The sequence below is a fragment of the Apodemus sylvaticus genome, chromosome 23 (genome assembly GCF_947179515.1).
Source record: "Apodemus sylvaticus chromosome 23, mApoSyl1.1, whole genome shotgun sequence".
In the NCBI taxonomy this organism is placed as follows: domain Eukaryota; kingdom Metazoa; phylum Chordata; class Mammalia; order Rodentia; family Muridae; genus Apodemus; species Apodemus sylvaticus.
In genome coordinates, this window is record NC_067494.1 from 15,936,227 (window position 1) to 16,008,315 (window position 72,089).

The 72,089-nt window shown below is 38.6% G+C and overlaps 1 protein-coding gene across 1 annotated transcript; it reads right to left on the reverse strand.

The window, feature by feature from the left end:
• Positions 1 to 27,423: 27,423 nt before the first annotated feature.
• LOC127673522 (centromere-associated protein E-like) lies at positions 27,424 to 42,897 on the reverse strand. Its single transcript, XM_052169194.1, has 8 exons — positions 42,745 to 42,897; positions 41,510 to 41,668; positions 40,424 to 40,573; positions 40,019 to 40,249; positions 37,997 to 38,161; positions 37,570 to 37,851; positions 36,950 to 37,162; positions 27,424 to 27,619 (listed from the first exon to the last, which is right to left on the reverse strand). Exons 1-7 carry the CDS (start codon positions 42,895 to 42,897, stop codon positions 36,986 to 36,988), a joined length of 1,317 nt encoding a protein of 438 aa, XP_052025154.1. The 3' UTR covers positions 27,424 to 27,619; positions 36,950 to 36,985.
• Between the last annotated feature and the right edge of the window lie 29,192 nt (positions 42,898 to 72,089).

Here is a 72,089-nt window from a genome sequence, read left to right on the forward strand (position 1 = left end):
TTGCAGCCATTGTAGACTGCCTGGTGAGAGGTAGTGTGTTTGAACCTGCAAGTCCTCTGCACAAGTTGTAAGTGCAGTTAGCCACTGAGACATCTCTTCAACATTTTTAACCCCAGTGCTACTTACTTAACCCACTTTACACAGTTTATCATGGGTATATTTTCATGCAATCAACATAATTTGTTTTTAGAACACATCACTACATTGTAAAAAGAATTTACAGCCCTTACACAGTTACCCTTTGCCCCACATATAACATTGATAAATTATTCTGAAATATTCATTTTCATTTTTTCTTCATCAATATAATAAGAGAGGGATTATACAGCACACAGCTTTATGAAATCAGATCTGGTGACCATGAATAATGTATTAGAGTTTCGTTAAATTACTGCATGTATCAAAATTGTGTGCACTTTGGTTACTGATCATGACTTTAGTCAGTTTTCTATATAAATGTGTTTATGAATTGGTCCCTTGGAAGATATTAGATAGTTGGTCCCGGGCAATATCATTAAGGCACAAGTTATTGTGCAAAGTCATTTCTGTTGTCTTGTTTCCATTTACAGTATAGTTTACAAAAAAAACTGTGATAAACATATTCCAGTATGTTTATACAATTATATAGCATTGTGTTCAATGCTTAAGAGTCTAAATTGTTTTATACTCTCCCTAGCACATGATTGTCAAAATTGTTATTTTCTGTGCACCACTTAAAAATATCATCTCACCATTTTCAAGAGATGTTAATTATGGTGTTGATATATCATGTTGGATTACATTTTATGCTGACTTACCAACCATTTAGCTTTTGTGAAATATTAATCAATAGTTGCTCAAGCATATTATTATCTTACTGGATAGCTTCTATGATGAAGTATGTATGTGTTCTTGAAACATAGCTACATCAGATTTACTATTTGAAAGTATTTCTATCATACAGTAGCTCATCATAATCTCAGACAGAAGTGTGCTTTCCACAATAAATAATTTTAATTTTGCTTAAAGAACTGTTATACCCCAAATATTGGCTTTGATTAGCATATTTAATATTTTTGTAAAAAGCAGATCTAAAATGTTAAGCATAGAAGAAAGTTCTTTGGGAGCAAATATTCAAGGAAACAGGCAAAAGATTGTAGTAAAATTATTTATCTTCCCAAAGCATTTAATACATTCAATGTCCTACCTAATTCCAGAACTAGCAACTAAAGGAGAGTTGTGAGCTGTGTGAGAGCTCTCCCCAATAAATGACCCAGTAACCTTTTCTCAAACCCATAGTTATGCTTTCCAGAAATGTTCATGTCTAAGAGTACAATCTGATTAGTCACTTGCATATAAATTATGATTTATTTCTATTTCTTTGTCTATTTAACCATCTTCCCCATACTCATTTCCCATGTCTCTGGTTTAACTTCAATTGCATTTTATTTTCCCTAAATTTATCTTGACTCAAGAATATCTCTATTTTCAATATAATAAATTATAGAGCTAACAAACTTTCCAATTGCTATTGCTTTCTTTCTACTACTATTCAATCATGAAAATTATATCACATGAGTAACATGTCATTTAGCTATCATAAGACATGATTCCACATTTATCTACTTAAAACACAAGTGCTCTTCTGTGCTTAGTATTTATAAGCTATATGCAAGTTGGTATTGATGAGTTAATAAGTATTCTCAATTTTTTTAACAGAGCTGAGGACTGAACCCAGGGCCTTGCACTTGCTAGGCAAGCGCTCTACCACTGAGCTAAATCCCCAACCCCAAATTTTGAAATTTGAAATACCCACCATATTAGCCATGGTATATCCCTAACTATTTTGCCTGCTCATGATGCCCTTTTTATCCTATTGAGTTGCCTAGTTCAGCTCTGTTATGCGAGTTCATGCCTAATCATATTATATCTTCTTACACTGTTTACAGTCTGTAAACCTGGGAAGTATGTTCTCTTCTGAAGTGAAACTGAGAAGATGTGAATTGAAAGGTGGAGGGGACTGTGATCGAGAAACTGAGGGGAGACTGTGATTGGAATGTCTTATATGAAATACGAAGAAAGAAAACAAACATTTCAGTAGTGGTACAATGATAGGTTAGATTATAGAAATGTGAAAGTATTGAATGAAAAACATTTTTGCTTTATAATTGGAGATATCGTAAATATGGTTATCATCAACAGAGATTCTGTACTTCCACCCTTGACAGCATTCTAAATATCTCGGTATTGAAGACTTATCATATGATATTTCTTTCCTTTTAAAACTTTATTGAAAATATATTTTCATATATTATTTTCTGATTAAGGTCTCCCCTCTCCTAACTTCTCCGAGTTTAGTGCTATCATATTTTCAGACAATCAAAAAGAATGAAATATTTTATAATGTTAATTAAATGAATAAAGTATGCATAAAATTAACTACAATATTTGCAAATTTAGAATTATTTTGTGATTGATAATTTTTATCAATAGTATATATTCTTTTTTTAATTTCTTTTTTTATTCGATATATTGTTATTTACATTTCAAATGATTTCCCCTTTCTAGCACCCCACTCCCCGAAAGTCACATAAGCCCCCTTCCCTTCCCCTGTTCTCCCATCCACTCCTTCCCACTTCCCTGTTCTGGTTTTGCCCTATACTGCTACACTGAGTCTTTCCAGAACCAGGGGCCCACTCATCAGTTCTTCTTGAACCTCATTTGATGTGTGGATTGTGTTTTTGGTATTCCAAATTTCTAGGCTAATATCCACTTATTAGTGAGTGCATACCACGATTGATCTTTTGAGACTGGGTAACTCACTTAGTATGATGTTCTCCAACTCCATCCATGTGTCTAAGAATTTCCTGAATTCATTGTTTCTAATGGCTGAATATTACTCCATTGTGTATATATACCACATTTTTGCATCCATTCTTCTGTTAAGGGATACATGGGTTCTTTCCAGATTCTGGCTATTATAAATAGGGCTGCTATGAACATAGTGGAGCACTTATCCTTATTACATGCTGGGGAATCCTCTGGGTATATGCCCAGGATTGGTATAGCTGGATACTCTGGAAATGAGGTGCCCAGTTTTCTGAGGAACCGCCAGACTGATTTCCAGAGTGGTTGTACCAGTTTGCAACCCCACCAGAAGTGGAGGATTGTTCCTCTTTCTCCACATCCTCACCAACACCTGCTGTCTCATGAATTGTTAATCTTGGCCATTCTGACTGTTGTAAGGTGAAATCTCAGGGTTGTTTTGATTTGCAATTCTCTAATGACTAATGAAGTTGAGCCTTTTATAAGATGCTTCTCAGCCATCCGAAGTTCTTCAGGTGAAAATTCTTTGTTTAGCTCTGTACCCCATTTTTTAATAGGGTTATTTGGTTTTCTGCGGTCGAACTTCTTGAGTTCTTTGTATATATGGGATATTAACCCTCTATTTGATGGACGGTTGGTGAAGATCTTTTCCTAATTTGTTGATTGCCAATTTGTCCTTTTGATGGTGTCCTTTGCCTTACAGAAACTTTGTAATTTTATGAGATCTCATTTGTCAATTTGTGATCTTAGAGCATACGCTATTGGTGTTCTGTTCAGGAAATTTCCCCCCTGTACCGTTGTCCTCAAAGGTCTTCCCCAGTTTCTTTTCTATTAGCTTCAGAGTATCTGAAGAGTCTGTGAAGGTCCGTGATCCATTTGAAGTTGAAATTGAACTTACTACAAGGAGATAAGGATGGATCAATTCAAATTGTTCTGCATGCTGATCTCCAGTTGAACCAGTACCATTTGTTGAAAAGGCTATCTTTTTTACATTGGAGGTTTTCAGCTCCTTTGTCAAGGATCAAGTGGCCATAGGTGTGTGGGTTCATTTCTGGATCTTCAGTCCTGTTCCATTGATCCACCTGCCTGTCACTGTACCAATATCATGCAGTTTAGTTGTAAAACTCAATAAAAAATGAAACTACTAAGTCTCATACACATATTTGAAGAGTAATACTTCACTGACAAATTCAGCTATATAATTATATTTTTGATATATTCAAAAATTAATATAGTAAGTTTCTTTCTGAACTATTTTAAAAACAGCAATTTAATACTTCTTTTAGATTTCAGATATATTAAAAATTAAAGTATAGTAAATTTCTTTCTTTCTCTTGCAACTTTCTCTAAAATTGAGTAGTTTTTCACTATGTAATAAAATACTTTTAAAGAATTATTAAATAAGTAAGAATAAATATTTTATTATAAAATCATTTTATTTCTTATAAAAATATACTATATTTTCTAAAATAATAAAAATTGTTCAAATATTCTATTAAATTAATGTTTTAATCAAATAACCCAAACCAATTTGTTTTTTATTTTCCAGTAACTTTATTAATGAAATATTGTAGAACTGAATAATACATGGTATAAGTGCAAAGTGATTGGCTAGCATGATCCAAGGTACCAAGGGGCATTTTCCTAGCACCATCTTGTAGTAATTAATAGAATAGCAATAAATTCAGATATTCTTCCAATTAGTGTGATTTGATTTCACATATTCTTAATACCTGTGTTGATATAGTCATAAAGAACATATCATGAAAATAAATGAATGAAATTAAACTTTCCAGGAACTGTTTGACTTCAAAGATAATTTGACTTTTTCAAATGTAGTCTATCATTATAGAAGTTGAAAATAGACACTTAGATATGTAATTACTTATCCTAAGGGAATTAATAGTGGAAACGTTTTCTTTATAGGTCATTTAAAATATACAATACAAAAATTACATTATATACAATTACTTGAAATGAAAATGCCAATGATTAAGTTGCATTTTTGTTTTGTTATTGTGTATGTGTGTATGTGATTTTACACACAAATGATAACAAGCTTAGATTATAATTTATTTTCCTCTGAATTGTCTAATAACACCCATGATTTGTAATTTACATGTAATTTTATTAGATATGTGTCTTAGTCAGTGATTTTATTCCTGCACAAAGATCATGACCAAGAAGCAAGTTGGGGAGGAAAGGGTTTATTTCACTTACACTTCCACATGGCTGTTCATCACTAAAGGAAGTCAGGCCTGGAACTCAAGCAGGTCAGGAAGCAGGAGTTGATGCCTAAACCATGGAGGGATATTTTTTGCTGGCTTGCATCCTCTGGCTTGCTCAGCCTCCTTTCTTATAGAAGCCAAGACTACCAGCCCAGGGATGGCACCACCCACAAGTAGTCCTTCACTGTTGAGCACCAGCTGAGAAAATGACCCACAGCTGGATCTCTTGGAGGCAAATCCCAAGTTGAAGCTCCTTTCTTTGTGATAACTCCAGCCTTTGTCAAGTTGACCCACAAAACCAGCCAGTACAACACTTAACTCCTAATTTAAAGAATTTTTGTCTGACAAAAAACCCCCCCAAAACAAAAAAGCATCAAAGAAATTGACGACAGATTTTTCAATTTTCCTCATGAGCATGGAGTGATTTCCACCTAACAGGTAGTTGGAAAATGTGCTATCCTAAGGAATGATTTTATCCTGACATTTACAGGACTGTTGCATGTATTACAGATAAAATTACTATTATCTCTGTTACATAAACACATATATGCAGTCATGTTACTCTATTTCCAAGTTGTTCTTATACAAATACTGTTTAATTAGAATTGGCTTTATTTCAGTGATCATATTGGGCATATTGAATTCACATTACCATGTAGATGATTTCTTTAAAGAATTAGTTTTGAATGGATCTTGCCCTTCTCAGTAAGAACTCAGGATTCATGAGACACATAACATTTATCAAATTATCAAAATACAGTTAGGTTATAGTAATTCCTTTACTTATAACTTACTACATAATTAAAAATAATGATTGAAAATTAGCACTGAATATACTTTAATATGCATAGACATTTTTAATACATTTTAATACTTAATTCAATTCTGACCAACTAACAAATTCCTTGCATGTTCTAGGTAAATAAATTAATAATGACTACTGTTACATAACATTTAAATAATAAATCATAAAATTAAAGAGTTGCTCAGTCTATTAATAATGAAATTTCAGATAATGTATAATTAGAAATTATTCATCACTGGTATTTAATATAATCACCTAAAACAATTAGGAAGAAATGAAGAAGAATCATTTCAGGGTTAAGATTTCAGTTCATGACTAAGATATTTGGCTGTTTGGAATCTAGTCTTAAAACCTGGCCCAGGAACCAAACTAGGGAAGTTGGAGAAAGGGTTCAGAATCCCCTTTGAGACACTCCAAATATTGTCTTAAGGGATGGTTGATTGTCTTTAAAATTGTTTTAAGAAATAGCATATGGTATTAATAGCTTAATGCCATTTTATACTAAAAATAACGTTAAGTGAAATTATTTTCTTGAATTAAATTACATGGTTTAAATTCAATTAGTTATTCCTTGTTTGTTTCATTTTTGAACAGGAATTTTAATCCAGCTTCATGGCTACTTTGGAAAGGAATGATATCAAAAAGACTTTCTAGGTCTATGTGATTGGTTGGAATGTCACACTTCTAATCATTGTTCCTGGAAAACAGACACACCTTTAGTGCACATCTTTAATCCCAAAGAAGGATGTTCTAATTGATTAGAAACAATGACATTCTAATCGAAGTGAAGATAAAATAAAGAATCCTAGAAGGATTTGGCAGAATGAGTCAGAATGGGATACTCCCAAATCGCAGAACAGACAGGAAAGGAAGGCTGTTTAAGAGCAGAGCATTGATAAGCATAGTTCATTTCTGTTGAGTGCAGTTCAATTCACTTTAGTTTAGTGAGGTTTAGTTGAGTTCAGTCTGTGCATTTTCCTGATGAGCAGTTGAGTTCAGTTGCATTCATTCATGAGTTCCATTCAGTTTGTGAATTTTGTGCAATTCATGTCATTAGAAGAAATGGAAGCCAGAGAATAAGGAGCCAGAAGATTAAACAAATTGACAGTTTGAGCCCAAAAGAGCACTTCAGTGAGTAGCACAAAGAAGGCAGTTTGAATCAGTCAGCATGAAAAGGAGTTTGAACCAGAAGAACTTAGTTGAACAAGCTAGCCAGAGTTTTTAAAAAAGTAAAAAAAGGCGAGCTTATTCAGTAGTAAACTTCTGAGATGACAATTTCTTCTAGCGCAAAAAGTTTACTTTTACGTATTTTAAATGTATTTTAAAGAAAATATGTTAAAATAATATAAATGGATATTATGCAATATAGTGTTAGTGTGTTAGTGATAATGTAATATGAATATTTTATACAAATATTTATCATATGTATGATTATTTGAACTTTATTAAGATAGCAAAACATTTAGTATCCCACTTTCTATTTTTGGATGCATTAGATTTACAATAAATATTACTACTCCATGTGGTTTTTAAGATTGTAATTCCAGTCTATGCTGAGCTAGTAAATTTTATCAGTTCGGAAATTAACAAATGGATTGCTTTGAAATCTATGTCACTATAAACTATTTCTGTCTCTGCAGCATGCATTCAAGAAGGAAATAGTTTGAGAGAATCATTTTGTGAGGTAAACGTAAATTCTTGGTAACTTTTATTTGAAATGGCAAGAGTCACCCAGAAACAGAATTGGAGCATTTATTCCTTCATTGTTTCAATTTTTCATCAAAAATTTGCTTTTTTGCCAAATTTAAAATATGTACATGTGTTATTTTAAAAGTCTGCCATTTTTACTCCAATAATTGATTTTTTATTTATACTTTGGTGTTTCCTTTATACTAAAGGCAGTATGATATTCACATCTTTGTGAATAGCTTAAAGAGGTTGCTTGGATTACTGTTTCAAAGTTTTAAGTTATTGGAATGGTATAATGCAGAACACTATGAATAGAAGTTTGCGGCAAATCAACATGGCACATCATTTTAACCAAGGCTCTTCCAGAATGAAGAGCCCACACTAAAGTTCACAAACTCCATTTTCCATTCAGACTCCATCTTATATTATGTTTGTCCTTAGTGTTAGTTCAGTTACTAGAAAAATTTCAACTTGTTTCAAGAACCAAGTAATCCCTAGCAATAGCCATACATTATCTCTAGCAAACACATACTTCACCCTGAGTAACAGCCAATCAGCTCTTAGGAGAAAAGTACCCTAGCTAAAATCATTACTCACCAATAGAAATGCACAAATCTGTAACTATCAAATGAGGATCAGTCATGTAAGTGCCAAGTTGGAAAGGCCCTCACTCTGCTGAAACTAATAAATAGACAAATATGTACTATCTTGGGGCCTTCCACACCCATCCTTTATATTGAAGATGTTGGAGAAGTCTGAGCTCAAGGTCGAATAAAGACTCTTCACTATTGCATATGAGTTGGAGTCCTGGTGTTCTCTGGTGGTATCCAGAGAGCCTGGGGTCAGAGCATAACACTTCCTTCACCTTCTTTCAACTGAGACCTGCATTCTACTTTTTACCAACTACAAATGTCTGTCTCATATTATGAAATGATTAAGCGCTTAATCAATTTACTACATCAGAGCCTTTAAGGTCAAACCACATTCATAAACTTCATCATTTGGTAACCAAGTTCCTGAAACATGAATCAATATAGGATAGGTTCAACACAGCATAAATATAGTATGAATTATTAACAACTATTCTCAAGACCAATTATTGAACTTGATTTTATGAGTTTCCATTCTATAAAATATTAAATTAAATAAATAAGTAAAAATAAATAAAATATTAAAATGCATCTGTATTTTCTATAAAGAATATTTCAAATTAATACATGATATCAAATTAAAGAAACTAATACAAATGGAATATTATTTTATGGACCAAACTTACATGTGGGTAAGCAAGGAAAATTCAAAGAATGAGAAGCAATGTGACCTTTACATTTTAAAAATATAACTGTTTTACAAAGTAGACAATGATGGGTAAAAACTAAAGCAAACATAAAGGAGAGGGAATTCTGAGAATAATGTGCCTGGGACTATATATTTCGACTCTTCATGGAGCTGTTGCTAACTATATATACTCAGGCAGGATAGTTTTGTTTTTATTATTTATTTACTCCTGCAATTCTAAATTTGTTCATCTCTCATATAATACATTCCACCTACAGTTTTCCATCCCTTCCCTCCTCACAGTCTGCTTCCACTACCTGCTGACTCCCACAGATGTACTTGTCCTTAGTTACTTTTCAGAATAGAGAGCCCCTCCATGGATAGTACACATGGTGTTACCCATGGCTCCAGATGCATAGGCAGCAGTGAATGGCTATGCTAGACATCAAAGGGAGGAGAGGCCCTGGTCCTGGAAAGGTTCAATGCAGCAGTGTAGTGGAATAACAGGACAGGGAAGTGGAAGGTGTTTTAATGGGGGAAGAGGGGGGTGGGTTGGCTTGTGGGTCTTTCTGGGTTTGTGGGGACAAGGAAAGGTGAAATCATTTGAAATGTAAATAAAGAATATATCTAATTTTAAAAAAAGACTAAGAACAATCCTTTGTAGTAGGGCTTGGTGAGATCCATGTGTCTGTGATTGCTCTTACCATCTTTGTGAGCCCCTTTGACATCTGCTTTTTTGATTCTGTGGTTTGTGCTATCCTGGTGTCCTAGATCCCTTAGGCTCCTAAGTGTCTTTGACTTTGTCATTCCATTGGATTCACTGTGGTACAAGTGAAAGGACATGGGAGTAGAGTTGTCGCTGACTTTTTGCCTGCCCTTCGGACCCTTTTCCTCCTAGAAGGTTATGTCAGTCAGGGTATTTTAGACATCTCTATAGAGGCATTAATGGAAAAAGGTGCACAACTCTCTTTATCCCATCTCTCAGACTTACAGAAAATCTTCTCTCCTTTAAATTCCTGCCATCATCGATTTGGTACAGAATTTAATTTGTTCATTAACATTTCTGTTACTTAATATAGGATTAAGTCATGGTATTCACTCACTGATAAGTGGATAATAACCTAGAAACTTGGAATAACCAAGAAATAATCTACATATTAAATGATGTCCTAAAAGAACAGAGGAGTGGCCCCTGGTTCTGGAACGTGGCAACAGTATAGGGGAATACCAGAACAGGAAAATGGGAAGGAGGAACAGGGGGAGGGAAGAGGGCATATGGGACTTTCGGGGAGTGGGAACCCAGAAAGTGGGAAATCATTTGAAATGTAAATAAAGAATACATCGAATAATAATTAAAAAAAGTAATAAGAAAAAAATATAAATGACTTTGTCATAGGGCTGTTGGACAATCTGCTGATGTCTTATCTGTCAAGTATTGTGATGTGTTCTTAGCACAGACTAAAGTACTTGGTGTTATTTATTAGCCAGGATTTCTTTATGTCTGCTCACTCCTGTTCTCAGAGTAGCTTCTCAATTTACTGATAAAAAGGCATCTCTAAAGATGGAGTTCAAAACTCTAACCTAACCTAGAAAAAATTGGAAATTCATGATGATTCAGCTAAACCCCTAGAACAGTTACATCAGCTTCTCGTGGTGGCAAGGTTAGTCCTCAGCTCTCTGTGAGCTTTGCAAGATTATTCACTCCCAGGCAAGATTATTCAAAAACATGCCGGAACACTTGGGAATGAAGCTGATAGGTGACTAATTCACACCGTTATTCTAAGGTCTCAGCTCTACTGGCTTCTTTTGAAAGAACTGACAACAACACCATTTTAAATAAGCTATTTAAATTTCTTAATTGAAACTGGGTATGGATGTGAAATCTCTGCAAGATCAGATTGTTGCCTACCTTGCCCATGGGTGTGTTTGGATAGTCAGCCCATGGGTGTATTTGGATTATCACAGTGTGGTAGAATAAGAACCAGATAGGACCAATAGATGAAGTCATGAGTTAAAAACTCATGCTTTCCTTATTGTTATCCAGCTTCCTGGGTCTCCAAATAAAACTAAATTTAACAAATCTCCCAAAAAGTCCCAATCTAAGACTGGGACTTCCTCCTACACTGCACCTCTACCGTTCTCTTTATTTTTCAGGATGGTTTATTTTGCTCAAATCAAACGTGATTAGCATTGCCTTCCCTTCTTGAGAGAATATTGTTTTTGTATAATATCTTAGCATTTAGTGATTACACTCCTATAAAGCTTGTTGGATTTTCTTTTTGTTTCATTTTGTATTGAAACCACCTGGCAGGTCAACTCCCACTTGGCCACTTCAGTCCTTCACAATATTCATTTGGTAATGTTCATGTTTACTGAAGACTTCTTGGGAGGGAGAAATGGTGCCAAGCTCTGTATATAATTTAATTTATGTTTTTGCTCCAAATGTGTCAGGAAAGTACTAAATTATTCCAATTTTAACAGATGTAGAAATGGAGGATTAGAAAGATTTATTGACCTGTTTCAGGATTTTTAGCTAGCTAGTGATAGGTCCAAAATTTGAACACAGGGGGTTTAGCTTTAAAAACATTTAGGGCATTCTGACCTTAATCAGTATGGTGTCTTTTCAGATGGAAGTAAGACAAGTTGCAGAAAGACAGATCTGAGAGGCTTCTAAAAATTCATTTTCCGATGTCTGTCCTTGAGGAAGCTCAATTGCCTCTGCTAAGAACCCCTTTTGTGTTTTAATGATTCACAGTCATCTTCTGCGAAATGTGGCTGAAGACCTGTAGCTAAAAAATATGGAGAAGGCATTCTAGTTTGTGACTGGGTTCTGTAATTATGTCAGTGTGTGAAGATTGGTTTGTAGTGACTGGTGAGAAATATATGAACACTGAAGTGGATTTTCAAGGTTAGATATTTTTCTTCCAGAAAAATGATTATTTTTGAATCTCAGTTTCTTCTACGATGATAAAATGTGCTGTCAATAAACTGAATTTGCATTTGTCATTCACAAAAAAATGGGATTAAGGGGGGAAGCCACTGAATGTGTATGCATTCCTGCAAAGTGGATTCTCATTGCTCCTTTCTGCATATAACGAATCCTTTCTGAGATTTCTCCTCTTTTTTTTTTATTCGATATAATTTATTTACATTTCAAATGATTTCCCCTTTTCTAGCCCCCCCACTCCCCGAAAGTCCCGCAAACCCCCTTCTCTTCCCCTGTCCTCCCACCCACCCCTTCCCACTTCCCCGTTCTGGTTTTGCTGAATACTGTTTCACTGAGTCTTTCCAGAACCAGGGGCCACTCCTCCTTTCTTCTTGTACCTCATTTGATGTGTGGATTATGTTTTGGGTATTCCAGTTATCTAGGTTAATATCCACTTATTAGTGAGTGCATACCATGATTCACCTTTTGAGTCTGGGTTATCTCACTTAGTATGATATTCTCTAGCTCCATCCATTTGCCTAAGAATTTCATAAATTCATTGTTTCTAATGGCTGAATAGTACTCCATTGTGTAGATATACCACATTTTTTGCATCCACTCTTCTGTTGAGGGATACCTGGGTTCTTTCCAGCATCTGGCAATTACAAATAGGGCTGCTATGAACATAGTAGAACATGTATCCTTATTACATGGTGGGGAGTCTTCTGGGTATATGCCCAGGAGTGGTATAGCAGGATCTTCTGGAAGTAAGGTACCCAGTTTTCGGAGGAACCGCCAGACTGATTTCCAGAGTGGTTGTACCAATTTGCAATCCCACCAGCAGTGGAGGAGTGTTCCTCTTTCTCCACACCCTCTCCAACACCTGCTGTCTCCTGAATTTTTAATCTTAGCCATTCTGACTGGTGTAAGATGAAATCTTAGGGTTGTTTTGATTTGCATTTCCCTAATGACTAATGAAGTTGAGCATTTTTTAAGATGTTTCTCCGCCATCCGAAGTTCTTCAGGTGAGAATTCTTTGTTTAACTCTGTACCCCATTTTTTAATAGGGTTGTTTGGTTTTCTGGAGTCTAACTTCTTGAGTTCTTTATATATATTGGATATTAGCCCTCTATCTGTTGTAGGATTGGTGAAGATCTTTTCCCAATTTGTTGGTTGCCGATTTGTCCTCTTGATGGTGTCCTTTGCCTTACAGAAACTTTGTAATTTTATGAGGTCCCATTTGTCAATTCTTGCTCTTAGAGCATACGCTATTGGTGTTCTGTTCAGAAACTTTCTCCCTGTACCGATGTCCTCAAGGGTCTTCCCCAATTTCTTTTCTATTAGCTTCAGAGTGTCTGGCTTTATGTGGAGGTCCTTGATCCATTTGGATTTGAGCTTAGTACAAGGAGACAAGGATGGATCAATTCGCATTCTTCTGCATGCTGACCTCCAGTTGAACCAGCACCATTTGTTGAAAAGGCTATCTTTTTTCCATTGGATGTTTTCAGCCTCTTTGTCGAGGATCAAGTGGCCATAGGTGTGTGGGTTCATTTCTGGATCTTCAATCCTGTTCCATTGATCCTCCTGCCTGTCACTGTACCAATACCATGCAGTTTTTAACACTATTGCTCTGTAGTATTGCTTGAGGTCAGGGATACTGATTCCCCCAGATTTTCTTTTGTTGCTGAGAATAGTTTTAGCTATCCTGGGTTTTTTGTTGTTCCAGATGAATTTGATAATTGCTCTTTCTAACTCTGTGAAGAATTGAGTTGGGATTTTGATGGGTATTGCATTGAATCTGTATAGTGCTTTAGGCAAAATGGCCATTTTAACTATATTGATTCTACCGATCCAGGAGCATGGGAGGTTTTCCCATTTTTTGAGGTCTTCTTCCATTTCCTTCTTCAGAGTCTTGAAGTTCTTGTCATACAGATCTTTCACATGTTTGGTAAGAGTCACCCCAAGACACTTTATACTGTTTGTGGCTATTGTGAAGGGGGTCATTTCCCTAATTTCTTTCTCAGCCTGCTTATCCTTTGAGTATAGGAAGGCCACTGATTTGCTTGAGTTGATTTTATAACCTGCCACTTTGCTGAAGTTGTTTATCAGCTGTAGGAGCTCTCTAGTGGAGTTCTTTGGGTCACTTAGGTAGACGATCATGTCGTCTGCAAATAATGATAGTTTGACTTCTTCCTTTCCAATTTGTATCCCTTTGATCTCCTTATGTTGACGAATTGCCCGAGCTAGTACCTCAAGTACAATATTGAAAAGATAAGGAGAAAGGGGGCAGCCTTGTCTGGTCCCTGATTTCAGTGGGATTGCTTCAAGTTTCTCTCCATTTAGTTTGATGCTGGCTACCGGTTTGCTGTATATTGCTTTTACTATGTTTAGGTATGGGCCTTGAATTCCTGTTCTCGCCAAGACTTTAAGCATGAAGGGATGCTGAATTTTGTCAAATGCTTTTTCAGCATCCAATGAAATGACCATGTGGTTTTGTTCTTTGAGTTTGTTTATGTAGTGGATTGTATTGATGGATTTCCGTATATTGAACCAACCCTGCATTCCCGGGATAAAGCCTACTTGATCATGGTGGATGATCGTTTTGATGTGTTCTTGGATTCGGTTGGCAAGAATTTTATTGAGTATTTTTGCATCGATGTTTATAAGGGAATTTGGTCTGAAGTTCTCTTTCTTTGTTGGATCTTTGTGTGGCTTTGGTATCAGCGTAATTGTGGCTTCGTAGAAGGAATTGGGTAGTGTTCCTTCTGTTTCTATTTTGTGGAATAGTTTGAAGAGTATTGGTGTTAACTCTTCTTTGAAGGTCTGGTAGAATTCTGCACTGAAGCCATCTGGTCCTGTGCTTTTTTTGGTTGGAAGACTTTCTATGACTCCTTCTATTTCTTTAGGCATTATGGGACTGTTTAGATGGTCTAGTTGGTCCTGATTTAATTTTGGTATTTGGTATCTGTCAAGGAAATTGTCCATTTCCTCCAGATTCTCCAGTTGTGTTGAGTATAGGCTCTTGTAGTAGGATCTGATGATTTTTTGGATTTCCTCAGTTTCCGTTGTTATATCTCCCTTTTCATTTCTAAGTTTGTTAATTTGGATACTTTCTCTGTGCCCTTTGGTCATTCTGGCTAAGGGTTTATCTATCTTGTTGATTTTCTCAAAGAACCAGCTCCTGCTATTGTTGATTTTTTGTATGGTTCTCTTTGTTTCTACTTGATTGATTTCGGCCTTGAGTTTGATGATTTCCTGCCTTCTACTCCTCCTGGGCGAAATAGCTTCTTTTTGTTCTAAGGCTTTCAGGTGTGTCATTAAGCTGGTAATGTATGCTCTCTCCATTTTCTTTTTGGAGGCACTCAGGGCTATGAGTTTTCCTCTTAGCACTGCTTTCATTGTGTCCCATAGGTTTGGGTATGTTGTGTTTTCATTTTCATTGTGTTCTAAAAAGTCTTTAATTTCTTTCTTTATTTCTTCCTTGACCAAGGTATCATTGAGTAGAGTATTGTTCAGTTTCCACGTGTATGTGGGCTTTCTGTTGTTTCTGTTGCTATTGAAGACCACTTTTACTCCATAGTGATCAGATAGGAGGCATGGGATTAGTTGGATCTTCTTATATTTGTTGAGGTCTGTCTTGTGACCAATTATATGGTAACAATCACTATTCCCTAATATCTCTTAACATCAATAGACTTAATGCCCCAATAAAAAGACACAGACTAACTGAATGGATACGTAAACAGGACCCTACATTTTGCTGCTTACCGGAAACACACCTCAGGGTCAAAGACAAACACTACCTTAGAGTAAAAGGCTGGAAGACAATTTTACAAGCAAATGGTCTCAGGAAACAAGCTGGAGTAGCCATTTTAATATCAGATAAAATTGACTTTCAACCCAAAGTCATCAAAAGAGACCCTGAGGGACACTTCTTGCTGGTCAAAGGAAAAATACAAAAGGAAGAACTGTCAATCCTGAACATCTATGCACCAAATGCAAGGGCACCCTCTTTCGTAAAAGAAACTTCATTAAAACTAAAAGCACACATTGCACCTAACACAATAATTGTGGGTGACTTCAACACTGCACTTTCCTCAATGGACCGATCAGGAAAACAGAAACTAAACAGGGACACAATGAAACTAATTGAAGCTTTGGACCAATTAGATTTAACAGATATATATAGAACATTCTATCCTAAAACAAAAGAATATACCTTTTTCTCAGCACCTCATGGTACCTTCTCCAAAATCGAGATTTCTTCTCTTATTGGTTGCCTTATAGCTTTCCCCTTGCATCTGCAATGACTTGTTTGTTCCATCTTATTTTATGCTCTTTTTATGCTTCCCTCAGGTTCCCCAACTAAGAACCCATATTTCCTCAGCTTGCACCATTTCTTCTGCCTCAGACTTTAGCCTTACTCACAACCACTCAGCAGGCTTCTGTCAGAGAGAATTATGTGAGATGAATAGCACACTTATTTTTTGAATTCAAATAAATGATGACTCAGTTCTTCTCATGCTTTCTCTCCTGTAGTTTCCCTGTTAGCATGCAAGCTTTGTCAGGGTATGAAGAAAACAAAAAGAAAAAAGAAAGAAGAAAGAACGAAAGAAAAATCCAGTTTGGGGCTTAGCTTTCAGTGTGTTGCCTCTACCTGATCTCTGTTATATCGGCTGATGCTTAATCATTTAACTTCTGAGCACCACATGTCTCAATGGAATGTGTGTTAAAGATGTTAATCATAGATAAAAGAGTGGTGCCATGCAGACTATAATGTCATTTTTGTTCCTTTAAAAGAGTATCATTTTCATTTCTGAGAAGAGCTTACAGTTTGCTCCTGATTACCTGGAAATGGAGAAACATTTTTTATGATGAATGCACATTCCTCAGTAGTAATATGAAGTCAGAAATTCTTAACTGTTTACACACTTGCCAGGGTAACATGGGCAAATACAGGAAGAAAAGACTCTTGAACATAAATGTCTATGAGGTTTTGAAATTGCTGCTCAACGTTGATGTTATCAATTGTTTTTCAAAGTTCTGATACTCTCTTTAGAATTTATCTTGATACGGAGGAGATAGAAGGAAAAATCATTTTGAAACTGTCTTAGAAAGTGGACCTACATCAAGCATTTTCAGAAAACATCTGTGGGGACAAATTACCTGAGGCATGAAGTAAGACTTCTGTTTTATCCCAGAGGGCATTTATAAAACATGTGATCATTCAGGCCTTTGAAGTAAGAGATTCCGTTTTAAACACTAAAATCACTCATACTCCATAGAAACAAACTCCTGTAGCCCCAACCCCTTCGCCAATGGAATATACAGATCCTCCCCTCCTATCATCCCTCTCCCCATCCATGGTTTTATCCCTGCCCCATCTAAAAGGCACTACCACCGGGATGCACACAGACCACTCTCATCAAGGAAGAAGGGTAGGCGAAATGTAGATACTTACATTGTCCTAATCTCTTCCAAATCACCCAGTCTCACTGAGCTCTGTAGCAGACCACCTGTCCCAGCTTCCCCTTCCCACTCCTGCCATTTACAATATCATACACGTCTGTCTTCCCCTCCAATCTTGCTTCCACCCACTCATTGCTTTATCCAAATACTCCACACCAGGAGGTATTCACTAGCAAAGTGTAAGCCATACAAGCCCAAGAAACAGGTAGGCTAACTACTTGTCTTCATCTGTCTCTCCATTTTCTCTCTCACTTTTTTCAATATTTTTGTTGGATATTTTCTTTATTTACATTTCAAATGTTATTCCCTTTCCCAGGGTTCCCCCTCCCCCTGCTTCTATGAGGGTGTTCCTCTACCCACCTACCCACTCTAGCCTTCCTGTTCTGGAATGTCCCTACACTGGGGTATTGTGCCTTTACAGGACCAAGGCCCCCTCCTCCCATTGATGGCCTACAAGGCAATCCTCTGCTACATATGTGTCTGGAGCCATGACTCCCTCCATGTGTATGCCTTTATTGTCGGCTTAGTCCCTGGGGACTCTGGAAGTCCCTTGGTTGATATTGTTCTTCCTATAGGGCTGCAAACCCCTTCAGGTCCTTCAGTTCTTTCTCTACCACCACTATCAGGGACCCCACGCTCAGTCCAATGGTTGACTGCAAGTATCCTCCTCTGAATTTGTAAGGCTATGGCAGAGCCTCTTAGGAGACAGCTGTATCCGGCTCCTGTCAGCAAGCACTTCTTGGCATCCACAATAGTGTTTTGGTTTGGTGACTGTATATGGGATGAATCCCCAGGTGGGGCAGTCTCTGGATGGCATTTCCTTCAGTCTCTGCTCTACACTTAGTCTCCATAATTGCTTCTGTGAGTGTTTTTTCCCTTTCTAAGAAGGACCAGAGCACCTACACTTTTTTGGTCTTCCTTCTTTTTGAGCTTCATTGTGGTCTTCGAATTGTATCTTGGGTTTTCCAAGCTTCTGGGCTAATATCCACTTGTCAGTGAGTACACACTGTGTGTGCTCTTTTGTGATTTGTTTACCTCACTCAGGTTGATATTTTCTAGCTCCATCCATTTGTCTAAGAATTTCATGAAGCCATTGTTTTAATAGCTGAATAGTACTTCTTTGTGTAAATATGCCACATTTTCTGTATCCATTCCTCTGTTGAAGGACATCTGGGTTCTTTTACTGCTTCTGGCTATTATAAATCAGGCTGCTATGAACATAGTGGAGCATGTATCCTCATTATATGTTGGAGAAACTTTGGGTATATGCCCAGAAGTGGTATAGCTGGGTTCTCATTTAATACTATGTCCAGTTTTCAGAGGAACTGCCAGAAAGATTTCCAGAGTGGTTGTACCAACTTGCAATCCCAGGTCTGATTTTCCACTCCCATCCCTAGGTCTGTAGCATACTACCTGAATCATACATACCATAAATACATACTTCAAAAAATGAAAGTATCATCAACAAATGGTGCATGTCAAACTGGATGTCTTTGTTCAAAAGAATTTAAAGTGACCTATTCCTTCCCTCTGGATAAAACTCAAGTTCAATTGGATCAAAACCCTCAACATGAGACTAGATACATTGAATCTGATAAAGGAGAAAATTGTGAAGAGCCTTGATTGCAGTGGAATAGCAGAAGACTTTCTGAACCGAATACCAATAGCATTGGAACTGTGGCCTACGCTTGCCTTTAGCCATCTAGCTCTCACTGGTGTTAGATGGTCTTATTGTCACTGGCTGGTGCCACAACATATTGTGGACCTTTAGGGCTATTTCTGAGACACTGGTTGACTGGGTTTCCTCTGGCACAGATTACTGATATGCTGCCTTCCTCTTTTGTGCCTTTGGAGCCCTTCTCAGTCTTACCTCAAGCAATGTTACACTTAGATTGTCAAGGTAAACCAGGTGTTCTCAGACTGCTCTGTTATGGAGCAAAGATGGTGAGTGGGGGGTCACTCCCTTTGTTGATTCTTACATATGATACATGCCCCATGACCGACCAGCTTGCAGATAAACCTCCTATGTTCTCAGGTCCTGAGCGCAGGCAGACCCCTGGAGATTTGCACCCCCAGAGATCTTATGCTCAGGACAATACAGTACTTAGTGATTTTTTTTCTGCCCTGGTAGGCTACAAAGATGGCCTTGGGAGTAGCTCCCTCTGCTGTTCTCTGCAAAGGATATAGGCCCCACCACCTACCAGCTGGGAGATGAACCACCTGTGTGCTCAAGTCCTCAGTGCAGGCAGACTTCTGGCTATTTGCACCCCCAGAGATATAATGCTCCGGGTGATACAGTACTTAGTGACACTCTTCTGCTCCAGCAGGCAGAGAATATGGCCGCGGGTATTCTCTCCCTGTGCTGGTCTCCAGGCAGGACACAGGCCCCATACCCGGACTTCTGGCAGATGAACCTCCTATGTGCTCAGTTCCTGAGTGCAGGCAGTCCCCTGGTGGCTTGCACCCCCAGAGATCTAAAGCTCAGGGTGATACAGTACCTAATGAAGTTCTTCTGCTCCAGCAGGCAGCGAATATGGCCGCGGGGATTCTCTCCCTGTGCTGGTCTCCAGGCAGGACACAGGCCCCATGCCCGGATGTCTGGCAGATGAACCTCCTATGTGCTCAGTTCCTGAGCACAGGTAGACCACTGGCGGTTTGCACCCCCAGATATCTAAAGATCAGGGTGATACAGTACCTATTGAAGTTCTTTTGCCCCGGCAGGCAGAGAATATGGCCACAGGGATTCTCTCCCTTTGCTGGTCTCCAGGCAGTACACAGGCCCCACTCCTGGAGGTCTGGCAGATGAACTGCCTATGAACTCAGTTCCTGAGTGCAGGCAGACCCCTGGCGGTTTGCACCCCCAGAGATCTAAAGCTCAGGGTGATAAAGTACCTAGTGAAGCTCTTCTGCTCCTGCTTGCAGCGAATATGGCCGCGGAGATTCTCTCCCTGTGCTGGTCTCCAGGCAGGACACAGGCCCCACGCCCAGAAGTCTGGCAGATGAACCTCCTATGTGCTCAGTTCCTGAGAGCAGGCAGACTGCTGGCGGTTTGCACCCCAAGAGATCTAAAGCTCGGGGTGATACAGTACCTAGTGAAGCTCTTTTGCCCTGGCAGGCAGCGAATATGGCCGCGGGGATAATTACTCTCTTTCATAGCTATTAAACCTTCTTAGTCATCTGTCAGTTCACGAAGTCTCAACACATTTCAACACTTTTCAATTAAATGTCAGCAAGAGATATACTGAGATAGCCCCATACAAACCTTAATCTATTACCATCTCTGTTAATTTGATTCAACAAAATTTGTCGGAAGTTTACAAATTAAGGAGCTTAAATAGGTTTAGTCATCAATATTATAAAAAAATAAATGTATATATACATATATATATATATGTTCCATATACAGATAAATACATATACATATATAAATGTAATGTATACATGCACAACTGATTATGGATAAAGAAAGAACTTTCCACCACTATACCATGTCCTCAGGGCTTGATGGACTCTGGATCTAGATCCAAAAGCCAAAATAAGACTTCTGCAGAATAAATTGCTTTTAGACATAATATTTCCTCATAGTAATAAAACTAATTATTATCAACAAATGTAAAATAGCCATCTTTGCTGGACCCATTTCAGTGTAAGATGATCAAAATCTGAGGGGTCTCAGAACTTCTTCACAGGCATGTCATACAAGCATAACATATCCTTACTCGGTATCACTAATGGTTCTTCATTTGGTTTTATTTTACATTCATGCAAATTAATGTAATGGAATATTTGCTTCATTTTGAATTGACATTATCATGATCAAATTCTAATGGATGGATTAGAAGTGACTCTGGTTGTCTTTGCTTCCTTTGAATTTTTTCCCTTTCTTATGTACTGCTCTTTGTCCATTTTGCAAAGGCCCTATGACCATGGAGGAAAGTCAAGCAGAAGAACACAAAAAGGCAATGGAATTAATTTGAACAGATCTAAGCTCTGAGCAAATGCAACCATTAGCACGGTGTGTAAGTGAATTCAGCTTTCTCATCTTTCACCATTTTCCTAGACTTAGAAACAAGATTCTTGAGAATAATTTCTATACTTGACATCTCTACTTCTAATGTCCCTCAAGAGTGCTCAACTGTCCTTAACACCCTAGATAAAGTTCACTTCCATTCAGCATCCTTCAAATACCAAATCTAATACCTAATCTGTCTTTGCCTTGCTTTTATACTAGGAAAAAGAATGACGAAGCAATACTTCTCCCTGTCCTTGAGAAAACTTGCTTTATTGGGAAACCAAGCCACTGCTTTTATTTTCTTTCCTTGTTTATTTTATTTTTATGTATGTATGTATGTATGTATGCATGAAAGTGTGTATGTATGTATATATGTATGTATGTATGTATGTATGTATGTATGTATGTATGTATGTATTTGTTTAAATTGTTGAGTGCCACTCTTCTCCCTGGCCTTTTAATATAAAGGTCATTCTTGATTACTTTTTGAAGAACAGTTACTCTTTTTTGTGGTTCTCATCATGTTTAAAGCTTTCCAGTATCACCTGGCAACACTTATTTAGTATTTTTCCTGACTGATTCCCTCTTAATCACTCTCACCTTGATTTTCTTTGTTTTTATGTTTGCTCTCTCTCTCTCTCTCTCTCTCTCTCTCTCTCTGTATGTGTGTGTGTTTCTCTGTGTGTGTCTCTCCTTCTCCCCTCTTTCTATCCTTGTTTCCTCTCTGTTTCATCCACAGATATGATTTCATCTTATCACATCTCAAATATAACCTATTTGAGATGCAGTTTAATGCCAGTTGTGATGTGATATATCAATTATAACAAAACAGTCTACAGTTAGAGGTAAGAGGGTATCTGTTAGTTCATCGACAGTCTTTAAATAGCAATCCTGAGGCCAATCAGGGATACATAGTATGGCCTGTTTTAAGAAAAATGTTAAACCAGGCATGATGGCACACGCCTTTAATCTCAACACTTGGGAGGCAGAGGCAGTGGATTTCTGAGTTCGAGGCCAGCTTGGTCTACAGAGTGATTTCCAGGACAGCCAGAGCTACACAGAGAATCCCTATTTTGAAAAACCAAAAAAATATTTTTTCTTGGGATTTTTAGCCCAACTATTTTTATATATCTGCTCTTATCTGCTCTTTTTAATGGCCACATCATGTTTCTTTTCACTGAGAAAAAAATTAAGCATTGCTTATTCTTTTTTTGGTCACATATGAACCCTACCATGAGTAAATTCATTCACAAAGCAACAAATACATTTTAACCTATGTAATTTTCTCACAATAAAATAAACTCAAATTCAATATTACCAACAAATACACTGATTTGTGATATGAAGGACAACAATGCACTGCAAAAGAAAGGAGATTTAAAATGTGAAAAAGACACACAGAATGACAGCCAACATTGACTGTTTAATGATACAATGATATGTTTTAATAAAAGGTAGAAAACAGTTACTCACTTTCCACCACTATTTTCCCCTGTATGTCTTTTAGCTGCATTGGTTCACTATCCTTTTAGGCTCACAAAGGAGGTAGAAACAACCTGACTTTTATTGACCATGGTTCAGGCATGGCTTGCTGTTAAGATGCCTTTGGGGCCATATATAACTTCCTTCCACAGTTATACTACTCCAATTCCAGGACATCATGGTGTGCATGAATCAGAAGAACTCTTACATGGGTGACAAAGACCAGGACAAGAGATATATCCTCACTCTGAAGTACCCAATTGAGTATGGCATTTTCACTAACTGGTACAACAACATGGAGAAAATATGGTCCCATCACTTCTACACTGAACTGTTTATGGCCTCTGAGTAACACCTAGTGCTTTTGACTATGGTCTCCATAAGCCCCAAGGCAAGCAAGGAATGATGACTCAGATAATGTTTGAAACTTTCAGTACTCCAGTCATGAAAGTGGCCAACCTGACATACCTATCCTTGTATTTATCTGGGACAAGACTGATATTACCATGGACTGAATGCACATAATCATACATACAGTGCTCATTTATAATGAATATGTACTTCCATTGTTGTCTACATTTGACTGACCAGGACCTGACAGACCACATCGAGAAAACCCTGCATGATCAGGGCTACAGATTTACCACCATTGCTGCTGAGGGACTTGTGTGTTGGATGAGGGGCAATGTGTGCTATGTTGTCCTAAAATATTAACAAAAGATGGCTACAGTTGCATCCTCTTACTTAGGCAATACATGCAAGTTCTGCCTGATGGACAACTCATCGTCATGATCATCATCATCATCATCATTATCATCATCATCATTATCATTGAGAGATGTGGGTGTCCAGACGTACCCTTTCAGCCCTCCTTCCTGGGCATAGAGTCCTGAGGCATGTTTGGGATTGTCTTCAATTCTATCACTAAGATTAATATGGATAACTTCAAGGACCTGTATATCAACACAGTGTTGTCCATTGGAATCATCATGCCTCTGAGTCCTTTGGACAAGATGCAGCAGGTGACCCCAGCCCCACTACCTAATGTAATGAAAATTAAGATTATTGTTTTGCCTGCATACAAGTACTCAATCTGGATTATTTGTATCATCCTGGTTTCATTATCCACCTTCCAGCTGATGTTGATCAGCGACAATTAGTTCCTCTGTTGGCCACTCCAAATGTTTTTGATGGACTAAGGTGGTGCTAGCTATCTGCTGTATGAGTTTATTCTGGTAAATGTAGACAACTCATGCTAGCCTCTTCAAACTGGAATAAAGCCCTGAGAAATGAAAATTATCCTTAACATTACATCCTATATCAGGCCTGGATCATAGAACTTGTTGGTAATTTTTTTCACTAACTTGTATTCAAGTTAATTGTTCCCTTGGTATATGCCTATTGCCCTATGCATACCTTGATTTTGTCTTTAGTGTATGTCTTGGTCAGTTGGTGCCTGAAAATATCAGGTACCATGAGTTGTATATAATAAGCTAACCAATAAAAGTGAAGAGAGTAGATGAAGAAGCTCGTATGGTGAATCATAGTCTTAATCAAAGTGAGTAGGGTCCCATTTTGCATATGAATCAACTTATTTCAGGTAAAATTTCTAAAAATAAATTCATTCTTCTTTTATAGCCTTGAGGCATAATAACCTGATTATATAAATGTTACAAAACTGACTTTTTCGTAGCTCTCCCATTTTTAAGTGTCAAGTCTCAGATCTTACTGGAAATGTCTATTTCTAAGCCTAGTGATCATATATTTCCGATTTCCCTCCTCTCATATAAAGGAGCAAATACATTCCATTACGAATGTTTCCAAAGAGACATCTAAAGCTTTTCTGGTATACTCACCCACTGATTGCATCATGCCCTTCTTCCTCTTATACATAGATTGTCTTTCTTTATTGAAAGGACCTCTGTTACACTAAAACAAAGGTGCAATTAAAAACAAAAAAGAATCAAGAAAGAGCCTGATAGAGTTAGAGGTGTAGAATGGAGCTGAAAGTTATTGTGCAATTTACTTTATGAAGTTGGTTATGCTGTTCGAATTGAAACATACAACATCTGGAAAAGATCCTATTCTTTCAACTGTTCAAGATTTATATTTATATTATAGATTTATATTATAATCTAAGAATTAAGTATTTAGACATAACCTTATATGTGTTACATTATTTGCTTTATTTCTATTAGAGACTACATTAGCCATCACATTTATATTATTTATCAAGTGAAACAAAAGTTCTTAGTATTTGCATTGGTTAAGAGTTTACTATTCAGATTTATGTTTTGGCTAGCAGGTACTTTTTGGCATAAGAGAAAATTAATATTCTTTGCTTAAATTAAAATGAGGTTAAGCCAAAGTACCCTATGCTTTATAGAAATTTTTATTTATACCCTAAATCAGCATCTATTAATCTTACAAGATAATTGGAAGAAGTGTCTTAAGAAAATTGTTTTATCTTAAAGAGCAAAGAGACTTCTATTTAGATTTCGTTATTTTTTGTGGCTAAATTTGGAATTTTGTTCATAGAATAGACTCTCCTTGAGATAATGAAGATACAAGATGAAAGATAGTGTTTTTAATATTATTATATTTGTGGATTGGTACCATGATGTAAATCGGCTTTAAGGGAGTAATTTTGTCCTGTACTAGCTACCTGGAACTGACTGTCACAAATATATTTTAAAACTAGGTGAGCTGTATAAAGAATAAAATGAAATATTTTGGTGGATAATAACAATGCCCATGAATAATGTTTTCATGAATAAAAAGTTTGTTTTTAAATAGTAAACTTCCTATTCCATTTACATTAATTTTATGTAAGGCATTTAAAAGCCAATGGTCATGGATACCTAATTCAAAACACATTCAAATTTTATATGAGATGAATCTCATTCACTTGCTCCTTTTAAAATGCATACAACACTCCTCTAAGCTCTCTAATCAATTATAAAGTACAGAAACATGGAAACATAAAAAATAAACAGGGACCAAAGTAATTCAACTGGTTCTAGTAGAGCTAAATATTCTAAAATATTAAGATACAGTGTAATTACTTATAGGATATAATTATAGAGTACTTAGTTTTACTTCAATTTTTAAAAACATAACAGATTGTTATAATAACATAATCACAATGACTAAAATAATGACTGGTGTGTCTTTGTTAGCATTTTTAATACTACCCCAATAATGCTCAGAACTCTTCTGTTTGAGTTGAGGGAGCCTACAGAGGAACTGCTCACCACAGTGCAGACATCACTACAGGAGCAAAGGCCTTGTGGAGGGAGGTATTTCAAGTGAACAACAAACAGGGAAACATTGGAGATTGGTGGGTAGTGCAGTTATTTACTTACTGCATTTTTAATTTTTCATTAAATATATTCTTTATTTATATTTCAAATGATTTCCTCTTTTCAGGATCCCCCTTCACTGAAAGTGCCATAAGCCCTCTTCCCTCCAGCTGTCCTCTAATGAACCCCCTCCTGCTTCCCTGTCCTGGCATTCCCCTACTCTGATGCATTTAGCCTTTCCAGAACTAGTGGCCTCTCCTTCCTTATTTTTGGGCATCATTTGACATGTGAATTGTTTCTTGGGTATTCTGAACTTCTGGGCTCTACTTATCTGTGAGTGCATATCATGTGTGTTCTTTTGTAATTGGGTTACCTCACTTAGGATGATATTTTCCAGCACTTATCCAATCTATTAACACTTCACATTTCTGTTTCTAAGTCTCATCTCCAGCTCAGTTATTTTCCAAAATTGTGTGACACAATCCAAGATAGGAAAATACCCTAAGAATGTACAACACAGTCTTGTTATGACACAGATATCTTGACATCTCAGAATATTTTTTTGAAAATATTGCACTTTTAGAGAAATGTTTATAAGGAACATTTTTTTTTAATTATCTGTGTGCCTATTTTCCACATCGCTTGCTTGACACCTGCAATTCCATTTCCAAGTATCCCCTACAAACAATAACCCTGCTCTCTGCACTAGTGCAAGCTTGCATCACAAGGTAGGTCTTATATTTTGAAATCCATCTCTGCTAGTTTGTACAACTTGTTGAAAGGAATGTTCAAAACACGTAGCCCACAGAAAGATCAGTGTGGAGCAGGGCTGATTGTTAGAGTGTGTCCCTCCTTCCTGCCCTTTCTCTGCTTCTTGAAGTGGCTGAATGGATGCCCGGGTCTCCTCAGATAGTTATCTGGATTTTTGTTTTCTATTATTGCAGCCTGTATCTTCAAACCACAAACCAATATAATTGCTTCCTTCTTACATTTGCTTCTAGTCAGGTATTTGGTAGTAGAAAAGGAAAAGGAGCTAACCCAAAAAACTTAATAAATAATAAGTTCTGTTTTCCATTCCACAAAAATCTCAAAACCATTAAATAAATAGATGAACCTATGGATAATTGATTTGAAATATTTTATACAAACGTAATGATATCAGCATATATTAATAAATGCAAATAAGTCATAGATATAACATTTAGTTATAATGATTTAAATTATATTTTTATTTTAAACTATGTACCAAAATATATTTACAAAAATTTAAATGAAGATTTTGTAGGGTTGAAATAAGAATTAAGGTTCTTAAATAAAATACAAATATATGATTATTTAAGAAGCTAGCTTTTAATATGAAAATAAATGAAGTAAGCTTTTATTGACAGACAAAAACATGGCTTGAGAGACAAAACATGGCTTCTGGCTCAGCTCTCCATCTTTAATCCCTCTCTCCCAAGATACAAAGGCAGGTCAAGTCCCTCCTCTGAAGGCTGGAAACTGGTTCTTCTTGCTCTTCAGAAGGTGGGCGGATCAGGTTGCTGACTGATATTCTTGAGAACAGTGGGCTGGGGGAGGTCACAATAAACGGCAGGGTAGGCATTCTGTCAGTCTCCGAGGAGTCTGCATGAAGATGGAGAAGACTATTAAAATAAAAAATGCATCTGATGCTTAAGCTGACATGGAGGTCAGACACATGGGCAAGAAGCAGCCCTATTGTGGGGACAACAAATAAGGTAAACCCAAACTGTTACAGGAAAGTATAATTGACAAATGTGAAAGAAAGAAGAAAGGATATGTCAGGCTTTTCTGAATTAGTAAGAAAAGACAGGCAGTCTTATGAAGCTGCATGGATGAGGACTGGTAAGATACTAGGGTGGGAGTGGGGATTCTGGGCAGGAAAAGTACAGTATCTTGTCATTTTTAAAACCTACTTTTAATAAGGGTTCTCAAATGTTTGACACCTCTTTCTAGCCCACCAACCAAAGTCAGGGGATAACAGATGATAAGTAGGACAAGGGGATGTGGACCTGTTTGGCAGGAGGCAAGCGTAAGAATATAAGCAACAGAAACCAAGATTATTTTTCATCATCAGAACCGAATTCTTACACCATAGTAAGTACTGGATATACCAGCACACTGGAAAAGCAAGACTCTGATTTAAATGTCACTGCTAATGATGCTGATAGAGGACTTTAAGAAGGACATAAATAATGCCCTTGAAGAAATACAGGATAACACAGTTAAACAGGGAGAAGTCTTTAAAGAGAAAACACAAAAAATCTCTTAAAGAATTAAAGGAAAACACAAACAGTTGAAGGAAAAGAATAAAACCATCCAGGATCTAAAAATGGAACAAGAAACAATAAAGAAATCACAAAGTGAGACAACCCTGGGGTTAGGAAACCTAGGAAAGAAATTAGGAGTCATAGATGCAAACATCACTAACAGAATACAAGGGATGGAAGAAGAGAGCATCTCAGGTGCAGAAGATACCATAGAAAACATTGATGCAACAATGAAATAAATGGAAAAAGCTCCTAAGCCAAAACATCCAGGAAATCCAGGACACAATGAGAAGACCAAACCTAAGGATAATAGGTATAGAAGAAAGTGAAGATTCCCAGCCTAAAGGGACAGTAAACATCTTCAACAAAGTTATAGAAGAAAACTTTCTGAACCTAATCAGAGAGATGCTCATGAACATACAAGAAGCCTACAGAATTCCAAATAGGCTGGACAAGAAAAGAAATTCCTCCTGGCACATAATAATCAAAACACCAAGTGCACTGAACAAGAAAAGACTATTAAAAGCAGTAAGGGAAAAAATCAAGAAACATATAAAGGCAGACCTATTAGAATTACACCAGACTTCTCACTAGAGATGGTGAAAGCTAGAAGATCCTGGGAAGATTTCATACAGACCCTAAAAGAACACAAATGTCAGTCCAGGCTACTATACCCAGCAAAACTCTCAATTACCATATATGGAGAAAGGAAGATATTCCATGACAAAACCAAATTTACACAATATCTGTCCACAAATCCAACCCTCCAAATGATAATAGATGGAAAATGCCAACACAAGGAGGGAAACTAATACAAGAAAGTAATCTTTCAACCAACCAACACAAACATAATTCCACCTCTAACAACAAAAATAGCAGGAAGTAACACATTTCCTTAATATCCATTAATATGAAAATTAATATTACTAACATATCCTAATCGATTGCAATAAAAAATAAATAGAAATGTATTGACTGTCACCCAGTGGTCTCTATAATGTGGTAATTGGAGAAATATGTCCAATATTGTACAATCCATATATACTTTCTGCTTGATTGTATGGGACAGTGTCTTGCTATGTACCACATAATGGTCTTGAATTCATGCTTCTCCTATCTCAGCCCCTCTATTAGTAGGATTGTTTACTTGATGTTTGTACACTATACTATGGTTTTCAGAACAGCTTACATATTTCAATATTATTTAGATAGCCAAAAGAAACATAGAAAATTAATTTATGCAGTGGCTTGTAAGAGAACAACAGAGTGAGATTAAATTTTTTTTGCTTGGTACTTACAATTATTGTATCAATTTTGAAGAAGAGGAACTTATAAGTTACTCTTTTTCTGAGACAAATGCTTGTCAAAGTCAACACAGCCAATGAACCAGAATATTACCCTCATCTAATGTCTGTGTCACCCTCTAAGCAGGACTATCGTTCATGGAAACAGTTGATGAATGATTTCATGGACGTCTTAAAACACATACCATTTCGTAAATGAATGTAACCTGTTCCCTGTGGGCTGAGAATGATAATAATCACTCAAGTCAAATAGCTTTGACCATAACAGGAAATCTGTATCCAAATAAGCATGCTTACAATTCATTCCTTTGTACAGCAGAAATATCAGCTTTTAGCTTTAACTACTATGGAGGTAAAATCTGTGGTGATGTGAGAAACATTGAAGTACAGCCTTATTATAATGAACTCTAATGTCTAAAAATTGTTCTTATTTTGGTTTGTATGACAAGATCATAAGCTCTATTAGAAACAAAACAAACAAAAAAGATTTTACCTATGTTCATTTAATAGTATGTCCATCTTCCTTATGATTGGTATAAATATAGTTTGAATACATTAAAAAAAGTTTTAGCCAACTTACCATGCCTGTAGGTAGTGACCTGTACTTATTTTAGTAGTTGCATAAAAGACTATTATGCAGAAATATAATGATTTATTATTCTTATGCTATTAGCAAGCTTTTGCTGTTAAAAAAGTAATACAACTTTGATACATGTACACCTTTTGTGTACTTGATGAATTTATAATATTTGTGAGATTGAAGGGAAGATATACTTATAACTAACATATTTATTATAATTATAAGTTTACTATCAACTAGTTATAAGATTGATTTTAAACTTAAAGAGAAAAATAGGGAGATCTGCACCACATCTGGCACAGAGAAGACACAACTTCCTGGTGCTTTCTAGAGAACCAACAGGAGCAGGGTATTAGTCCGCCTATCCCCTTCTGCCCCTTCTACCTCTCCCTCCTCCACTGTCACTGACCCTTGCAGTTGGGATGAGAGACCTGTGCACACCTAGCACAGAGAGGAAACCACTTCCTGATGCTCTCTAGAAAACTGACAGCAGCAGGGTGTTAGTTCACCTATCGCCTTGCACCCCTTCTACTCCTCCTTCCTCCCCTGTCACCGAACCTTTCCAACAGAAGTGGGAGACCTGTGCCACATCTGGCACAGAGAGGACACCACTTCCTCATGCTCTTTAGAGAACCAACAGGAGCAGGGCATTCGAGAATTGGCAGGAGCAGAGCATTCGACCCTTGCTAAGTCTGCCATAGGGGAGATCCCATCACCTGATACTTCCTGGAGAATCAGCTGTTTGCAGGGCATTGGACAGGAAAAGAATCCCAGGAATACAGAAACACAGGCTGGCAGGAGAGAGAAGATAGTGTCAGCAAGACCAACTAACACCAGAAATAACGAGATGGCCAAAGGCAAACTCAAGATCATTACCATTAGAAACCAAGGCAACAATGGCACCATCAGAACCCCGCTCTCCCACTACAGCAAATCCTGCATACTCTATCACATCAAAAAAGCAAGAATCAGATTTGAAATCACATCTCATATAGCTGATGGACTACTTCAAGAAGGACATAAATAACTCCCTTAAAGAAATGCAATAGAACATGGGTCAATAGGTAGAAGTACAAAAATCCCTTAAAGAAAGACAAGAGAATATGGATCAAAAGGTAGATGCCCTTGAAGAGGAAACACAAAAATCTCTTAAAGAAATATGGGAGAATACAGGTCAACAGGTTGAAGCCCTTAAAGAGGCAGTACAAAAATCCCATAGGGGAATTACAGGAGAACATGGGTCAACATGCAGAAACCCATAAAGAGGAATCACAAATATCCCTAAGAGAATCACTGGAGAACATGGATCAACAGGTAGAAGCCCTTAAAGAGGTAACACAAAAATTCCTTAAAGAATTTCAGGAAAAAACAAACAAACAAGTGAAGGAACTGAACAAAACTATCCAGGATCTAAACCTGGAAATAGAATCAACAAAGATATCACAAAGTGAGACATCTCTGAAAATAGAAATCCTTGGAAAGAATTCAGGAGTCATAGATGCAAGCATCAACAACAGAATAGAAGAGATAGAATAAAGAATCTCTGATGCTGAAAATTCCATAGAAATAATTGACTCAACAGTCAAAAAAATGCAAAATGCAAAAAGCTTGTAACACAAAACAGCCAAGAACTTCAGGACACAATGAGAAGACCAAAACTAAAGATTATAGGAATAGAAGAAAGTGAGGATTTACATATTTTTTTTGTTTTTGTTTTTCCTGAGACAGGGTTTCTCTGTATAGCCCTGGCTGTCCTGGAGCTCACTCTATAGACCGGGCTGGACTCGAACTCAGAAATCCGCCTGCCTCTGCCTCCCAGAGTGCTGGGATTACAGGCTTGCACCACCATCACCCAGCTGAGGATTTACATCTTAAAGGCCCAATAAATATCTTCAATAAAATTGTAGAAGAAAACTTCCCTAACCTAAAGAAAGAGATGACCATGAACATACAGAAAGCCTGCAGAACTCCAAACAGACTGGATCAGAGCAGAAACTTCTCCTGTCACATAATAATCAAAACACCAAATGCACTAAACAAAGAAAAATATTGAAAGCAGTGAGAGGAAAAGGTCAAGTAACATATAAAGGCAGACCTATCAGACTTACACCAGATTTCTCACCAGAGATTATGAAAGCAGAAGAGCCTGGGCAGATATCATACAGACCCTAAGAGAACATAAATGTCAGCCCAGACTACTATACCCAGCAAAACTTTCACTTACCATAGATGGTGAAAACAAGACATTTCATGACAAAAGCAAATTTACACAGTACCTTTTCACAAATTCAGCTCTGCAAAGGATAATGGGTAGAAAATACCAATACAGGACAGGGAACCACACTGTAGAAAAATCAATAAGGTAATCATTCATCAAACCCAATAGAACATAGCAACACAACCAGAATGTCAACTTCAACTAAGAAAATAACAGCAAGCAACAATAAATTTTCCTTAATATCTCTTAACATCAATGGTCTCAATTCCCCTATAAAAAAGACATAGACTAATGGACTGGATACGTAAACAGGACCCAACATTTTGCTGCATATAAGAAACCCACCTCAGTGACAAAAGACAGGCACTATTTAAGAGTCAAAGGATAGAAAACAATTTTCCAACCAAATGGTCCCAATGAAAAAGCTGGAATGGCCATTCTTATATTGGATAAAATTGACTTTCATCCAAAAGTTGTCAAAAAAGATAAGGAGGGACACTTCATACTGGTTCAAGGAAGTATACCAAGATGAACTCTCAATTCTGAACATCTATTCTCCAAATGCAAGAGCACCCACATTCATAAAAGAAACTTTACCAAAGCTCAAATCACACATTGCACCCCTCACAATAATAGTGGGAGACTTCAACACCCCACTGTCAAAAATGGACAAGTCATGGAACCAGAAACTAAGCAGAGATACAGTGAAACTAACTGAAGTTATGGACCAACTGGATCTAAGAGATGTTTATAGAACATTCCACCCTAAAGCAAGAGAATATACCTTCTTCTCAGCACCTCATGGTATCTTCTCCAAAATCGACCATATAATTGGTCACAAAACAGACCTCAACAGATATAGAAGTATTGAAATTATTCCATGTATCTTATCAGATCACCACGGCCTAATGCTGGTCTTAAGCTCAAACAAAAGCAATGGAAAACACACATATACATTGACTTTAAACAATGCTCTACTCAACGATAGCTTGGTCAATTAAGAAATAAAGAAATTAAAGACTTTTTAGAGTACAATGAAAATGAAGACTCATCATACCAAAATTTATGGGACACAATGAAAGCAGTGCTAAGAGAAAAACTTATAGCTCTGTATGCCTCCAAAATGAGAATGGAGAGAGCTTACACTAACAGCTTGACAGTGCACTTGAAGGCTCTAGAACAAAAGGAAGCAAATATCCCCAAGTTCAGTAGATGACAGGAAATAATAAAACTTAGAGCCAAAATCAACTAAGCAAAAACAAAAAAGAGCTATACTAAGAATCAACACAACAAGGAGATGGTTCTATGAAAAAATCAACAAGATAGATAAACCCTTAGCCAAACTAACCAGGGGGCACAGAGAGAATATCCAAATTAATAAAATCAGAAATGAAAAGGTAGATATAAAAACAGAAACTGTGGAAATTAAAAAAAAAATCATCAGATCCTACTACAAGATTTTATACTCAACAAATAGATCTATTCAATATAGTACTTGAAGTCCTAGACAGAGCAATCAGGCAGCAAAAAAAGGTCAAAGGAATACAAATTGGAAAGGAAGAAATCAAACTATCACCATCAGAGAACTCCTACAGCTGATAAACAATTTCAGCAAATTGGCTGGATATAAAACTAACTCAATCAAATCAGTAGCTTTCCTCTACTCAAAGGATAAAAAAGAGGAGAAAGAAATTAGGGAAATGACACCCTTCACAATAGTACCAAATAATATTTCATACCTAGGTGTGACCCTGACAAAGCAAGTGAAGGGTCTATATGATAAGAACTTTAAGCCCCTGAAGAAAGAAATCGAGAAAAGTCTCAGAAGATGGAAAAATCTCCCATGTTCATGGCTTGGCAGGAACAATATAGTAAAAATGGCCATCTTGACAAAAGCAATCAACATATTCAATGCAAACCCCACCAAAATTCCAAACCAATTCTTCATAGATCTAAAAAGAGCAATTTTCAAATTCATCTGGAATAATAAAAAACCCAGGATAGCAAAAACTATTCTACGCAACAAAAGATATTCTGGGGGAATCACCATCCTTGACCTCAATCAAGCTCTACTACAGAGCAATAGTGATAAAAACTGTTTGGTGTTGGTATGCAGACAGGGAGGAAGATGATAGGAATAGAATTGAAGACCCAGATAAAAACCCACACAAGTACAGTCGCTTGACATTTGAAAAAGTAGCTTAAAAAAAAACAAAACAAAAAACAAAAAACAAAAAAAAAAGTGGAAAAAGACATTTTTAACAAATGGTGCAGGATCAACTGGAGGTCTGCCTGCAGAAAAATTCAAATTGACCCATTCTTATATCCTTGTACAAAGCTCAAGTCCAAGTGTGTCAAAGATCTACACATCAAATCAGACACACTGAAGCTTATACAGGAGAAAGTGGGGACAAACCATGAATACATGGGCACAGGGGAAAAGTTTCTGAACACAACACCAATGTCTTATGCTCAAAGAATAAGAATTGACAAATGGGACCTCATAAAACTGTAAAGCTTCTGTAAGGCAAAGGACATGATCAACAGGACAAAACAGCAACCAACAAATTGGGAAAAGATCTTTACTAATCCTACATCCGATAGAAGGCTAATATCCAATGTATACCAAAAAATCAAGAAGTTAGTCTCCAGAGAATTAAATAACCCTATTAAAAATGGGATACAGAGCTAAACAAGGAATTCTCAACTGAGGAAACGCAAATGGCTCTAAAACATCTAAAGAAATGTTCAGCATCCTTAGTTATCAGGGAAATGCAAATCAAAACAACATTGAGATTCCACCTTACACCACTCAGAATGGCTAAGATAAAAAACTCAGGGGACAGCAGATGCTGGAGAGGATCTGGGGAAAGAGGAACACTTCTCCATTGTTTGTAGTATTGCAAGCTGGTAAAAACCACTCTGGAAAACAGTTTGCTGATTCCTCAGAAAATTAGACACAGTACTACCAGTGGACCCAGTTATACCACTCCTGGGCATATACCCAGAAAGTGCTCCTACATGTAATAAAGACACATGCTCCACTATGTTCATAGCTACCTTATTTATAATAGCCTGAAGCTGGAAAGAACCCAGATGTCCCTCAACAGAAACTGGTATATATACACAATGGAGTACTATTCAGCTATTAACAACAATGAATTCATGATATTCTTAGGCAATGAATGGAAATAGAAAGTGCCATCCTGAGCGAAGTAACCCAGTCACAAAAGAACGCACATGGTATGCACTCCTAATAAGTGGATCCTAGTTCAAAAGCTCAAAATAAGCAAATTACAATTCACCCAGCACAGATAGCTCACAAAAAGAATAAGGACTTAAGTGAGAGTGCTATCGTTCCTCTGAGAAAGGGAACAAAATGCTCACAGGAACAACAAGGGAAGCAATGTGTGGTCCAGAGTCTGAAGTAAAGTCCACCCAATGAGTGCCCTACCTGGGAATTCATCCTATAAATAGTCAGCAAACCCCTACACCAGGACGAGAAGCATGTACCAAAAGGTGCATGCCATGGCTGTCTCTAGAGAGACTCTGCCAGAGCCTTACAAATTCAGAGGCAGAAACTAGCAACCAACTATTGGACTGAGCCTGGGATCCCCAATGGAGGATCTGGAGAGTGGTCCAGAAAAGCTGAAGGTGTATATAGCCACAAGGGAAGAACAATGACTTTGAACACCCAGACGCCCCAAGACTCCTAGGGACTGAACCATCAATCAAGAGGTTTACATGGTTCCAGCCAAAATGTGGCACAGTAATGACATTTTGGGCATCAGTGTGCAGAGTGGTCTTTGGTGAGGTAAAGGCTGAATAGAGGCCACAACAAAGGGAAACAGATTGGGGGGGGTGTTGTGGGGGAGGTGGGACTGTGTCGGGTATAGGGGCATATACATAGAAACAGAGGGTGTGAGGAGGGGTAGGGAATCATTGGGGAGGTGGGCTTTTGGGAGGGGGAAAATAGGGAAAGGTTTTACCATTGGCAATGTAAATGAAGAAGATATGCAAAAAATGGAAAAACAAAACAAAACAAAAAACAAAAAAAACAAAAAAAGAAAAATAAACTGTAAAATAAATAAGTTATGGAAGGAAGACAGAAAGGGGGCATAACATTTGAAATGGAAACAAATAAAATGATTAATAAAAAAGAATTCCAACATATGGATGATTCCCATTTCCCTGCAGTAGGATGTTTGACTTGCTACTAGATTTTGGTCACCACAAAACACTCTACTCTCAACAGGTTTCTGTTCTGGCCCAATCAGAGAATACACTGGTGAGGTCAACTCTTGGAACTGATACTGCTAACCCAAATGTGTGGAATTATAAAATGTACAAAGTGATGCTGCGGAGCTGGATGAAACCATGTGGCTCAGCAGTTGGGAGCACTACCTGTAAAAAGAGATCAAATTCCCTATTCTATACATTGTAGGTACAAGAGGCAGATACACAGACAGAAAGACAGACAGGCCCACACATGCAGAGTGAGAGAGAGTGCACCTATGGATCCCGCATCTTCCACAGTGTTGTCTACACAGAAAGCACACTCACCTTATCCTCATCTTCCCTTAGGCTGTCTTCAAGCAGTTATTTCTTTATTCGTGATAGGTCATCACTTTCTTCTTTGAGAGGTTCTGAGGAGTCTTGTGAGCAAGGTTTAAATTCTCCATCTCCATCTCCCTGCCCCTTGAGCTGCTTCTGGGTTTCACCTACATCTTCTTTTAACATAAGAAGTTGAAGCTCACTTGTCTTAAGTTCTTGAACCTAAAGACAGAAATCAGGTTAGGGTTCAGACTCTTTTAAATGAAACCTTGATTTTTGATTTTTTTTACACTTATTTTTTTATTATTGCTTTATTTTAAGGTTAAGGGATTTTAGCCTACATGTTAGTCTATGTACCACATGGACAATGGTGCCCACGGAAGTATTCTGGAATCAGAGGTAAGACAGCTGTGAGCTGCAACATAAGTTATGAGAATCAAACCAGCATCCTTTAAAGAGGATTACTGAGCTATCTCTCCAGCTAAGAAAGTTTAATTCATTTTCGATTGTTGTGTGTCTGTGTGTGTATGTGTACGTATGTGTGAGGTACTCACACACACATACCGAAGAGGTGCCGCCCCAGCCATCTCGCTCCACGCTGCACCCCACATCAACAGCCACAGACTCACCTTAGTGCCCAATTCCTTGATGCTCTCCTGCTGCTCCCTTTCTATATGAAGGGCCTCTTTTGTGTTTCTCAGCTCTTCTCTTTTCTTAATTAGAAGTTTCATTTCCTCTTGACTTTCTTCAGGTTGTTTACTCAAGCAGAACCTGTCACTCTCCGCATTCTGTAGGGCTATGTCCATGGCAAGGGGAAGTGCCCTTACTTGCTCTAGTTCATCCTTCCTCCCTTGAGCCTCACTAGTTCCTTTTAGATTACATTGTTCCTGTTTCTCACAGAGTTCTTGAACCTTCAACCAAGGATAAATAAGTTATCAGCACAACAAATATAGGTCCATTCTCTCAGAAAAATACAAAATAGGTTCCAACATAATTCAGTGTGTAACCAGTCTTCAAGTGAGCAGTTCCCTCCCACAGCTTCTGGCCTTCATTTACCCTTCTCTCTAGTTCAGCTGTGGTCAACTGCAATTGTTCCCGCATACTGGAGAGCTCAGCTTCCTTCTGGGAGAGGCTCATTTTTAGAGTGTCCATTTTGTTCTTTTGCTTTTTCAGGCAATGGTAAGCTTCTTCAAGGTTAAATTCTTCTTCAGTTTCTAGATGCTTTAGAATTACAGAGAATTATAAGATGTTTATTGAAATGAAACCATCAAATTACAATTAACTCCTTTTAAAAAGATTGAGTCATAAGGAAAAGGTTTGCTTATAAAGATCTTGAGAAATACAGTGGGAAGGGGAAAGGCATCTGTGGCTTCTGAGCTGCTGTACTGCTCATGTCCTCCCTGGAGAACTTGCTGCAGGCAAAGGAGACCATCTTCTTCCCTTGGCCAGTACAGCACACTGACCTGAGGTGGGTAGGAATGGCATGCACACCTTGGTGGTAACCAACAGCTCTCAAGTTAGACTTAAGACCTGTTCAACAAGAGGGAAATATCATCTGGTCCTGCAAACTTAAGGAACTACTCAGGGCTATGTCATAGATCTTGGAGGATAATCTACAAACAAATCTTTATTAACCAGCATAATCCGAAGCTACATTCTAAATATTTGCTCTTTTACTAACATGAGAATTTCTTTCTTCTTTCTGCCTTTGCCCTGTTCCTTGGTTGTCCAACCTCACTGATTCACTACTTTGGTATACTCACTGTCCTTCCATTCCACACAGTGGGGCTGTTTCTGTTTCTGTAGACCTTCTTGCATCTTAAAGTATTTCCTAGAAATTTCTTTAGTGAGACAGCTGATTTCCCTCTGACTCTCTTCAAGGTTCTTGGTCAGCCCAACATTTTCTACATCTATGTCCTCTGCTGTTGCTGAATGCACTGTCCTGGTATGTACTTCCACTGGCTCCAGTTCATTCACCTTTTCTGCACTGTCCCTGCCTTCATTCACATCAGGAAGTAGCTTTTGCTCTTGATGCACCAGGATGTTGTAATATTCACAATGCACAGGTTACTATCTAGAGATTACATCTTTTAGATGGATGGTGTCAGGAAAATTTATCATCAATGACAGTGACCTTGAGCCATTCAGTCTCCCTTGGTACAAGCTTCTCCTATGCACTCACCCTCAATACCTTTAAACTCTACATAACATCTATTATCAGTATACCATAGTTAGTCAGCTTAGGCCAAAAGCGAACCAATCTTTACATAGCATCACGCTAAAATCTTAAATTCTAACTGGTTCCCAAACTGTAACCAAATATAAGTTGTCATAGGTCTTTGTGAATATATTCAGTACATATAGCATACTTTATATATTGAATATATACTTACATGCAAAAATACATATACATACATTCATACATACATGCATACATACATACACACATTCATATATTTCCCATCTTTTGCTGAATCCAAATGCTACCCTCTAAGTTTTCTGTGTGTGCATACTAACTCTCCATGCATCCTGGTTGCTAGCAGAACCATTTAAATTTGCATATTTCTACAGGCACTACATTAGAATTGAGGAATTGTTTAAACATGTATACACATTGAGAAAAAGAACCATTTCATTATACAAGTTCCAATGCTCAACAGAAAGTAGTTTTTAAAACTGGACTAGTTCTGTTATCCCAATGTCATCTTTCTCACAGCATTTACAATTACTTCATGTTGTTTTATTTGCCTGGTTGCTCATTTGGCACTATTTCCTTCTACTACAACCAATATGGGTCTTTATCCCTGTTTGCACAGTGTTTCTTTTTTTTTGAGACAAGGTCTTCCATAGCTCAGGTGAGCCTCAAACTTTCTCTGGCATCCAGGCTTGTCTTGATCTCCCAGTTCTCCTTCTTTACCCCAGAGTTCTCAGAGTGTAGGTTGCACTAGCCCACACTGTGTCTGCCACAGTAGGTAGCCACTAAATTCTTATGTGGTGAATAAACTGTAACTGAGCATCGATTTTCCTTCCAAGGAGAAAGGATAGAGAAAGGGTGAAAGATATAAAGACATGACATACCTCTGCCTGTAATTCAGGGTCAGATTGTGCTGTGTCCTGGGCGGTTGCTGCTTGAGCTTCCTTTTCAGAAATGGTTCTTCTTAGACCTTTGATGATTTCATCGCACTCTTTTAGATTTGCATCGACAATGCTTAGTAATTCTTTTGTTTGTAGTTCCTTGGTCAGTAAGTGAAATTTAAACAATTTTATAGTATTCACCCATAACTGCCTCCCTCTTTCTAGCTGAAGTGACTAAAGATATATTTACCAGATAAAAAACTGATTATTACTTACTGCAGCTTCGATTTGCCTTGCATGTTCTTTAAGTTGCTTTTTCTCTATTTCCAGTAATTCTTTCAGAACATTTCTTTCTTTGGTTATAGATTTTATTTCCTCATAATTTTCATTAAGTTTCTGAGCTAACACCAGTCTCTCAGTTTCCAGACGCTCCAATGCCAGTGCTTGGCTCATGAATTCATTCTCTAAGCTCTCTGCTTCAGTCACCTTTACCCGCATCTTACTCATAGCTTCTTGTGTTCTAAAAAGTTGCTGTTGTGTCTCTTGGAGTTTCTGAAGCTTAAAAATTACAATTATTTATAATTATCATGTTGCTGATATTTGGCCAGATTTTTATGTAGTACCATTAACAGAGCATTGTCTACCCTAGTGGAAATAGATAAGCAACATTAGACATAAACTCGCTCTTAGATTAGACATAATGCTTATGATGGGTTAAACAAGTCAAGACTATCTAGAAACTCAGAATTTGAACCTGTTTGGAAAAGGGACTTTTACAGATATCATTAAGTAGTGAGAGACCAGATTCTTCTGAATTATAGAATAAAATATATTCTTCTGAGTATTGCAGTTCCAGGACAGGTCAGAGATACCAGATACCAGTCAAAGCAAAAAAGGGACTCTTCCCAAGACATCAAAAGGAAAACCAGTGACACTTCAACTTTTAAACTCAGGTTCTGTGTGTTGGGGGCCAGCTTGTTCTGGATAATAATAAGTTCTATTACAGCCAGAGCTACATAGTAAGACACTGTCTCAAAGAACAGACTCACAATGAACAAACAAAAAGGAACGGTAGCGAATGCATTTCTGTCTTGTAAGTCACTTTATAGCAATTCTGGCATTATCTTGGAATCTCACGTTTGATTAGTGGAGCAAGGTGAAATTAAACTAAAACCCAAAAGACTAGTTAAGTATACAGACACAGATTCCAAATAATCACAATCCCCATGATATAAATAAATTAAATACATATGTCATTTGTTTATTTAGAGACAAAGTCTCAGTCTATAGCTCAGGCTGGCTTAGAACACAGTAAGAAGCCCGGGCTGGTATCAGTTACAGAGATCCCCCTGCCTCAGCTTTCAAACTGAATCCGCATGCCTTTCAAACTCTTAGTATTCTCCAAGTTGGAGATATGGAAGATTAGAAGAATCAAAATCTATTGGCAGATGTGCAGTTAGGACAAAGAATTGGGAAGCAAGCACAGAAGCTTACCACTTCGTTTAGCTTCTCTGCCATTTCTGCCATTCTTTCCGGTACCATGGATAGCTCTTCTCTCTTCTCCTTGGCATGATCTTTTTCCTGTGCAGCTATCTTTGGTTGCCTTTTAAGTTCATCTCTAAGAATTCTTAACTCTTCCTGGTTTTCAGTACCCTAGAGTTTTAAAAAAGTTCTAGATTAGAATTTACAATATTAGCTTATCTTTAGAAAATCGGGAATATTCAGAAATTACTTTTGACTCAAAAATGAAGAAATCCAAGTGCAAAGGCAAATGTAAAGAAAGGTCAGTCTGCTTTCAGTGGACAAAGAGACTAAAATCATATTTTTCTGATGCTTTTATGACTTGATTCAAGCACTGACCAATGATCAGTGAGCTCAAAATGGTTCCCATTCTTTTCTGTTGGACGTGAATGAATTCACTATTAAGATCATATCACAACATGCTTGTATATGAAAGTCAACAAAACATACCAAACATGGGCAATTATACTTTGTGTTTGCATGTTAATTTTCATTCAGTTTGTTGATAAACCAGACAATTCTAAATATAGAAAATTAAAATAGCATAAAGTGTCCGATGGCTACTGCCTCCACAGTGAATTTCCAAAATTATTAATTTCATCCCATACAGATTACAGGGCCTTGCATCAGATAGAAAAACTGAGCCACATGCATGGGAATACTGGAAACCATCAATGATTTAAAACAAAATTAAGAGCTACAACAGTAAAAATGAAAACATTAAGGAACATATTTAAGAAAATATGCATACTGCCCATCAAGTCTAATACAACATAAAGAAAATAAATTATTTAGGATGTTCAATGGCTATTTAGTTTATGAAACATGTTCAACATCTTTTGTTACTAGGGAAAGATAAATTAAAATAGGGACATTATCCAAAGATCTGGCTTCCCTGGAACTGCAGTTACAGACAGCTGCCACATGGATGCTGGGACTGAACCTGGGTCCTCTATAGGAGCAGTCAGTGCTCCTAACTGCTGAGCTAGATTGCTAGATTGTTCTAGCAAATAAGTCACTGCTTTACTGTTTCCACCGCCAAGGAACAAACACCAAACTATCTACATCCTGCTTAGTTTATCTCTCAATTATTTCCCTAATTTGTTCAGTTTGCTCCCCTTCCAGAGTCATAGTTCACAGGTCATCAGCTTATATGATAGAGCTACAGACAGTAGCCACAACTTTCTAAACTTCAATTTTGATGTCACCTGCAAGGCTTTGTTGTCAGCAGCACATTCAAATTCCTCAGTGTGCCTGGCTATGCACTGGCTACTATGCACTAAGGGCCCAGTATGTCTACCTTGTATTGGCAACCCTCTAAGATTTTGGTCATATACACTTCCTCTTGAAACATCTTCCATTAAGCTGTTTCCTAGTCATCTCTTGTTCATCAATAGCTCTTCAGTGTTTACGCATCTTCTAGTGACTTACACAATATGCCTACTGATTATTATATAGATGATTTTACATTAGGATTTTTAAAGTGCCGTTACGCACATTAATGAGAGTGGATATCAAGATCTCCTTCATGTAAGGTCAATAGTTAGCAACAGATGGAACCAAGATGAAATGTTTAATTGGTCTGGTTTGAAGGCTACTTTCCAAATGAAAATACTCCCCCATGTCTACTGGACACAGAGAAACCAACCCCAGGAAAACAAAAAATACACTTGCTGGAAGGTGGGATTTCAATCCTTACATTGATTTATTTTGTCCATTACTTTTCCTGAGGAAGTATTACTGTGAATTAAATGAACCCTAGTGATTTTTGTTTTTAAGTAATCTGCATTAGCCTTTACTAAGAGTCATAGTTCAGACAGTCTTTACTAATAGCTTAGAACTTTTAAATTAGTATCTCTTCAAATAAGAGTTGGAGAGTGATACTTAAAATGCACTTCTTAGGTAGGGATGATAGACTGCATATAAACAGAATACTCTAGGTAGGGTCACCAGGCAGTGACCCTACCAACTCAATGACATCCTCAACTGTCAGAAACAAGACATTTTATTTAGTAGTCAATATCTTTTGTTATTGCTGGAGATGGACGCCAGGTAGCATTCTACCATTGACTTCCACCCTTCTTTCTAAAGCTAAGGTTTTATGAGCTGAATTATTTTAAGTTAAAACATAAAGGACACTATCAAAAGGACAAAACAGCAACCAACAAATTGGGAAAAGATCTTCGCCAACCCTACATCAAATAGAGGGCTAATATCCAATATTTACAAAGAACTCAAGAAGTTTCTGGTTACAAAGAACCCAGAAAAACAAATAACACTATTAAAAATGTGTTACAGAGTTAAACAAAGAATTCTCACCCAAAGAACTTCGGATGGTGGAGAAACATTTTAAGAAATGATCAACTCCGAGTCAGTTATGAGAGTCTCTCTGCCATCTTGGATCTCAGGCACCAGAGAAATCAGACAGACTGAGGTACACAAATATACCCCAAAGCCAACATCGCGGGGGTCTAAGCCCTACAGGCGTTGGCATGCACCCAGGCCCAGGGCTTTTTGGGGGGCCATCGGTGTGTGAACCTGGCTAGGAGGTTGATTGCCCGACCCGGTGCACACTCCGCCATTTTGACTACTGAACACCAGGCAGTTCTAACAGGCAAAGTCAGCCAAGAGCCATAGCCCGAGGCTAACATAGTGGGCACCTAAGCCAGACATGCCTTAGACTGACCCCAGGCCCTGGGCTGCTCGGTGGGCCATCTGTGTGCCAACCCAACCAGGAGGTTGTTAGCCAAGCAGACTCTCCCAGCACTTTCATGGAGCATGCGCACACCACCATTCTGGCCACCTGACAGAACCAATTAACACTCATAGCCCAAGGGGAACTTTGCTCGGGCCTTAGCCTGCCAGGATTTTGCCTAGTCTCAGGTCCTCAGCAGCTAGGTTAGCCTTGTGTGGACCAACCTGGTGGGGAGATAGGCTGCCCAGAAGTGTGACCAGCACTCGGAAAAGATCCCGCAGCAGCATAGACCATCAACAATCGCTGAAGGAGCAAACAGGCACCAGCTGATTCACAGAGACAACCTAAGGCAAGGCACGCTAGGGCTGCAAGGACACCCAAGAGGAGGGCAGTGGATTAGCAATCTGTAACAGGGGAAACCCAGGTATCCGGTGTTGCAGAAATAGCCATATAGCCTCACAGGAGGCACAAATACCAGCCAGAGACAAGACCAACTAACGCCAGAAATAAAAGGATGGCAAAAGGGCAAATGCAGGAACGCTACTAACAGAAACCTCAGCAATTTAGCAGCGTCTTAACCAAACTCTCCAACATCAGCAAGTCCTGATTATGCAAACTCACCTGAAAAACAAGATTTGGATTTAAAAATCACAGTTCATGATGCTGCTAGAAGAACACAAAAAGGACATAAATGAATCTCTTAAAGAAATACAAGGGAACATGAATAAGCTAGAAACCCGATTAATAGAAACACAAAAATCACTTAAAGAAATTCAGGAAAATAAGGTTCAAGAGATAGAAGCCAATAAAGAAGAAACACACACACACACACACACACACACACACAGACTCTGCCAATAGATAGCTAGAAGAGTGGAAAAGTGATACCATAGAGGAAGAATCCATGACCTTAAATTTTCCATCTGTCAGTATCAAGAACTAGGATAAAATGGGTGATCCTGTCAAGTTTGTCTCCTACATTGATGGGCCCTGCCTCCCTTGGACCACAATTGCAGAAGGTATTATTTAAAGTTCCTTGCTAGACCTAGGAAATAATTTGCCCGCTCGTTACAATAATTTATGGCTTAGCAGGAGGAAGAATTTCACTTAGTTTACCTCCTCAGGCTTATACACACCAGAAGATTTGCTTCCCTAAATTCATATTTGCTTTGTTTATAACAACTAGATATTTGAAAAACTCTAGATGTCCCTCAACTGAAATATGGATACAGAAAAGGTGTATCATTTTCAAAATTGAATTCTATTTGGCTATTAAAAACAAGGGCATCATGAATATTCCTGGCAAATAGATACGACTAGAAACTATCATATGGACTGGGGTAACACTGACACAAAAGGACAAACATGTATATACTCGCTTACATGTGAATAATGCCAATAAAGTCCAGGATATCCACACTATACTACATAGACCAAAAGAAGTGAAACAAGAAAGAAGACCCAGATAGGCAGTGGTAGAGCAAGCCTTTAATCCTGGTACTTGGGAAACAGAGGTAGGTGGACCTCTTGAGTTCAAGGCAAGCCTAGTCTGCAGAGTGAGTTCCAGGACAGGCAGAGATACACCGAGAAATCCTGTCTTGAAAAACAGAACAAAATATAACAAAACAAAACAAGACAAGACAAAACAAAACAGGAAGACCCAAATGAGTATGGTTGAATCTCACTCAGAAGGGGGAACATAACAGTCATAGGAGGCAGATGGAAGAGAGAGAATTGGATAAGAGAGCAGATAAGAAATTGGAAGTAAAGAACAGGGATAGGTGTGTTGAGAGACAAGAGAGGACAGAAGCCCAGGGAAATGTATTGAAATCTGCATCAGGTGGAGCTAGAAGGGTGGGGTATTTTTTTGATATGCACTAGATCACAAATTAGAGGGCACCAAGGAATCTATAGGGGTGATCTTAACTGAAATGATTGGCAATGAGATATGTTCCCCGAAGAGGCCACATATTGTAGTCAGGCAGGACCCCCAGTGGAGAGTTAAGGACACAAACTGAACCAATAACCTTTCCTCACAAAATTTGTCCTGTCTACAAGAAATTCAGGTGAAAGATGGAACCCAGAATGAGGGAATGGCCAAACTATACCCTGCCCAAAATGAGGTCCATCCCATTGGCAAGCACCAATCCCTGATATTACTGAGGATATATTTTGTTATACTTACAGAGAGTACCTTAGCATAATTGTCCTCTGACACTGTCTATCCAGCACCTGTCAAAAACAGATGCAGACACCTACAGCCTAACACAGGACAGGGCTCAGCGAGTCTTTTTGGAGAGTTGGGGAAAGGATTGAGGGCCTCCAATGGAACAGGGATTCTATTAAGAAGACCCTCAGAGTCAACTAACCTGGACACTAGGAAATTCTCAGTGACATAGTCACCAACTAAAGAGCATGAATAGGGAGGACTGAGTGCCCCATCATATATGTAGTATATGGGCTACTCAATCTTCATGTGGTTCCCTCCCCAAGATAGAATAGGAGATATCCCTTATGCTGTTGCTGGTCTTTAAAACTGTTTCCCCTAACTTGTCTGGTTTTTCTGATTTCAGTAAAAGAGAGATGCCTATCCATGCAGAAACTTGAAATGCCATGGTTGTTGATACTCCTGTGGTCCCCATGTTCCTTGGACAGATAAAAGGAGTTAGGAATGAAGGACTGTGAATGGTGGAAAGGAGAGATTGTTAAAATTTATTTAAATTAAATAAGATGGGAAAATGAACAAATACATATAAATAGAATGAAAATATAGAAATCAGCCCATTATTTTTAAATTTTACCCAGCTCCATATTTTGTGGTGTAAGCCACGGAAAAAACATTTTTGGCCAAAATATCACACAAATGACCTCTCGCTAAAATTTACAGTGTATTTTCCACACAAATACTATGATCTCAGTTTCCTCTGGTTGCATACTGTCAACACGACAATCTTCCACGTCCAATGAGAACAACCTATTAAGCTCTATGAATCTATAGCTTCCTATGACTTTTGCCATCTCTGTTTCTGATAATTTCCATATTCCTTCAAAGGAGAACATGAATTCTGGCCAAAGCAAAATCCCTTATTAACATCCTTTTGGTTGTGTTTGTTATCCTAACTTGCTACTCTGCTGCCATGATGGAATCCTCTGAGTAAAAGCATCTCAACAGTTGTTGTGAATTGTTCTGTCAGAACACAGTTCATCACTTTGGGAACTTAGAGTAGAAACTGAAGCTACAAACTGAAGGTAAAATTATTGACAAACATTGTCTTCTGGCTTGATTTCCTGCCTGGTCAATGTCCCATGTTCAGGTAGTTCCATCAACCAGTCCAGGCCCACATCCTTATGAAAGTTGTCACCTTCAGTGGAAGAGCCTTTGTACATCAATCATCAAGACTATGTCACACACATAGCAACCAGCCACTCTGATGAGAGCACACCCTCAACTGATGTATGTCCAGAAGGCTATAGACTTGAAAATTTGGAAATCGCTCAGCTTTTCCTTTCTCCTGACTATATATACTTGTGGATTGCTAAGATTATCTCTTTCTGCCCACCTGCTCTCCTAGCTTTCAACAAAAGCATAACCTCTTGAACATGCCCATCAAAAAGTTCAGTAAAAGGGGCAACACTCTCTGTAAATCTGGACAGCAAAGTATAACCCAGGAATGAACTCCAAGCCAAAGAAGACAAAATGAAAACCAGTACCTAGACCTATAATCACCACATAGGCAGATGCCTAGACACCAGCATAGGAAGATAAGAAATACCAGCCAGGAAAATAAGACACAATCCTCAGGTTCTCACTCCTCTCCCTTGCCCAATTAAACCTCTTTTGCATCAGATCTCATCATTTTTTAGTTTCTCAGGACATGTTGGAGAAGAGAGAAGCAGTAGCAGAAGCAGAAGCATAAGCAGAATATCAAGCGGCAGAGGCAGAAGAAGAAGAAGAAGAAGAAGAAGAAGAAGAAGAAGAAGAAGAAGAAGAAGAAGAAGAAGAAGAAGAAGAAGAAGAAGAAGAAGAACAAGAACAAGAAGAAGACCAAGAAGAAGAAGAAGAAGAAGACCAAGAAGAAGAAGAAGAAGAAGAAGAAGAAGAAGAAGAAGAAGAAGAAGAAGAAGAAGAAGAAGAAGAAGAAGAAAATGAAGAAGACAATGAAGAAGAAAAAGAGGATGATGATGATCATCATAAAGGTCTTGTGAAATAATAAATGAAAATATTCCTAAACTAAAGAAGGTGCCTGTTAATGTACAAGAAGCATGAAAAATATCAAACAGATTGGGAAAGAGTCCCTTTGCCACATAATAATCAGAACACTATACATGTAAGTTAAGGAAATATAAAAAAAAAAAAAAAAACTATAGCAGAAAAAATTTACAAACTAAAAAAAGAAAAATTAGTAATGAATAAAATCAGAACTATTAGATTCATATACATCTTCTTTTTTTAAGGATATACTTCATTACTTATACAATTTTCTCACTGCATGTATTCCTGCAGGCCAGAAGAGGGTTCCAGATTCCATTACATATGGTTATTAGCCACCAAGTGGTTGCTAAGAATTGAAATCATGACCTGTGTTAGAACAGCCATAGCACTGAACCTTTGAGATTTCTCTCCAAGCCTAATCCTGCCTTCTTAATGTATATTATAAAAGACAAAAGGGTTTGGACACATGTGCTTCATTGTCACTGAAACCACACATGCTTCTTCAAGAGAGCAACTAGTCCAAATGTTTTCGGCAGATTTAAAATCAGCCATGATAGTGAAGTTATTAAGAGGTCACTGCTTGAACTCACAAGTAAGAAGCACCATTAGAAACCTCACGTGTAATCACAACTGGCTGATGTTCCCCCTCCAATCCCTGATAGGACCCTCCAACCCAGCACCTACTGCTCAGTCACCTGTTGCACCCCAGTGTGCTTACTCACTGTGCTTACCATTTTTTTATTTCAGACCTTCCCTGAGATCCCCTCACAGCACAACATGGAACAGCAGAGCTCAGAGTAGGAAACAGTGAACTATTCTGGCCTGCATAGCCACAGTGAACTTGCAGAAAGATACCCAGAAGATACTGACTCTTTCTTTGATTAGCAGGTCTACTTGAAAGTCTGGATTGGACAGTAAACTTTACCACTCCACAAGCTTAAAGTGTGGTTTTAGTACAGGGCGAAACTATTTTTTCCAAATATTAGGAGTGGTTTGCACTCCCTTAGCATTTGTGCCTGCCTTGCAAGAGGACTCTCGTACCACGCAGCCCTAGGGGACAATGAACTATTCCAGCTCTGGCTAGTCAGCTGCTGCTCCTCCCCTCTGTGAGCAATGATCCTGCATTTACCAGGAGCTGTTCTAAGACCTATCCTGACTTTCCTCACAGCACTTGCCTTCTTCTTCCTGCAATCAAGGTTAAGAGCTTGCATACCACATTCTTCAGGTGCAGTGGAGGAATCAATCTGACACACAAGGGGAAGGGTGCCCAGGATATTCCCTTTAAAGTGTGACTTTAGGAAAGAAAAGTTTTGTTTTCCAGCTTCATGCTGGGCTGAGGGAAATTACAGCTCCCTTTCACCAGAAGGTAAGTCCTTGATTTTGAAATTTCCCTTGGCAGACAGCCATTATTTGAAGAAGAGGACAATTGTCTCTGAGATATTATAATAAATCTCCTTTCTACATACAGAAAAAATTTCACTCTCTCTGTGAGATATGTTGACCTAGAGAACCTGTGCTAACATCACTGTTGTTTTTGTGTTCTTCACTTTCCCAGTAAGGAACATATGCTGAATAACAATAGTGCTCCACAGTGTTTGTCATCTGTTTCTTGGTTTTCTCCCAAGATTGTGCCATACCTATCGTTTGGTGGAAGGGAATTGTATGAAGCTGCAAAGCAAAATAAGAGTTTCCTAAAATCACTCTTTAATGTTTAAAGCCTGGTCATCTGTCCACTGATGGGCTAACTAAAGTTCAAATCACACAGTGGAACCCACGCAATAATTTTGAGGGACTTCCACACCCCACACTCATCAATGGACATATAAAAATACAAATGAAATAGAGACACAGTGAAACTAACAGAAGTTATAGACCAAATGGATTTAACAAACATCTATAAAACATTTCATCCTAAATCAAAAGAATATACCTTCTTCTCAGCACCTCATGGTACCATCTCCAAATTTGACCATATAATTGGTCACAAAAGAGACTTAACATATATAAGAAGATTGAATTAATGCCATGCCTCCTATCTGATCACCATGGATTAAGGCCCGTCTTCGATAGCAACAAAACAACACAAAGCCCACATACACATAGAACCTGAATAATTCTCTGCTCAATGATGACTTGGTCAAACAAGAAATAAGGAAATAAGTCAAAGACATTTTAGATTTTATTGTAAATGAAGGCACAGCGTAGCCAACCTTACGGAATACAATGAAATCAGTGCTAAGAGGAAAACTCATAGCTCTGAGTGCCACCAAAGAAACTGGAGAGAGCACACACTAGCAGCTTAACAGAACACCTGAAAATATTAGAACAAAAAAGAAGCTAATACACTGAGTGGAGTAGAAGGCAGCAAATAATCAAACTCTGGTCTGAAATTACATAAAAAAAGAACTATATAAAGAATCAAGAAAACTAGGAGTTGGTTCTTAGAGACTAACCAGAAGGCACAGATATAGTATGCAAATTAAAAATTAGAAATGAAAAGGGAGATATAACAACATAAATTGAGGAAATCTAAAAAAATCAGAAGATCTCACTATATAGCTCATTTGGGAAATCTGGATTAAATGGGCAATATTCTAGACAGATATCAAATACCAAAGTTAAATAAGGATCAGATAAATGATCTCATAACCCTAAAGAAATAAAAGAAGTACTTGAAAGTCTCCCAACAAAAAAAAAAGCATGGTACCAGATGGTTTTAATGCAGAATTCAATCAGACCTCAATGAAGACATAATATCAAAGCTCGTAAATTGTTTGACATAATAGAAACAGAAGAAACACTACCCAACTCGTTCTATGAAGCCACAATTACACTGATTCCAAAACCACACAAAAATTCAACAAAGAGATCTTCAGAACAATTTCTCTTGTGAATACCAATATAAAAATACTTAATAAAACTCTTGCCGACTTAATCCAAGAACACATCAAAACAATCATTCACCATGGTCAAGTACAGAAATCCATCAATGTAATCCACTATATAATCAGTCTCAAAGAAAAAATCTACATGGTCATTTCATTAAATCCTGAAAAAGCATTTGACAAAATTCAGCTTCCTCTCATCTTAAAATTCTTGGAAAAATCAGTAATTCAGTGCTCATACATAAACTCAGTAAAAGTAATATATAGCAATCTAGTAGCCAACATCCAAAAAAAAAAAAAAATTAATACAGAAGAGCCTTGAGCACATGGGCACAGGGGAATATTTCCTAAACAAAACACCAATAGTTAATACTTTAAGATAATTTATTGACAAATAGGACCTCAAAGATTACTGAGTTCTGTAAGGCAAAGGACATTGTCAAAAAACATAATGCAGCCAACAAATTGAGAAAAGGTATTTACCAACCCTACATACAACAGATGGCGTTTATCCAAGATATACAAAGAACTTAAGGAGGTAGACTCCAGAGAGACAAATCACCCCCTTAAAAAATGGGAGACAGAGCTAAACAAAGAATTTTTACCTGAGGAATATGAAATGGCTGAGAAGCACCTAAAGTAATGTTCAACATCCTTAGTCATCAAGGAAATGCAAATCAATACAACCCTGAGATTTCGCCTCACACCAGTCAGAAAGGCTAAGATCAAAAATTCATGAGATAACATGTGATGTCAAGGATGTGGAGAAAGAGGAACACTCCTCCACTGCTGGTGGGGTTTGCAAGCTGGTACAACTACTCTGGAAGTCCTCAATCTGGTGGAAGTCAGTCTGGCAGTTCCTCAGAAAAGTGGGCATGATACTTCCGGAGGACCCTGCTATACTACGCCTGGGCATATACCCAGAGGATTCCCCCACAGATAATAAGGATACATGCACCACTATGTTCATAGCAGACCTGTTTATAATAGCCAGAAGCTGGAAAAAAAGCAGATGTCCCCCAACGGTGGAATGGATACAGAAACTGTGGTATGTATACACACAATGGAGTGCTATTCAGCTATTAAAAACAATGAACTCATGATATTCTTAGACAAACTGATGGAATTGGAGAATATCATCCTGAGTGAGGTAACCAAGTCACAACAAAACAAAACAAAACAAAACAAAACAAAACAAAACACATGGTATGCACTCATGGATAAGTGGATATTAGCCTAAAAGCTTGGAATACCTAAGACATTATTCACATATCAAATAAAGCCCAAGAAGAAGGAAGGAGAGACCCTTGGTCCTAGAAATGCTCAGTGCAGCAGTGTAGGGGAATGCCAGGACAGGGAAGCAGGAATGTGTGGATTGGGGAACAGAGGGATGAAATAGGGCTTATGGGACATTCAGGGAGGAGGAATTATGGAAAGGGGAAATCACTTGAAATGTAAATAAAGAATATCTCATATAAAAAATAAAAGGTGCACAAATGCATATGCTTATTGTACAAAACCATGTCAGCTGGCTTATGTGGTTTCTATATTTACTGTCAGGACAGGATTGACTTCACAGAGAGATTTTGTCTTGAAAAACAAAAACAAAGGAATAAAGTTGAAAATATTAAACCACCAGGCTTGCAAAATATCTTAGTATTGAATAACAAATGTGTCTACATTATCTTATGTCATTTAGGGACACAATCCAAATGGTGACTGTATGAGAGCAAGAGAAGAAAGCTGGTGGATCAGTGTCAACCACAACACAGTAGACACACAGTACAAAATCTGTCCTTTCCAAAATAATCAGGCAATCACCTGGAGCAGAAACTGAATTTCATTGCTAATACCCAATGAAAACTCACCCAACTGGAGACACAGTTTATGTGCAACTCTAATCCATGACATTATTATGAATACTCTGTTATGCTCCCAGACAGGAGCCTCGCATAAGTGTCCAATGAGAGGCTTCACCCAGCAGCTGACTGAAATGGATGCAGAAAGCCACAGTGAAACATAGAATGGACTTTGGAGACTCCTAACGAATACTTGGGGAAGAATTGAGCCATGAAGATGGTCGGAACTCCACAGGTAGTTTAGGAGATTCAATGAATCTTTAACCTCGGGGATATTGAGAGACTGAGACATCAACCAAATAGCAGGCACAGGCTAGACTAACACCCGTGGCACTTAGCTAGCAGAAGTTCAGGTTAGTCTTCATGAGGGTCCTCCAACAACTGGAAAAGGTGCTGTCCCTAAAGCTGCTGCCTATCTTTGGTAACTGTTCCATTAACTGTACTCCAAGATCTGGCCTCGGTTGGAGAGGTTGCACTTCACTCAGCAGAAACTCGAAGCCCCAGGATGTGGCGATACCCAGGGGACCCAATCAACTTCATTCTGACCCTGGATAATATAGGTTAATGTTCATCCTGTGATGAAAATGCATTTAGTCTACAGTGATCCTAAGAGTCTGCAGGAGTGCCTACACAGTTCAAATGTCTAAAGTGTCTTCTGATACTCAAGGCAATATTTGAAAGTCAAATCATTTAAAATCAGAAAGCAAGTCATATCTTTCTGATGAACAGTGGTACAGAATATCTTTTCCTCTTCCAGAAGACAGGAATGTGCACTACTTTTTCAACCACATGTCAGGCCTGCTAGGAGACAAAGTAGACATTCCTTAGATCTACCACACTATTTTCTATCCCACATGCAATTTACACAGCTCTCCCTAACACTGTACAATCACCGGGGGCAGCTAAACCTCTCTTGTGACTATGTTTCCTTTTGGATTGCTAAGATCATATCTTCCTGCCTGCCACTTCTCCAAGCTTTCAACATTAGGAAGCATTCTCTCTTGAAAATAACCTCCAAACAAGTCAGTAAAAGGGGCAAAATGCAGCCAACATTCAGTTAAAATAAAGGCAGCAAACACTAACTCAGGAATAAAATTACCACCCAAACAAGACAAACCCAGAGACCAGTATCTAGAACAATTGTCACCACAAACCCAGATGCCTAGACACCACCATAGGTGTATAATGAAGATAAACAAGGGAAATATGTCACCAAGAATCCAAGGTGTCCTGTCACAGCAGTTCCTCCAAAAGTAAAACATGCAAGACATCTGACACAATAGAGTTTTTTGGGGGGAAAGGACAGGAGTGAGAACCTGGGGAAGGGATAGAGGTACACAAGAGGACCTGCGTACTGGAACACATATAGGGAGCAGTGAGAACATGATGAGAGTAGGGAAAGTCTATAGAGGAGGCATGTGTAGAGAACAGAAACAAAGAACAAATACAGAGAGCAGCTGAAGCTAGTGTTCCATGTATATAAAGCACACCTGACACCAGCAGCAGTTGATGTAGGCAAGTAATGATTTACGCAGGTGCTAAGTCCCCGAGAGTAGTGAGGCCGTTGATACTGCCTGCACATTAACAACTACAAAGGCAAGGTTCACACACCAATCAGGAAAGGAATGTTAATAAAATAAATGGACATATTGGTCAAAAAATATTTGGAGTCTAAAAGTTTCCTGGCACTAAATAGCCAGGAACACTGGAATATATCAAAACAAAGTCTACAATTGACTGTAATAGAAGTAGAATATCAGCTCAAAGGTCAAGAAAATAGTTTTAATAAAATCTTAAATGAATAATTTCTAAAATAAAGACAAAGATTCATATTAAGGTACAAGAAGCATCCAAAATACCAAATAGATTGGAACAAAAAAGTCCAATTGCCACACAATATTCAAAACACTGTACATGTAAAGAAATTTAAAATTGTAAAAAACAAAGAAAACTAAAACTAGTCACAGGTTAAAATAGAACTATTAGATTCATACCTGCCCTCTCAATGTGTAGCGTAAAACAGAAATTGTATTGGACATGTGCTGCATAATCAAAAAAGCAGCCATGATGTTTCTACAAGCAAATCAAATGATTTGGAAAGATTCAGCCATGATAGTGAAGTTATTCAGAGGACATGTCTTTATTTAGCAAGAAAGAAACTCCTTTAGAAACCTCAAATGTAATCACATCTAGCTGATGTTTCCCATCCAAACCCTGATAGGAACCTCCACCCCAGCACTCACTGCTCAGCCACCTTTTTCTCCCCATTGTGGGCAGTTATCCTGTGCTCACCATGTCTTGATTTCAGGAGGTCCACTGAAAGCACAGCACGGAACAGCAGAGCTCAAAGCAGGAAACAGAGAACTATCCTGGGCTGCACAGCCACAGCGAACTTGAAGAAAGGTAGCTGGAAGATCCCGCCTCGTTCTTTGAATGGCAGGTCTGTCTGAAGGTCTGAATTGGCCAGTAAGCCTTACCACTCTTCAAGACTAATGTGTGCTTCTAATCCAGGGCCAAACTTTTTTCCAGATCTTAGGAGTGGTTTACACTCCCTTAGCATTTGTACTTGCCTTTCAAGAGGAATTTCACACCACCCAGGCCTCGGGGAGGACCCACTATTCCAACTCAGGCTATTCAGCTGCCTGCTACTCCCCTTGTGAGCAATGACCCTGCACATTCAAGGACCTAAATGCAGACCTTGCCTGAGCTTTCCTCACATCACTTGCCTTCCTCTTCCTGTAATCAAGGTAAATAGCTTGCATAGCCCATTCCTCAGGTGCAGTGGAGGTCTCAATCTGACCCACAAGAGGAAGGGTGCCCAGGCTATTAACATTAAAGATTGAATTTTGGAAACAGGAGTTTTGCTTTCTGACTTCATGCTGGGTTCAGGGAAATTGCAGCTCCTTTCCAGCAGAAGATATGTCCTTGAATTTGAATTTTCCCTTGGCAGACAGACATTATTGGGAGAAGAGAATAGCTGTCTCTGGGAAATAATAAATCTTCTTTCTACATACAGAAAAATTCACTCTATGAGATATGTTGATCTAGAGAACCTGTGCTTACACAACTGTGGTTTTTTTCCCCACCTTGCCAGTGAGGAAGATGTGCTGAATAATAATAGTGCTCCACACTGTTTGTCATCTCTTTCCTGATTTTCTCCTGGTGTTGTTTCTTACCTATCGTCTGGTAGAAGGGAATTGTATGAAGCCACAAAACAAAAGCAAAACATGTGTTTCCTAAAATCCTCTTTAATGGTAAATGCCTGGGCATCCTTCCAGTGATGGGCCACGTTTATTTAACCCATGTAAATCAAGAAACAGTTTATCCACCTTGATTTCAGAAAGAAGATAAAGAAGGGGAAGTGCTTTGAGGAAAGCTCAAGCCAGCTATGAAATCAGGTCATGATGAGTGCAGGAACACCGCCCACAAATGGGAGGAGAAAGCAGATGAACAGACTCAGTTGCCATAGTGTGTCTTCCTCCAGTGCTGGGTGGGAGTGCAGATGGATGAGGTTCTTGGAGGACAGGCACAAATGCTATGGGAGTGCAAACCTGACCTAAGATATTTGAAAGGTCTGGCACAGGACTGGAAGCACACTCTAACCTTGAGAAGGGGTAAGACTCACTGACCAATCAAGGACCCCAATTGCACGTGCCAGTCAGACTAAGAGCAGGGTCTTCCTGGTGCCTTGTTGAAGTTTGTTTTGGCTTAGCAGGCTTGGATGGTTCTCTATGTCCTGCTTTGAGTGCTGCTCTTGGGTGCTGTGTGGTGACCTCTAGTAAGTTTTTGAGACATGTTGAGCACATGCTCTCTGTCCATAATGAGGAGAATGTGGATGAGCACTAGAGCTAGGGTGGTGGATCCTCCCTGGTTCTGGATGGGAAGCATCAGTCACATGTAGTCAGATGTGGCCACTTGTTAGGTCCCTTGTGGTGCTCATTTGGTACATCAAGTAATGACCTCTGAATAACTTCACTACCAGGACTGAATCTGCTCAAAACATTTGGACCAGGGGCTTGCTTGTAGAAATGTCATGGGCAGGATGCCAAACATGGACAGTTCTAATTTCTCTTGATTCTTATACAAGTTCTGCCCTCAACAATTATTACTTATGTGTAAGATTCACCTGCAGTTAATTATGTAGAGGTGTCAAAAGGCATCTCTTATATTGGGGAGCACTACCATATTAACCTGTGATGTAGAAGAGTAGAATTTATAATGTAAAGGAATTACCAAGCTTAGGAAATACTGACAGTATGTAGCATTTATTTGATCGAGGACTGCCTCAGAAACACTCCATAGATGAGTAGTATACTAGAGCAGGCTGGCTAGAGACTCGGATACTAGGATTCACATATTTCACAGTTCAACAGGATTGTCTAGATATATGGCTGCAAACCATAACAGGTGAGGCAATTGTAATGTACAACACAAATGTCCATTTGCTTGGCATATGCCCATAGTGAAAATCAGGATTGTAATAAGCATTTCCTTGGGTCATTACAACATCATAAACAACATTAAGGCCAGGTGTGCCTCAAGTGCCCATTTTCTAATAGAGAAAAGCATAGTTCTGCCTCATTGGAAAGACTACACTAGCTGACAGCCATTTGAGAGGGAAAACACCTTTGTATTTTCAGGCAGGAGCTAAGTCTGACTGTCTTCTGAAACGCTCTAACAACAAATGAGACAGATGCAAATACTTAACAGCCAATCATTGGACTCAGGTCAGAGTTAGGGGAAGACTTAGGGGAAGGAATGGAGAGGCTTTTAGAGATGCCAATCCCTTAAGAAGACCAACAGTATCTAGTAACCCAGATCCCTAGGAGCTCACAGAGACTAAGAAATCCACCAAAGAGCATATATGGAATGGTGCATGGCTCCAGGAACATATGTATCAAAGGACTGCATTGTCTGTACTCGATGGGAGAACATACACCTAATACTGTAGAGACTTGATGCCATCAAGGAGAATGGCAGATGTGAGGTGGTTCTGGGTGCATGGATAGAAGGAGTGGAGGTTGGGTGATGGAGCACATTCTCAAAGTAAAAGGGGAGGGGGAATGGGGTAAAGAATGCTGGGAGGTGGAACAGGATAGCTAGGCAACATTTGTTATATAAGTAAAAATATATTTGAGAGAGAGAGTGTGTATTGTATGAAGGGCTAGCCTTATCCAGCATCCAGCATGTCTCTCCATAATGGCCTCATGTATGTAGACTGACTAGCTCTTCTCAAACCCAGGAACATACTTGGCAGAACCAATAACAGGCTGGGTCCTAGGCCTTGGGAGCTTTTCCTGAGGCAACAATACACTGAGAGTAAAATAGAGCTCCTTTTCTAAAGCTAGGAATATGCTAGGGAGAGCTGGTAATGATCTGGGGCCAGGGCCTTCGGGACATTTTATATCCTCAGAACCTAACTCTGTCCATCATATTGGGCTGCAGTTATAAGTTTTAAGGCCACTGTATGCTTGAGCAGTAATGTTCTTGAGCTATGGTGTATTCTCCTACTGCATCATTGCTTATGATACTCCCCCCCCCAAGTTTTTCCTATTGTATGTTAGATCCTGCTGGCTTTACAGAAGTCTCCAATTTCTTTTCATTTTCACTCTGTAAGTAGTTCACAAGATGCTATACTTTTTTTTTTGAATGATCAAATTTTTTATTGATATATTTTTTATCTGCATTTCAAATGATCTCCCCTTTTCTGGGTCCCCATTCCCCACAAGTCCCATAAGCCCTCTTCCCTCCCCCTGTTCCTCCATCCACCCCTTCCCGCTTCCCTGTTTTGGAATTCCCCCATACTCTTGCACCGAGTCTTAACAGAACGAGGGGCCACTCCTCCATTCTTTTTGGACATCATTTAATATGTGGATTATGTCTTGAGTATTCAAAGTTTCTAGGCTAATATCCACTTATCAGTGAGTGTATACCATGATTGTTCTTTTGAGACTGGGTTACCTCACTTAGTATGATTTTCTCCAGCTCCATCCATTTGTCTAAGAATTTCATGAATTCATTACTTCTAATGGCTGAATAGTACTTCATTGTATAAATATACCAGATGTTTTGTATCCATTCCTCCGTTGAAGGACACCTGGTTCTTTACAGCTTCTGCCTACTACAAATAGGGCTGCTATGAACATAGTGGAGCATGTGTCCTTATTGCATGCTGAAGAATCCTCTGGATATATGCCCAGGAGTGGTATAACAGGGTCCTCAGGAAATGTCATGCGCAGTTCTGAGGAACTGCCAGACTGATTTCCAAATGGTTGCACCATCTTGCAATCCCACCAGCAGTGGAGGAGTGTTCCTCTTTCTCCACATTCTCGCCAACACCTGCTGTCTCCTTAGTTTTTGATCTTAGCCATTCTGACTGGTGAAATCTCAGGGTTGTTTTGATTTGCATTCCCCTAATAATTAATGATGTTGAACATTTCTTAAGGTGTTACTCAGCCTTCTGAAGTTCTTCAAGTGAAAATTCTTTGTTTACCTCTGTACCCCACTTTTTAATGGGGTTATTTGGTTCTCTCGGTTCTACCTTCTTGAGTTCTTTGTATATATTAGATATTAGCCCATTGTCGGATTTAGGGTTGGTAAATATCCTTTCCAAATCTGTTGGTTGACATTTTGTCTTTTTGACAGTGTCCTTTGCCTTACAGAAACCTTTTAGTTTAATGAGGTCCCATTTGTCAATTATTGATCTTAGAGCATAAACTATTGGTGTTCTATTCAGGAACTTTTCCCCTGTGCCCATGTCCTCAAGGGTCTTCCCCAGTTTCTTTTCTATTAGTTTCAGTGTGTCAGGTTTTATGTGGAGATCCTTGATCCATTTGGAGTTGAGCTTAGTACAAGGAGATAAGAATGGATCAATTAAAATTCTTCTGCATGCTGACCTCCAATGGAACCAGCACCATTTGTTGAAAAGCCTATCTTTTTTCCACTGGATGCTTTCTGCTCCTCTGTCGAAGATCAAGTGACCATAGGTGTGTGGGTTTATTACTGGGTCTTCAATCCTATTAAATTGACCCACTTGCCTGACATTGTACCAATACCGTGCAGTTTTTATCACTATTGCTCTGTAGTAAAGTTTGATGTCTGGGATACTGAATCCCCCTGAAGTTCTTTTACTGTTGAGAATAGTTTTAGCTATCCTGAGCTTTTTGTTATTCCAGATGAATTTGAGAATTGCTCTTTTTAGCTCTTTGACGAACTGGGTTGGGATTTTTATGGGGATAGCATTGAATGTGTAGATTGCCTTTGGCAAGATGGCCATTTTAACTATATTAATCCTGCCAATCTACGAGCATGAAAGATTTTTCCATTTTCTGAGATCTTCAATTTCCTTCTTCAGAGATCTGAAGTTCTTGTCATATAGGTCTTTCACTTGTTTGGTTAGAGTCACCCCAAGATACTTTATGCTGTTTGTAGCTACTGTGAAGGGAGTCATTTCCCTAATTTCTTTCTCAGTCTGCTTGTCCTTTGAATATATAAAGGCTACTGATTTGCTTGCATTGATTTTGTAGCCAGCCACTTTGCTGAAGTTGTTTATCAGCTGTAGGAGTTCTCTAGTAGAGTTTTTAGGGTCACTTAAGTATACTATCATATCATCTGCAAATATTGATAGTTTGACTTCTTCCTTTCCAATTTGTATCTGTTTGACTTCCTGTTGTCTAATTGCTATAGCTAGGACTTCAATAACTATATTGAAAAGATATGGAGAGAGGGGGCAGCCTTGTCTAGTCCCTGATTTTAGTGGGATTGCTTCAGGTTTCTCTCCATTTAGTTTGATGTTGGCTACCGGTTTGCTTTATATTGTTTTTATATGTTTAGTTGTGGGCCTTGAATTCCTGTCCTTTCCAAGACTTTTAGCATGAAAGCAAGCTGAATTTTGTAAAATGCTTTTTCAGCATCTAATGAAATTATCATATGGTTTTTTTCTTTGAGATTGTTTATGTAGTGATAGCATTTATGGATTTCCTTATATTGAACCATCCCTGCATCTCTGGGATGAAGACTACTTGATCCTGGTGGATGATTGTTTTGATGTGTTCTTGGATTCGGTGGGCAAGAATTTTATTTAATATTGTTGCATTGATATTCATAAGGGTAATTTGCCTGAAAACCTCTTTCTTAGTTGGATCTTTGTGTGGATTTGGTATCACCATAATAGTGGCTTCGTAGCAGGAGTTGGGTAGTGTGCCTTCTGTTTCTATTTGGTGGAAACGTTTGAAGAGTATTTGTGTTAAGTCTTCTTTGAAGGTCTGATAGAATTCTGCACTGAAACCATCTGGTCCTGTACTTTTTTGGTCGGAAGCCTACCTATGACCCCTTCTATTTCTTTAGGGGTTATGGGTCTGTTTAGATGGTCTATTTGATCCTGGTTTAATTTTGATAATTGGTATCTGTCTAAGAAAATGTCTATTTCCTCCAGATTCTCCAGTGGTGTTGAGTACAGCTTTTTGTAGTAGGATCTGATGATTTTTGAATTTCCTCGGTTTCTGTTGTAATGTCTCAGTTTTCATTTCTAATTTTGCTAATTTGGATACTTTCTCTGTTCCCTTTGGTTAGTCTGGATAAGGATTTATCTATCTTGTTGATTTTTTGAAAGAGCCAGCTTTTGGTTTTGTTGATTCTTTGTAAGGTTCTCTTGGCTTCTACTTGATTGATTTCAGCCCTGAGTTTGATTGTTTCCTATCTTCTTCTCCTCCTGGGTGAATTAGCCTCATTTTGTTGCAGGGCTTTCAGTTGTTCCGTTAATCTTCTAGTGTATGCTCTCTCAAATTTCTTTTTGGAGGCACTCAAAGCTATGAGTTTTCCTCTTAGCACTGCTTTCATTGTGTCCCATAGGTTTGTATATGTTGTGTCTTCATTTTCATTAAATTCTAAGAAATCTTTGATTTCTTTCTTTATTTCTTCCTTGACCAAGGAATCATTGAGTAGAATATTGTTCAGTTTCCATGTGTATGTGGACTTTCTGTTGTTTTTATTGTTAATAAAGACCACTTTTACTCCATAGTGATCTGATAGGAGGCATGGGATTATTTCTTATATCTTCTTATATGGGATCAATCTTCTTATTTTTGTTGAGGTCTGTATTGTGACCAACTATATGATCTATTTTGGAGGAGGTACCATGAGGTGCTGAGAAAAAGGTATATTCGTTTTCTTTGGGATGAAAAGTTATATATATATATATATATATATATATATATATATATATATATATATAACTCCAATTGGTCCAAAACTTCAATTAGTTTCACTGTTTCCCTGTTTAGTTTCTGTTTTCCTGATCGGTCCATTGGTGAGAGTGGAGTGTTGAAGTTACCCACAATTATTGTGTTTGGTGCAATGTGTGCTTTGAGCTTTAGTAAAGTTTCTTTTATGAATGAGGGTGCCCTTGTATTTGGGGCATAGATGTTCAGGATTGAGAGTTCTACTTGTTGGATTTTTTCTTTGACCAGCAAGAAGTGAACTTCCATGTCTCTCTCTTTTGATGACATTAGGTTGAAAGTCAATTTTATCTGATATTAGAATGGCAACTCCGGCTTGTTTCCTGGGTCCATTTGCTTGTAGAATTGTCTTCCAGCCTTTTATTCTAAGGTAGTTTTTTTCTTTGACACTGAGGTGTGTTTCCTGTGTGCAGCAAAATGTAGGGTCCTGTTTATATAACCAGTCTGTTAGTCTATGTATTTTAATTGGTGAATTGATTCCATTGATGTTAAGAGATATTAAGGAGTAATGGGTATTGCTTCCTATCATTTTTGATTTTTATTTTATACGTGTGTGTGGTTATCTTATTTGGGTTTGATGAAAGAAGCTTAATATCTTGCTTTTTCAAGGGTATAGTTTCCCTCGTTGTAATGGTGTTTTCTCCCTATTATCCTTTGTAGCGCTGGATTTGTGGAAAGCTATTGTATCAATTTGGTTTTGTCATGAAATATCTTGGTTTCTCCATCTGTAGTAATTGAGAGTTTCGCTGGGTATAGTAGTCTCGGCTGGCATTTGTGTTCTCTTAGTGTCTGCATGAGCTCTGCCCAGGATCTTCTAGCTTTCATGGTCGCTGGTGAGAAATCTGGTGTAATTCTGATAGGTCTTCCTTTATATGTTACTTGCCCTTTTACTCTTACTGTCCTAAGTATTTTTTCTATTTTTTAGTACATTTGGGGTTTTGATTATTATGTGACAGGAGGTATTTCTCTTCTGGTTCAGTCTGTTTGACGTTCTGTAGGCTTCTTGTATTTTCATGGGCATCTCTCCCTTTAGGTTAGGGATGTTTTCTTCCATAATTTTGTTGAAGATATTTGCTGGCCCTTTAAGTTGTCAATCTTCACTCTCATCAATGCCTATAATCCATAGATTTGGATTTCTCATTGTGTCCTGGATTTCCTGGATGTTTTGGGTTACAATCTTTTTGCATTTTGCATTTCTTTAACTGTTGAGTCCATGGTTTCTATGGTATCTTTGGCATCTGAGATTCTTTCTTCTATCTCTTGTATTCGGTTGTTGATATTTGCATCTATGGTCCCTGATTTCTTCCCAAGGTTTTCTATCTCCAAAGTTGTCTCCCTTTGTGCTTTCTTAGTTGATTCTACTTCTGTTTTTAGATCCTGGAAGTTTTTGCTCGGTTCTGTCATTTGCTTGTTTGTGTTTTCCTCTAATTCCTTAAGAGATTTTTGTGTTTCCTCGTTCATGACTTCTGCCTGTTGATCAAAGTTCTCCTGTATTTCTTTAAGTGATTTTTGCGTTTCCTCCTTATTCTCTTTTTTATTCTCCTGAATTTCTTTCAGTGATTTTTGTGTTTCCTTGGTATAGTCTTCTAATTTTTGATCCATTTTCTCCTGAATTTCTTTAAGTATGTCCTTCATGTGTTCCTGTACCAGCATCATGACTAGTGATTTTAAATCCAAATCTAATTTTTCTCGTGTGTTGGGGTATCCAGGACTTGCTATTGTTGGAGAATTGGGTTCAGATGCTGCCATAATGCCTTGGTTTCTGTTAGTAACGTTCCTATGTTTGCCTTTAGCCATCTAGTTCTCCCAGGTGTTAGATGTTCTTATTGTCACTGGCTGGTGCTTCAACCTGCTGTGGATCTTTAAGGTTATATCTGCAACACTGTATGACTGTGTTTCCTCTTGTACAGATTACTGATATGCTGCCTTCCTCTTTTGTGCATTTGGAGCCCTGCACAGTCTTGCCTCAAGCAATGTTATACTTATGTTGTCAAGGTCAACCAGGTGCTCTCTGTTTGCTCTATTATGGAGCGAAGATGGTGTGGTGGGGGTAACTCCCTCTGTTGATTCTCACCTAGGACACAGGTCCCACGATAGACTGGCTTGCAGATGAAACGCCTATGTGCTCAGTTCCTGAGTGCAGGCAGACACCTGGAGATCCCTCCCCACCCCCCGATATCTAAAGCTCAGGGTGATCCAGTATCTAGTGATGCTTTTCTGTCCCAGCTGGGAGCGAATATGGCCACAGGGAATCTCTTCCTCTGCTGCTCTCTGGGCAGGACACAGGGCCCACGCCCGGCGGGCTGGCAAACAAACTGACTATGTGCTTACTTTATGAGTGCAGGCAGACCCCTGGTGATTTGCACTACCAGAGTTCTAAAGCTCACAGTGATACAATACCTAGTGACCCTTATCTGTCCCAGCAGGCAGCGAATATGGCCGCAGGGCTTCTCTCCTTCTGCAGCTCTCTGGGCAGGACACAGGCCCCACTCTCAGAGGGCTGGCAGACAAACCGCCTATGTGCTCAGTTCCTGAGTGCAGGCAGATCCCTGGCGGTTTGCACCAACAGAGATCTGAAGCTCAGGGTGATACAGTACCTAGTGACCCTTTTCTGTCTGGGCAGGCAGCGAATATGGCCGCAGGGCTTCTCTCCTTCTGTAGCTCTCTTTGCAGGACACAGTCCCCACTCCTGGTGGCCTGGCAGATAAACCGCCTATGTGCTCAGTTCCTTAGTGCATGCAGACTCCTGGAGATTTGAACCACCAGAGATCTAAAGCTCAAGGTGATACAGTACCTAGTGACCCTTATTGTCCCAGCAGGCTGCGAATATGGCCGTGGGGCTTCTCTCCTTCTGCAGCTCTCTGGGCAGGACACAAGCCCCACTCCCAGAGGGCTGTCAGACAAATTGCCTATGTGCTCAGTTCCTGAGTGCAGGTAGACCCCTGGCAGTTTGCACCAACGGAGATCTAAAGCTCAGGGTGATACAGTACCTGGTGACCCTTTTCTGTCCCTGCAGGCAGCGAATACACAAGATGCTATTCTTAAGAGCTTTTCTTAGCCTAAGGAATTGTTTCTCTAAGACCTCCCCACAACAACATTTATATATCTTAAGTTATACTTTTTTCTTTTCCATCATCTGAAACCTCTGACTTATGACCCTGTCACTGACAAATGACCCTTTGTATTAAGGTACTAGTGTAATTTGGATATAAATTCTGGAATATCTTTGCTGTGTAAATCTTCGGTCTTCTTAATTGACTAGACTTGCTATCTCCTGACCCTTTTTAATTGTCTGAAGTATAACATGATGCCTAAAACCAAAAAGTATTAGCCAGAGCCAACTTCCTGCTGTCATTAAAGATATTTTAAGTAATATTCAATTGTATGCAGAGTGATTTCTCCCTGTTGAAGCACATTTATTCTAAGACAGCTGTATCTTCAGCCTTTTAGAAAAAATGTTTCCAAAAAAACTTTATGATGACTCAGGTCACCTGGCTGCCAGTATGATGCTTCCCAGGGAAATCACCTTGCTTTCTTCTTTATTAAACTTCCAGCATTCGTTAGTTAAAAGGCTGTACCACAACAGAGTTTTAAAATTTCCCATTGGAATCAAGTAGTGAACTGTCCATTGCAGCAACAGGAAATGGATTTGCAAGTGAAACATTGCTTTTACCTTCAGAACAGGACATGCGACTCATGTTACTGTGTACACTGCATGGTGAAATAGGATAGGCAATAGCTACATTACAGTAAAATGTTTTAGAAATTCAGCTGTTTTGATGTAAAACAGAGAAAATTGTGGGCGTGTACAATTTGGGTAGTTTGAGTCATTGAATATTGAATTACCAATTCATGGACTCTCCTACAGAGATATATTGAGTTCTCATTGATATAGTTAAGACAGTTCAGAAATTTGAGACACAAAACATTGGCTGAGCTGTTTGTCTGCATTAACATTGCACATAGGGACAAGATCAAATACTCTTATTAATGTCATTCCCTCTATCAGGGAATGTCTGCTCTATTTCAAAGTTAGTATATATATGTGTTTTTTGACATATATTTGTTTTTTTTTAAAGTCAATTGTCAGTATTACTTTTTATTTTGTTTTCTTTATGTGTCTCTCCTCTAATCTCTTACATGTTTCTATTATCCAACGTTTCTCCATCATAAAGAATTCTACTTATTTTACTCAATGCTTTGATATTTGACAATGGGAGTCCCCCACAATTACATCACAGGGTCAGGAACTGGCAGTGAGCTGATGGGCAGTGCTCAGGCAGGGTGAATGGTCAGGAGTCACAGGCTCAGGAATTGCAGAGGGATCTGTTAACGAAATATCCATGTAATAAATAATATACCCAGAATGATTCAAAGTACTAAAATTTCTTGTATGGTAGAAGCAACAGAATTATTTTTTTTTACACAGTGAAAGGCTATTAGTCATTCCCTGAGGTGAAACTTTTTAATGGCATTGCTCTATGGGTTCCTAGGAGGGAGTGGGAAGGGAGACATACAAAAGAAAGTAGTCAGGATCAGGTGTGGGGAGAGATGAGAGAGACAGACAGAGGGTCAAAATATAATATAAATATGTCACACTGGAGGATGGGGATCGCCCCAGTAGAGGTGGTAGCCTCTAGAAAGTCCCACATACCAGGGAAGTGAGAGGTTCCCAGGACCCAGGGGGAATGACCTCAGCCAAAATATCTAACAAAGGGGAGACAGAGCCCATAGAGACTACTTACAATAGATAGGCACAGGCATCATTTGTCATTTGAGAGGTGGGTCCACCTGTCCATATCAAAACTTTAACCCAGAATTGTTCCTGTGTGAAGAAAGGCAAGACCCCATCACAAGAGTCAGGGGAAGGACAGAAGGAACTGCAACCACAAAGGGAAAGCAATATCAACTAACCAGAAAACTCAGAGCAAATGGGGACTAAACCACCACCCAAGGAGTGCACAGAGAGGGATCCATGGCACCCGCTACATATGAACCAGAGGATGGCTTTATGTGACATCAGTAGGAGGGGAGGCCTACATCCTGTGGAGGCTCGATGCCCCAGTGTAGGACAGTGTTAGAGCTTTAAGCAGGAGTGGGTGAGTGGGTGGAGGTAAAGAGGAGAGTGGGATGGGATGGGGAGTATGTAGAGGGGACACTAAGGACGGATGATCATCTGAGATGTAAACAAATAAAATGAATAATAGAAAAGGAAAAATGTCTCCATTTTATCAAATTAACATTGTTCTGATGACTACAACAGAATAGGGACTTTAGGTAATGATAATAGAAAGAAAATAGCAAAAAAATAAAATAAAATAAAATAATGACAAATACAAGGCACCTGAGGTAAATGCAACAGTGATGTATTGTAATTCCAACTAAAATGTTATATATGACCAAATAAGTTGCAGATTTAAAGAAAGCAAAAGATGGCATTTGACAAAAAACACTACCTGTGACTCCACTTTAATGACACTGTGTTATGAGTTTTCATTCTCCCCAGTAAGTGCTATTTTAATGTCAGACTGATTGCTGATTACTTAGAGGAAAGCTTCAGGAGTCCATTAGGGATAAAATCTCACATGTGTGTTTTGCTTGCTCAATTAAGCACGGCCACATTCCCTGTGACAATTGCTTTTCTTCTTTTTCTTTTCCTTTTCCTTTTTTTTTTTTTTTTGAGTTCATATTTTTTTTTGCTTTTTTTATTTGATATATTTTTATTTACATTTCAAATGATTTTCCCTTTTCTCCCCCCCCACTCCATGAAAGTCCCATAACCCCTCTTCTCTCCCCCTGTTCTCCCATGCACCTCTTCCCACTTCCCTGTTCTGGTTTTGCCCTATACTGCTACACTGAGTCTTTCAAGAACCAGACCAAACTTCTGTTCTTCTTGTACATCATTTGATTTGTGGATTATGTTTTGGGTATTTTAATTTTGTAGGCTAATATCCACTTATTAGTGAGTGCATACGAGGATTAATCTTTTGAGACTGGGTCACCTCACTTAGTATTATGTTTTCCAGCTCCATCCATTTATCTAAGAATTTCATGAATTCATTGTTTCTAATGGCTGTGTAGTACTCCATTGTGTATATATACGACTTTTTTTGCATCCATTCTTCTGTTGAGGGATACCTGGGATTTTTCCAGGTTCCAGTTATTATAAATAGGGCTGCTACGAACATAGTGGAGCACGTATCCTTATTACCTGCTGGGGAATCCTCTGGGTATATGCCCACTATTGGTATAGCAGGATCCTCTGGAATTGACGTGCCCAGTTGTCTGAGGAACCGCCAGACTGATTTCCAGAGTGGTTGTACCAATTTGCAACCCCACCAGCAGTGGAGGAGTGTTCCTCTTGCTCCATATCCTCGCCAACACCTGCTGTCTCCTGAGTTTTTAATCTTAGCCATTCTGACTGGTGTAAGGTGAAATCTCTGGGTTGTTTTGATTTGCATTTCCCTAATGACTAATGATGTTGAGCATGTTATAAGAAGCTTCTCAGGCATCTGAAGTTCTTCAGGGGAAAATTCTTTGTTTAGCCCTGTACACCATTTGTAATAAGGTTATTTGGCTTTCTGGGGTCTAACTTCTTGAGTTCTTTGTATATATTGGATATTAGCCCTCTATCTGATGTAGGGTTGGTGAAGATCTTTTCCCAATTTGTTGGTTGCCAATTTGTCCTTTTGATGGAGTCCTTTGCCTTCCAAAAACTTTGTAATTTTATGAGATCCCATTTGTCTATTCTTGATCTAAGAGCATATGCTATTGGTGTTCTGTTCAGGAACTTTCCCCCTGTACTGCTGTCCTCGAGGGTCTTCCCCAGTTTCTTTTCTATTAGCTTCAGAGTGTCTGGCTTTATGTGGAGGTCCTTGATCCATTTGGATTTGAGCTTAGTACAAAGAGATAAGGATGGATCAATTCACATTCTTCTGCATGCTGACCTCCAGTTGAACCAACACCATTTGTTGAAAAGGCTATCTTTTTTTCCACTGTATGTTTTCTGCTCCTTTGTCAAGGATCAAGTGACCATAAGTGAATGGGTTCATTTCTGGATCTTCAATCCTATTCCATTGATCCACCTGACTGTCACTATACTAATCGGCAGCAGCAGCTCATCCAGCAGAAGGGCCAACATCAGTGGAACCAAGGCGGCATGGTCCTGGCCATCCCTGTGCCTGCTATCACTGACCATTGCTGGCCAGCCGGGCTGCAAGTGGCAGAGTTACAGTGTTTTTCACCACAATGACACCACATCAGAACTCTGCCTTCCGCCAGTGAGTTACAAGAGGCTTTCCACCATCTTGGTTTTTTGATACAGGGATTCTCTGTGTAGCCCTGGCTGTCCTGGAATTCACTCTGTAGACCAGACTGGCCTCAAACTCAAAATTCCACCTGCCTCTGCCTCCGAAGTGCTGGGATTAAAGGCATGCACCACTACAACCCAGAATAATTACTTTTCCTCTTAAAGGTGCTTTTGGCAGTTAGATCATAAACATAAATTTACAATCACAAAAGACATTCTTGTGAACAATAACTGAAAGCAAGTCTGTTTAATCATTGATAATTTAGATATGACCTTTAATATCTCATTTTTTTTATTCATCTGGTGACCATTACGTTTTTAGGAAATGATTTCTATATACAGATTGCCATCCTAGAGAACTTCATGAAGGGATTGATGTCAAGGTGTGGTATCATCCTTAATGTCACAAAGTGTTTTATTTGATTCATCACAGGAATGGAGTGGTACAATGTTTGTTGATGGTCTTATATTTTATCTCTCATTTTTTTATTATTGAACATAGATATTTTTCATACATTGTAGTTTGTTACCTTTCTCCTTACCTAACTCTTTTCTGATTTTCCTGCCCCATGCAATTCATTCAAATCCATAACCATTCTTTCTTTTTCTTGCTATAGAATAACATCTAAACTATTATTATTATTATTATTATTAATAACATAATTCAAAATGAGGATTAAAGAGTTTAACTGTTAATGGTTGGGAAGGTCTGGCTGGGTGTAAAGTGGGAGTGGAAACAGGGCTTATGACCAAGCGGCACAGTTTGGGATGTGAAAATATTCTACTGTATCTTGATTATGGGGTTGACTGTATATCTGATTTTCTTTTTCAAAACTCTGAAACCTTATTTCATATATATGTTCTAACATTAACCTTAGTTTAAACAAACACTTTAGTAGTCAAGATTAAATAATGGAGATGAAACAACAGTACACTATGTAATTCTTACTTAAGTATTAGCAGCAATAACAACAACAACGACAACAACAATAAGGAAAAGTTAGGCAATATAAGGAAAATCAAAGGGAACTCAGAAGCTTTGGGTCCTAATTTGGCTCTTTCATGTAGTAACAAGTGGCAGAGTTTAATTTATGGAAGCCATGGGCTTATTCCTTCTAAACGACACAAGTGAAATATGTTCTGCATGTCTGCACATGTGACTATGCGACTGGATTTGCTTATAGGACAGCAATACGAAATCACTGAACAACATGAACTGGGTTGTGGGGTGGTAAGTTGAATACCTCCATTCTTTCATAGGTGAGAGATGAAGCTGTGATGAAACTGTGAAAGGAAAGCACACTTCACAGGAGTCTTTGTCTTTAATCCTTAACAACATAAACTACGAAAAGGGGAAACCATTGGAAATGTAAATAAAAAATATATCGAATAACAAAATAGAAAAAAAAAATCTCAAATTCCTGGGCACAGCTGTGCCAGGAAGATCAAAGGGCCCTGTTCAGTCTCCTGGTACATAGGATTCCCTTCCCCTGGGAACACTGTTGACCCTCCAGGCTGCACCAGCACCTCACCATAGGGTGTCTGGAGTCCTCTGAGGATCTACAATGCAGAGTCATGAAATAGTGCAGCACAGGTAGCACTCTTGGAGCTTCAAGCACGGATTCCAGCCCCAAGGGGGACTGCAAGCTGTACCAGAAGCTTGAATCACAGTTCCACTCCACTGACAATCTGAACTCTTGCAAAATCAGCAGGACTTGAGAGTTTGACGACTTTAAGTGACAGCAGCCATCACCTGAGATCTAGGGCTCAGAGCAAGCTACCTGGTCCTAATGGTCAAATCCAAGGTCAGCAGGGCCTGGTAGTAAAGATGAGGAAGCATCCTGCCCAAGAAGACAGAGAGGCTTCAAACAGTGTCCTGCAGTTGGCTCCACAATGCGGGAGTGCAATAATCTGCAGCACTTGGAGTTCCCAGTGCAGGCTTCACTTGATGGGACAGGACCTCAGGAAGCTTCCAGCCAATGAGAGGTCTGGAGGCGGGACCTGTGGAGTGCAGGGCCTATCCCGGAAATGTGGCTGCACTTGGAGTGAAGGGTTGGGCAGAGCTGAGAGTGTGGGAAGCATGGCGGCCTGGCCTTGAATCAGCCATGGCCGCCAGCGCCCCTGCAGCCCCAGGGATTGGTGATCACAGGAGACTGGAGATCACTGTGAAGATGTGCTGTGTGGGCTGGAACGTGAAGTCCTGGGGCCAGGCCTGTGGGGCAGCGGGTAATGCAGTAGTTGATGCCTGGGTCTAGGGGAGGTGAGGAATCTAGATGCATGGGAACTAGAGGGCTGCATGCTTGGGACCGCCCAGGCTTGGGCCCTTCCCCTTCCCCACTGGCTGGAACCAGGATGC

Coding starts and splice junctions, on each gene's coding strand:
- LOC127673522 (XM_052169194.1), bottom strand. CDS start 42,897: ATGGAAGATGTTTCAAGAGGAAGTGTATATGACCAAAATCTTAGAGGG. Junction 40,250..40,423: donor GTCTGGAAACTGAGAGACTG/GTGTTAGCTCAG, acceptor ATATATCTTTAG/TCACTTCAGCTAGAAAGAGG. Junction 37,852..37,996: donor CAGCTGAACTAGAGAGAAGG/GTAAATGAAGGC, acceptor CCTTGGTTGAAG/GTTCAAGAACTCTGTGAGAA.